The sequence below is a fragment of the Oncorhynchus gorbuscha genome, linkage group LG02, assembly GCF_021184085.1.
Source record: "Oncorhynchus gorbuscha isolate QuinsamMale2020 ecotype Even-year linkage group LG02, OgorEven_v1.0, whole genome shotgun sequence".
Taxonomy (NCBI): Eukaryota; Metazoa; Chordata; class Actinopteri; order Salmoniformes; family Salmonidae; genus Oncorhynchus; species Oncorhynchus gorbuscha.
The window spans coordinates 73,252,162-73,313,109 of NC_060174.1; the positions used below are offsets into that span (position 1 = coordinate 73,252,162).

Below are 60,948 nucleotides of genomic sequence, written 5' to 3' on the forward strand. Positions count from 1 at the left end.
TAAGGTCTGGAGACTGGCTAGGCCACTCCAGGACCTTAATGTGCTTCTTCTTGAGCCACTTCTTTGTTGCCTTGGCCATGTGTTTTGGGTTATTGTCATGCTGGAATACCCATCCATGACCCATTTTCAATGCCCTGGCTGAGGGAAGGAGGTTCTCAACCAAGATTTGACGGTACATGGCCCGTCCATCATCCCTTTGATACGGTGAAGTTGTCCTGTCCCCTTAGCAGAAAAACACCCCCAAAGCATAATGTTTCTGTTAACCCACTGTTCCTAGGCTGTCATTGAAAATAAGAATTTGTTCTTAACTGACTTGCCTGGTTAAATAAAAGGTTAAAAAAAATAATGTTTGAATATGAAATGATTTGTGATGGGATGAAATGGGATTTTAGCTTCTAAAATGTGAAATGTGGGTTTTCATAAAATAGGGCTGCTCAATCAGTGGCCCGCCCTGTGAAGGGACATGGGCTATAAAACTTTTCAAACACGCCCTCCTCTCCCTTCCTATATAAGCCCTTGACGACAATAGAACTTCCTGTTCCGGGGATGTAGGACGACGGTCCAATGTCAGAATGCTTCAGATAATAACTACAGAACGAAGCCAACATCAGCGTGAGCTTTGGTTGCGAATGGTATGAACATTGAACTCTTATTCACTACAGAAGTGATACCTCCTAGCCGTTGAGTTAGCGACCACAGCTGCAAACGCAGGTTAGTAAGGAACAGACAGAGTATCCCGTCTCCCATACAACGACGTTACTACAACGTATCCAATTGACCACCAGAGACATTCTTCAAAGGACTCGGTTGGGCAACACGGCCTTCCATCTACCACCAACCTACCGAAGCGCAGCTCAGAGTAAATATTTATTACATTTTCCTTTTCCAAATGGGCGGTAATTTAGAATGCATAAGATACTGTATTTAAAATAGCACAGCTTCGCCTTTGTTCCTCAGTCTTCCCGCTCCTTCACTCAACTCAGCCCCTTTTCTTTTGTGTAACAAGCTGTCATATCTGTTCTGCCCGCCAGGGACGTTTTCTTTTATGATGTAATTTGTAATCAAGTTATGATTAATTGTGTGTATGTATAATTCTGTGTGATTAGTTAGGTATTTAGTAAATAAATAATTAAACCCAATTTTGTATTGCTGATTCAACTTGTTGGGTTCGTGCAGATAAAATAATTTACAGCTTTCAGATGAGACTGAATTAATATGACGATTGATATTGACTGCTATTGATGTAAAATATTACTAGATCTTTAAGAGTTTATTTGGAAGATAACAGCTCTATAAATATTATTTCGTGGTGCCCGACTCTCTAGTCAATTACATTTACATGATTAGCTCAATCAGGTGATATTAATTACGGAGAAATTATTTTATAGAATAGCATGTCATATCACTTAATCCGGCATAGCCAAAGACACAACACTGTATTTTTTTATTTTACCTTTATTTAACCAGGCAAGTCAGTTAAGAACAAATTCTTATTTTCAATGACGGCCTGGGAACAGTGGGTTAACTGCCTATTCAGGGGCAGCTCAGGGGTATGAACTCGCAACCTTCCGGTTACTAGTCCAACGCTCTAACCACTATGCTACCCTGCCGTATGAAAGACAGTGGGAGCCAGAAATCTCTCTGATTGAGAGGGGGTCAAATACTTATTTTCCTCATTAAAATGCAAATACATTTATAACATTTTTGATGTGTTTTTCTGAATTCTTTTGTTGTTATTCTGTCTCTCGCTGTTCAAATAAAAAAAATGTTTTTAAATCACCTTTATTTAACCAGGTAGGCTAGTTGAGAACAAGTTCTCATTTGCAACTGCGACCTGGCCAAGATAAAGCATAGCAGTGTGAACAGACAACACAGAGTTACACATGGAGTAAACAATTAACAAGTCAATAACACAGTAGAAAAAAAGAGAGTCTATATACTTTGTGTGCAAAAGGCATGAGGAGGTAGGCGAATAATTACAATTTTGCAGATTAACACTGGAGTGATACATGATCAGATGGTCATGTACAGGTAGAGATATTGGTGTGCAAAAGAGCGGAAAAGTAAATAAATATAAACAGTATGGGGATGAGGTAGGTAAAATTGGGTGGGCTATTTACCGATAGAATATGTACAGCTGCAGCGATCGGTTAGCTGCTCAGATAGCAGATGTCTGAAGTTGGTGAGGGAGATAAAAGTCTCCAACTTCAGCGATTTTTGCAATTCGTTCCAGTCACAGGCAGCAGAGAACTGGAACGAAAGGCGGCCAAATGAGGTGTTGGCTTTAGGGATGATCAGTGAGATACAACTACTGTTGCCATCGTGACCAGTGAACTGAGATAAGGCGGAGCTTTACCTAGCATGGACTTGTAGATGACCTGGAGCCAGTGGGTCTGGCGACGAATATGTAGCGAGGGCCAGCCGACTAGAGCATTCAGGTCACAGTGGTGGGTGGTATAAGGTGCTTTAGTAACAAAACGGATGGCACTGTGATAAACTGCATCCAGTTTGCTGAGTAGAGTGTTGGAAGCTATTTTATAGATGACATCGCCGAAGTCGAGGATCGGTAGGATAGTCAGTTTTACTAGGGTAAGTTTGGTGGCGTGAGTGAGTGAAGGAGGCTTTGTTGCGGAATAGAAAGCCGACTCTAGATCTGATTTCAGATTGGAGATGTTTGATATGAGTCTGGAAGGAGAGTTTACAGTCTAGCCAGACACCTAGGTACTTATAGATGTCCACATATTCAAGGTCGGAACCATCCAGGGTGGTGATGCTAGTCGGGCGTGCGGGTGCTGGCAGCAAACAGTTGAAAAGTATGCATTTGGTTTTACTAGCGTTTAAGAGCAGTTGGAGTCCACGGAAGGAGTGTTGTATGGCATTGAAGCTTGTTTGGAGGTTAGATAGCACAGTGTCCAAGGACGGGCCGGAAGTATACAGAATGGTGTCGTCTGCGTAGAGGTGGATCAGGGAATTGCCCGCAGCAAGAGCAACATCATTGCTATATACAGAGAAAAGAGTCGGCCTGAGAATTGAACCCTGTGGCACCCCCATAGAGACTGCCAGAGGACCGGACAGCATGCCCTCCGATTTGACACACTGAACTCTGTCTGCAAAGTAGTTGGTGAACCAGGCAAGGCAGTCATCAGAAAAACCGAGGCTACTGAGTCTGCCGATAAGAATAGTGTGATTGACAGAGTCGAAAGCCTTGGCAAGGTCGATGGAGACGGCTGCACAGTACTGTCTTTTATCGATAGCGGTTATTATATCGTTTAGTACCTTGAGCGTGGCTGAGGTGCACCCGTGACCGGCTCGGAAACCAGATTGCACAGCGGAGAAGGTACGGTGGGATTCGAGATGGTCAGTGACCTGTTTGTTGACTTGGCTTTCGAAAACCTTAGATAGGCAGGGCAGGATAGATATAGGTCTGTAACAGTTTGGGTCCAGGGTGTCTCCCCCTTTGAGGAGGGGGATGACTGCGGCAGCTTTCCAATCCTTGGGGATCTCAGACGATATGAAAGAGAGATTGAACAGGTTGGTAATAGGGGTTGCGACAATGGCGGCGGATAGTTTCAGAAATAGAGGGTCCAGATTGTCAAGCCCAGCTGATTTGTACGGGTCCAGGTTTTGCAGCTCTTTCAGAACATCTGCTATATGTATTTGGGTAGAGGAGAACCTGGAGAGGCTTGGGCGAGTAGCTGTGGGGGGTGGGGGGAGCTGTTGGCCGAGGTTGGAGTAGCCAGGAGGAAGGCATGGACAGCCGTTGAGAAATGCTTGTTGAAGTTTTCGATAATCATGGATTTATCGGTGGTGACCGTGTTACCTAGCCTCAGTGCAGTGGGCAGCTGGGAGGAGGTGTTCTTGTTCTCCATGGACTTCACAGTGTCCCATAACTTTTTGGAGTTAGAGCTACAGGATGCAAATTTCTGCCTGAAGAAGCTGGCCTTTGCTTTCCTGACTGACTGCGTGTATTGGTTCCTGACTTCCCTGAACAGTTGCATATCGCGGGGACTATTCGATGCTATTGCAGTCCGCCACAGGATATTTTTGTGCTGGTCGAGGGCAGTCAGGTCTGGAGTGAACCAAGGGCTATATCTGTTCTTAGTTCTGCATTTTTTGAACGGAGCATGCTTATCTAAAATGGTGAGGAAGTTACTTTTAAAGAATGACCAGGCATCCTCAACTGACAGGATGAGGTCAATGTCCTTCCAGGATACCCGGCCCAAGTCGATTAGAAAGGCCTGCTCACAGAAGTGTTTTAGGGAGCGTTTGACAGTGATGAGGGGTGGTCGTTTGACTGCGGATCCGTAGCGGATACAGGCAATGGGGCAGTGATCGCTGATGATCCTGGTTGAAGACAGCGGAGGTGTATTTGGAGGCTCAGTTGGTCAGGATGACGTCTATGAGGGTGCCCTTGCTTACAGAGTTAGGGTTGTACCTGGTGGGTTCCTTGATGATTTGTGTGAGATTGAGGGCATCTATCTTAGATTGTAGGACTGCCGGGGTGTTAAGCATATCCCAGTTTAGGTCACCTAACAGAACAAACTCTGAAGCTAGATGGGGGACAATCAATTCACAAATGCTGACCTTTTTTAGCGGATGTACAATCATCGCAAAATGAATTATGGGTAGTTTTAGGCCCCGAAGTGAACATAATTGCAAACTGGACTAAAAACGAGGGTTGAGGGGCTCACGTTGCAAACTTCCCTTGCTTAGCTAATCATTTGGACCGCCCTCCAAGATGGTGTGGGGATTCCCCCAAGGACATAAGGCGAGGGTAAGGGGACGTGGATGTGTCTTTTATCAGACCCAAACCATTCACATGCTTGTCAACCAGATGTAATGACGAGTCAATGTACAATGTCCTAAGCGCAATCAAGCAAACACCATCTCTTCCTTCCTAATCTGACTTTTGAATCTTGGTCCACCGACCTTTCTTTGGAGGGCATATAAATGCCGGCCCTTGGGCTCAGAGTCCTATCTTTTCTGACACACATCTATCAAAATGGCTCTGATCTTACGTCTGGCCTTACTCCTACATAGTGGAAGATTAATATAAATTGTATCTAGTTTTAAAGCTCTTTTGGCTATCTGGTCTACAATTTCATTCCCTTCCACACCTGAATGGGCTGGACATGGCTCACATCAACACCATTATCCCAGAAACCCTAGACCCAGAAACCCTCGACCCACTCAATTTGCATACTGCCCCAACAGATCCACAGATGCAATCTCTATTGCACTCCACACTGCCCTGTCACACCTGGACAAAAGGAACACCTATGTGTGAATGCTATTCATTGACTACAGCTCAGTGTTCAACACCATAGTGCCCTTTAAGCACATCACTAAGCTAAGGACCCTGGGACTTAACACCTCCCTCTGCAACTGGATTCTGGACTTCCTAACTGACCACCCCCCAGGTGATAAGATTAGGTAACAACACATCCGCCATGTTGATCCTCAACACGGGGGCCCCACAGGGGTGCGTGCTCAGTCCCATCCTGTACTCCCTGTTCAATCATGACTGCATGGCCAAGCAATACTCCAACACCATCCTTATTTTTGCTGACGACACAGCAGTGGGTCAACAAAACTAAGGAGATGATTGCAGAGGGAACACTCCCCTATCCACATCGATGGAACAGTAGTGGAGAGGGTAGCAAGTATTAAGTTCCTCGGCATACACATCACAGACAAACTGAATTGGTCCACCCACACAGACAGCATCGTGAAGAAGGCGCAGCAGCGCCTCTTCAACCTCAGGAGGCTGAAGAAATTCGGCTTGTCACCAAAAGCACTCACAAACTTCTACAGATGCACAATCGAGAGCATCCTGGCAGGCTGTATCACTGCCTGGTATGGCAACTGCTCTGCACAACGCATCACCGGGGGCAAACTACCTGCCCTCCAGGACACCTACACCACCCGATGTTACAGGAAGGCCATAAAGATCATCAAGGACAACAATCACCCGAGCCACTGCCTGTTCACCCCACTATCATCCAGAAGGCGAGGTCAGTACAGGTGCATCAAAGCTGGGACCGAGAGACTGAAAAACAGCTTCTATCTCAAGGCCATCATACTGTTAAACAGCCACCACTAACATTGAGCGGCTGCTGCCAACACACTGACTCAACTCCAGCCACTTTAATAATGGGAATTGATGGGAAATGATGTAAAATATATCACTAGCCACTTTAAACAATGCTACCTAATATGTTTACATACCCTACATTATTCATCTCATATGTATACGTATATACTGTACTATATATCATCTACTGCATCTTTATGTAATGCATGTATCACTAGCCACTTTAACTATGCCACTTTGTTTACATACTCTTCTCATATGTATATACTGTACTCGATACCATCTACTGTATCTTGCCTATGCCGCTCTGTACCATCACTCATTCATATATCTTTATGTACATATTCTTTATCCCCTACACTTGTGTGTATAAGACAGTAGTTTTGGAATTGTTAGTTAGATTACTTGTTGGTTATTACTGCATTGTCGGAACTAGAAACACAAGCATTTCGCTACACTCGCATTAACATCTGCTAACCATGTGTATGTGACAAATAAAATTTGATTTGATTTGGTAGGGCTGATCACAGATAACGACGAGACAGCCTATAGGGAGATGGTCAGAGACCTGACCGTGTGGTGCAAGGACAACAAACTCTCCCTCAACGTGATCAAGACAAAGGAGATAATTGTGGACTACAGGAAAAGGAGGACCGAGCACGCCCCCATTCTCAACGACAGGGTTTTAGTGGAACATGTTGAGAGCTTCAAGTTGGCGTTCACTTCACCAACAAACTAACATGGTCCAAGCACACCAGGATAGTCGTGAAGGGGGCACAACAAAATATTATCGGAATGGGTCCTCAGATCCTCAAAAGGTTCTACAGCTGCACCATCGAGAGCATCCTGACAGGTTGCATAACTGCCTGGTTTGGCAACTGCTCAGCCTCCGACCGCAAGGCACTACAGAGGGTAGTGCGTACTGTCCAGTACATCACGGGGGCCAAGCTTCCTGCCATCCAGGACCTCTATACCAGGCGGTGTCAGAGGAAGGACCTAGAAAGTGTCAAAGACTTCAGCCACCCTAGTCATAGACTGTTTTCTCTGCTACCGCACGGCAAGCGGTACCGGAGCGCCAAGTCTAGGTTCAAAACGCTTCTAAACAGCTTCTACCCCAATCCATAAGACTCCTGAATATCTAATCAAATGTCTACCCAGACTATTTGCATTCTCCCCTATTTGCATACTCTTTTACGCTGCTGCTACTCTCTTTTATTATCCAAGCATAGTCACTTTAATAACTCTACCTACATGTACATACATGTACATATTACCTCAATTATCTCAACTAACCGGTGACCCTGCACATTGACTCTGTACCAGTACCCCCTGTATATAGTCATGCTATTGTTATTTTACTGGTGCTCTTTATTTACCTGTTGTATTCAGCACATGTGATTTTGATCCAGCAGAATCTCACTACTACACCCAGTCTATCAATTCTCCATAATAACATTAATACCTCCAATAGTAGGGGACTCCTATTATATTTACCAGATGATACACTATTTAATACAGACAGAGAATCTGAGCCTACTATAATTCTAACAGGTTGTACGTCCCCGAGTCACTGGAGGGCAACTATTATCGCCAACAGTTCAACTGAGTATACTGACAGTTAATTTGTTAGTCTTCTGCACATCAAATTCAGGAATGTAAATGACCGCTCCTGTGTGCCCACTCTGGGTCCTTCGATCCATCTGTGAAAAGAGGTTAAAAAAAGCATAAAAACTTCTACCAATGTAATTGTCAACCAGTTTCCCTATCTCACTGACTTCAGACCAATACTCACTCTCACTGTATTACATTACCCCTCATACACCAGTAGGAGTCACTGTTTAGGCAGGAATTGTTGGACCGCGGCTTCAGATGTTATTTAAATATAGGTATCTCTTTATTTAGGTTGATGGCATGACATTGAAACAATGACATTGAATCAACATACCATTTTATTGTCAACTTTGAAACAAGGTTAAAAAAAATATTTTTAATTAAATATGAAATTCAACATAATTTCAACCACCCAATTGAATATAGGATGAAAAACAGACATTGACTAAATAGTAAGAATATGCAAAGATGTCAACATCTAAAATATGATGAAAATGTGACCTGGATTTGGTGTTGCATGTTCAAATGTATTTACAACACCACATTAAATTAATTTAGTTGCAATTTCCATGTCGATTTTATGTGAGATTTTTAACCATTCTGAGAGGAATATTCAACACAATTTCAACGTATAGATAGTTTTGATGAGTATGTTGAAATTAGATTGATGTAACAACCTGTTAGTCAGGTTAAGTCAATGTATTTAAGTTTTACCATCATTTCGATGTTTGCACTGCAGGTTGAATTGATAAGAAAACAGTACTGGTTGATGACTTTTTGCAAATCCAGATGTTTCAAACATAGATTCAACGGCACAATACGTTGGCAAATGATGTTGAAACAACGTTGATTCAACCAGATTGTGTCCAGTGGGTTATGAGTATCCTTAGAGTAAGACCTGTTGGGCTGCAAACATTTAAATTCACATTAGAACACATATGCCATGAATGAGTTAAATGTGTTCAAAGACTTGGTAGGTCATACAACTATTAGCTGTAAAGATAATATCTCATGATTACTAAACACATTACAGGCCACAGTATGGTAATCAAATTGTGTCAAAATACCAAATGTTTTCAGGGTATACAACAAATCTCCAAGACCTTGAAATACACCAGAGACTGTTCTAGGAACTGCTGATTGCTCTGTTGTTGGCCCACTTCATCATTAGGTAAGAGTTATATGAGGTTGGTTGAGGGCACTCTCCAGGATCTGTCTTACCCTCTGTGCTGCTTACCTGTTCTCATGTAACCTACCTTCGGGGTTAAGAATGTGGAAAATGACTGCATGTGACTTGTGCGTATACGCCTGCAACTCATTGCTCTACCCTATATTCTTATTCTTCTTATTCTGCTTAAAGAACTCTGCATCTTATCTTGGCATTGAACTAAAAGAAAACACTTGATTTTCACAGTTATGTTTGTTACATACTGTCACGACTTCAGGCTCCTCTCCTTGTTCATTCGTGTCACCGGCTTTCTAGCCATCGCCGCTCCATTTTTCATATATCCATTTGTCTTGTCTTGCTTTCATACACACCTGGTTTTCATTTCCCCAATCAATCTAATTGTATTTAACCCTCTGTTTCCCATCATGTTTTGTGTGTAATTGTTTTCATGTCAAGCAAAGTTCTTTAGCGCTTTACTTTATTGTTCCGTTTTTTTGAGCGTGTTTGTTTTGTTGTGCTCCCGGTTTAGAACTATAGTAAAGTGCACTTAATTTATCATACTCTGCTCTCCTGCACCTGACTTCGCCTTTATACACACCTTGACCGAATTACACACAGAGAATATGGAGTCAGCAGGAACAGGTACCCCGATTAGAGGAGTCCAGGAACGAGTCCAGGAACATTCGGCCATGCTACATCCTCTTGGTGCCATGATGGATCGCGTTGTCCAGACCATGGACCACTGGGAGAGACAGGAGGTCTTTCCAGTGCCTCGACCAGCACAACCGGGGTTATCTCCACCCGTTCCATCCGGAGGGAATTCTGGGGGGATGCGTTTCTCCCTTCCCAGGGAGTATGATGGAATGGCAGCACAGTGCCAGGGATTCTTGCTACAACTGGACCTCTACCTGGCCACTGTGCACCCAGATCCCTCGGGAGGGGAGAGAGTGGATGCTCTCGTCTCCTGCCTCACAGGAAGAGCGCTGGGGTGGGCAAACGGCGTTTGGAGAGAAGGCTCCAGACCACTTTCACCCGTCGCTTCAGGGCCGTCTTCGACCATCCACCTGAGGGCAGAGCGGCGGGGGAGAGGCTCTTTCATTTGAGGCAGGGGACGAGGAGCGCCCAGGACTTCGCCCTTGAATTCCGAATCTTGGCCGCCGGAGTGGGCTGGAACGAGAGAGCCCTCATTGACCACTATAGATGTAACCTACAAGAGGACGTCTGACGTGAGCTGGCCTGCAGGGATGCCACCATTACCTTTGACCAACTGGTGGATTTGTCCATCCGGTTGCATAACCTTCTGGTCACCCGAGGACGTCCAGAGGAGGCTCTGTTGCTTCCATCATCCAGTAACCCCGTTCTGGTGCCCATGGAGTTAGGAGGTGCGGCGCATAGGGAGACAGGAGGAGCCATCATGTGCGCCATCTGTGGCTGCAGAGGAAACACTGCCGGTCGGTGCCGTGTTGGTTCCTCTGGAAGTCGAGGCAACAGGCAGGGCACTCTGGCATCACCCCAGGTGAGTTTGCACCACACTCATCCAGAGTCCTCTGTTGATCAACTGTTTGTGCCTGTTTGTTTTCCCTACATTCCCAGCATGAGGCGCTCGTCAATTCAGTCACAGCTGGGAATTTTATCGACAGAGCATTAGCCATTCGGTTAGGGATCCCCATTTTTCCTATAGTTAGACCTTTCCCGGTACACGCTCTAGATAGTCGACCATTAGGGTCCGGGCTAATCGGCCATGGTTATGCAGGGGAATCATGAGGAGAGAATCAGTCTCTTTCTCATTGATCGATCAGCCTTATCTCAGGTTTTCACCCCAAAAGTAATGGGCAGGTAGAGAGAGTCAACCAGGATGTGGGGTTTGTGGGGCCATTTAAAGTTCTGAGGAGGGTGAACGAAGTATGTTACAGATTACAACTACTCTCTTATTATCGTATTAACCTCTCGTTCCATGTGTCTCTCCTCAGGCCGGTGGTGGCTGGTCCACTCCAGGAATCTGAGGTGCGGGAGGTCCCTCCGTCCTCCAGGAGGTCCCTCAGCCCCAGCATACATCGTTCGTTCCATCCTGGATTTGAGGCGTCGGGTGGGGGGCCTTCAGTACCTCGTGGAGTGGGAGGGGTACGGACCGAAAGAGAGGTGCTGGGTTCCGGTTGCAGATATTTTGGATCCCGAATTACTGCGGGAGTTTCACCGTCGCCGGTCAGATCGCCCTGCACCTCGTCCTCCGGGTCGTCCTCGAGGCCGGTGTAGGAGCCGCGCGTCAAGGGGGGGTACTTCCACCGAAGTCGTCTCCTCTCCTTGTTCATTCGGCGATCGACGTCACCGGCTTTCTAGCCATCGCCGCTCCATTTTTCATATATCCATTTGTCTTGTCTTGTTCCATACACACCTGGTTTTCATTTCCCCAATCAATCTAATTGTATTTAACCCTCTGTTTCCCATCATGTTTTGTGTGTAATTGTTTTGTGTGTAACACCTCCTGTCTCAGCCTCCAGTATTTATGCTGCAGTAGTTTATGTGGCGGGGGGCTAGGGTCAGTTTGTTATATCTGGAGGACTTCTCCTGTCCTATTCGGTGTCCTGTGTGAATTTAAGTGTGCTCTCTCTAATTCTCTCTTTCTCTCTTTCTTTCTCTCTCTCGGAGGACTTGAGCCCTTGGACCATGCCTCAGGACTACCTGACATGATGACTCCTTGCTGTCCCCAGTCCACCTGGCTGTGCTGCTGCTCCAGTTTCAACTGTTCTGCCTTATTATTATTGGGCCATGCTGGTCATTTATGAACATTTGAACATCTTGGCCATGTTCTGTTATAATCTCCACCCGGCACAGCCAGAAGAGGACTGGCCACCCCACATAGCCTGGTTCCTCTCTAGGTTTCTTCCTAGGTTTTGGCCATTCTAGGGAGTTTTTCCTAGCCACCGTGCTTCTACACCTGCATTGCTTGCTGTTTGGGGTTTTAGGCTGGGTTTCTGTACATCACTTTGAGATATCAGCTGATGTACGAAGGGCTATATAAATAAATTTGATTCGATTTAATTGTGCTTTACTTTATTGTTCTGTTTTTTGAGCATTTGTTTTGTTGTGCTCCCGGTTTGGAACTATAGTAAAGTGAGCTTAATTTATCATACTCTGCTCTCCTGCACCTGACTTCGCCTTTATACACACCTTGACACATACAGAGCCTTCAGAAAGTGTTCATATCCATTGACTTATTCCACATTTTGTTGTGTTACAGCCTGGATTCAAAATAGATTAAATAGTTTCTCTCAATGATCTCCACACAATACCACATAATGACAAAGTGAAAACATGTTTTTAGAATATTTTGCTAATTTATTGAAAATGAAATGCATAAATTAGATATTTATGTAAGTATTCACACCTTTGGCTGCAATTACAGCTGTGAGTCTTTCTGGGTAAGTCTCTAAGAGGTTTCAACACCTGAATTGTACAATATTTACACGTTATTCTTTAAGAATTCTTCAAGCTCTGTGAAGTTTGTTATTGCAAGACATCCGTCTTGCCATAGATTTTCAAGCCAATTTATATCAGAACTATAACTAGACGACTCAGGAACATTCAATTTTGTCTTGGTAAGCAACTCCAGTGTATATTTGGCCTTGTGTTTTAGTCCTGCTGAAATGTGAATTTGTCTCAGTGCCTGTTGAAAAGCAGACTGAACCACGGTTTCCTCTAGGATTTTGCTTGGGCTTAGCTCCATTCTGTTTCTTTTTATCCTAAAAAAAACTCCCTAGTCCTTGCTGATGACAGACATTACCCATAACATGATGCAGCCACCACCATGATTGAAAATATGAAGAGTGGTACTCAGTGATGTGTTGGATTTGCCCCAAATATAACGCTTTGTATTCAGGACTTAAAGTTAATTTGTTTGCCAGGTCTTTTGCAGTTTTACATTGGTTTCTTATTGCAAACAGGATGCATGTTTTGGAATTGTTTTATTCTGTACAGGTTTCCTCTTCACTTTGTCATTTAGGTTCATATTGTGACGTAACTGTAAGTCGCTCTGGATAAGAGCGTCTGCTAAATGACTTAAATGTAAATGTAACTACATTGTTGTTGATCCATCCTCAGTTTTCTCCTATCACAGCCATTAAACTCTGTAACTGTTTTAAAGTCACCATTGTCCTCATGGTGAAATCCCTGAGTGGCTTCCTTCCTCTACGTCAAATGAGTTAGGAAGGACGCCTGTATCTTTGTAGTGACTGGGTGTATTGATACACCATCCAAAGCGTAATTAATAACTTCACCATACTCAAAGCAATATGCAATGTCTGTGTTTGAAAAATCACTGCTTGACTGACAGACTTTACAGATTGTATGTGTGGGGTACAGAGATGAGGTAGTCATTAAAAAATCATGTTAATCACTATTATTACACACATAGTGAGTCCATGCACATGTTTACTCCTGAACCTTTTTAGGCTTGCCATAACAAAGGGGTTGAATACTTACTGACTCAAGACATTTCAGCTTTTCATTTTTAATTGATTTGCAAAATTGCAAAAATAACTATTCCAGTTTGTCATTATGGGGTATTGTGTGTAGGCCAGTGACACGAAATCTAAATGTAATATTCAGGCTGTAACAAAACAAAATATGGAACAGGTCAAGGGGTGTGAATAGATTCTGAAGGCACTGTACTCTTAATGCAACCGTCATAAAGTTCATATGAAAATTATTTTCTTATTAGGAAGGAAATGTATTGTACATTTGTGCATACCCTTGTGAATTTGAAAGTGCTTAAAAAGTGCTAGGCCTAGATCCATGGTCTCAGGCAGCTTTCAAGTTTGAACAGTGGATTCAGTCGGCTCATCATTTCCATGGTCACCCTGCTCAACGGTATTGGCAACGGCCAGAGTGTCTGCCTCAGCCTCAGAAGCTGAGTTTTCGTCAGAGAGGTCTGCGTCTGAGAGGATTCCACAGCCCGTGTGGCACAGCTGGCGCTCCAGGTTGGTGATGCGCCGCTTCAGCCGCTGCTGTGTGGCCGTGTACTCGCTGAGCAGGCGGGCGAAGCGCGTCTGCAGGGTGTCCAGAGAGGACTCCAGCCTCTCCACCTTCTCCTCAGTGTCCTCTCCACCCAGTCTGCCAGCCTCTGCATTCTCATCCAGGAGGCCCTCCTTCATAAGGATCTCCTTCCCCCTCTCCTCCAGCACCTTCTTAGCATCAGGGTACTCGGTCACTGCTTCCATCAGGTCATCCTTAGAGAGGCAGAAGAGGTCAGAATAGCCGATGCTGCGGATATTGGCCGTCCTGCGGTTTCCCATTTTGCTGCCCTGGATGTTGAGGATACTTATCTCCCCAAAGCAGCTGCCGGCGGTGAGGAGGGCGTACTGTGTGACCCCGTCATTTGCCACCACTGCCAGCTTCCCCTCTTTGATGATGTACATCTCCTTCCCTATGTCTCCTTTGCGGCAGATGTAGTCCCCTGGGCTATAGACCTGTGGCCGGAGTTTCAGGACCAGCTCCACCAACAGTCCAGCCTCACAGTCCTGAAAGATACGCACTTTCTTCAGGGTCTCCAGGTGCACATTGATGGCGATCTCAGCCCGCAATTTGTTAGGCAAGTTCTTCAATACCTCCTGCTCATCCACTGCTTTCTTATTAGTCCAGAGGTAGTCAAACCACTTAATGACGCGTGCTTCCAGCTCCTTGCTGACCCGGCGGAAGTGCATGTAGTGTTTGATGGCATCAATACGGGCCTGAAACTCTGCACGTGTGGCATTCATGTTGGAAATCATGGAGCCAACATTACCCACAATCGTGGCAAAGATCAGCACCCCAACGAGGAAGTCAAAGACCACAAAAAGATACTCCTCATCCCGTACAGGTGCAGGCATCTCTCCAATAGTGGTGAGGGTGAGGGTGGACCAGTACAGGCAGTAGACATAGCCCCGGGTTAGGGAGCCATACTCGGGGTTGGAGATGTTGGGGTACACCCAGGTATCAGAGCCAAACCCTAGAGATTTGGAAATAGCAAAGTAGATGCAGGCGTTCCAGTGGATGATGACCAGGATGTAGAGCACCAAGTTGCAGATGCGGAAGATGTTGGGGTAGTTCGTGCGTGTCTCAGTGCGGTCAAAGAACTCAAACATGCGTGGGAAGCGCAGCAGGCGATTGAATCTGAGCTCTGGGGTGTGGATTCCTGTGGATATGTAGGCCAGATCAGTGGGTAGGATGGACACGACATCCAGCTTGAACTGAAATGTGCGGACATAGCTGTCTCTCAGCTTGGAGAGGTCCTTCACCAGCAGACCCTGCTCCAGAAACCCTGTGGTATAAAGAAGGTGTTGCCATTAGCACAAAAATATCTACCCAGGTTATCAATTATCTCTCAACATCTCTTTGTTTGGATCAGTAAGTAATAAATATAACTATACATAATATAACAAAAGTGTGTTTAGCCTCAAGCTAGGACCTGGTTTAAGGGTGTATATGATGGTGATGTACCTGTGCGGAGTCGGACACATGTGTCCAGGATGTACAAAGCGTCTGAAAGGTAGTCCAGCACCAACCAGCAGATGTAATTGCTTGTCTGCAGTTTGTCAAAGCATGCCCTACACATAGAAGAGAAAAAGAGAATACTTAACTCCAGCATCAAACTTCCATCTATCAGTCCAACATTTATATGGTTTCATTTTACTGATGAATAAACATCCCCTCTGGTGTTGTGCTATGTGTGGACTGTGGACCAAACAGAAAATGCCTGTGTTCTCAACTACCTAGCCACAATGAGGATCCAGTTGTAGAGCACAGCTATAGCAATAACAAACAGCCAACGGTAGTACATGTCGTCTGATGGGGACACAACGAACACACCCCATTTTTTCCTGGGAAATAAAAGAGAATGGTTCATGTCAAATAAGGTTACACAGCCTTTTTTGTTTCTGCAGGTAGACATGGGTGGGTCTGATCTTCAAGGGCCATGTGTCTGAAAGACTAACCACTGAACATATATCAGCTTTAATAATGATTACATTATTATGATGAAGCTGTAGACTGTATCAAATGGGGTCCATTTAAGGTAGTAAAGCAGACAATGGATTTTTATTAAACTGAGGTAGATACATGTTGCATTGTAATTCAGAACAGTTTATAGCGTATTTAGAGAATCATCACAGAGACAGACATACCTAAATATCCCTTTGGTATTGTTGCCATTGGCATCAGGCTGCGTATTGCTGATGCGACTAGGGGCAGTCCTTAGCTCAGGGCCACGGAAGCGTTCCAAGAAAGAGTCTGGCCGCTCCTCCTCCTCTACAAGGCTCCTGTGTGCCCACTCCCTCAGAATCACTACCAAATTCACTAATCTGAGAGAGAGATAGAGAGAGAGAAAGAGAGAGAGGAAGAGAGCGAGAGAGAGGGAAAGGAGAGAGACAGAGCTATTCAGAGATACATGTAAAGAGTAGCAGAGTTTGTATAAAATAACTGTATTAAGCAGAGTAAATTGGGACAGATTAGCACATGGGTGAGGCAATTTCATCATCACACTATCTATCAGTTGTGAGCTTTGGAAACTACCATTGCTGAGGTACCAGAATTTACCTAGACAGAGCTCCCCGTCCTTGAAAAGAGTTCCTTGAGTTGTGTCCACCATCGAGAGCGGCCACCCGTGCCAGCTCTGAGGATGTGTCATCATTATCATGATCACATTCTGATGGCACTCTAGGAGAAGAGCAGACAGAGGCAGACACAGAGAAGATGCACTCTTGAGCAGGGGTAGGTATACATTTGGATGCACAAACAATGACCATTTCAGACTCTGATTAGCAGTTGAAAAAGGGAGGCAGGGTCAAATACTGTACATGGTGGTACATTGTGTAAAACAGGAAGAGTTGTATATAAGCATAAAGGATGCATGCAGCAAAGAAATATAATTCTAGAACTAGAACCCTATGCAGGCCTCTCTGTGTAACCCACCTGCTGAGAGTACTCTCAGCTCTCTCCCTCTCTGGCTCCTCCTCCACAGTGGTCTTCACTGAGAGACGATGGGGGGACAGGTCCCTGTCGGCCACCTGGCCTGTCATCTTCAGCTGAAATGAGCTTTCAATTCATACAGAGAAACATTAAGAGTCTTTCCATTCCATCTGATTTGATACGCCCAAAAACTGACCACTACTTGACCATAATTATGAGCTTTTCATACAGTATGTAACTAACATCTGCATGGCACCATGGTATTTAGTCATATAATCATGAAATGTGGCTGGTGTTTTGCCATGGTCAGGGCCAGATTAATGCAGGGGCTTAAAGGGGCTGAAGCCCTTGGGCCCAGCCCCTTGGGGGGCCCTAGAGGAAGCAAAGTGTTTTTAATAAAATCATTCACTGAGTACAGTCGTGGCCAAAAGTTGAGAATGACACAAATATTAATTTTCACAAAGTCTGCTGCCTCAGTGTCTTTAGATATTTTTGTCAGATGTTACTATAGAATAATTACAAGCATTTCACAACGGCTTTTATTGATAATTACATGAAGTTGATGCAAAGAGTCAATACTTGCAGTGTCGACCCTTCTTTTTCAAGACCTCTGCAATCCGTCCCTGGCATGCTGCCAATTAACTTCTGGGCCACATCCTGACTGATGGCAGCCCATTCTTGCATAATCAATGCTTGGACTGTGTCAGAATTTGTGCGTTTTTGTTTGTCCACGCAACTCTTGAGGATTGACCACAAGGTCTCAATGGGATTAAGGTCTGGGGAGTTTCCTGGCCATGGACCCAAAATATCAATGTTTTGTTCCCTGAGCCACTTAGTTATCACGTTTTCCTTATGGCAAGGTGCTCCATCATGCTGGAAAAGGCATTGTTCATCACCAAGCTGTTCATGGATGGTTGGGAGAAGTTGCTCTCGGAGGATGTGTTGGTAGCATTCTTTATTCATGGCTGTGTTCTTAGGAAAGATTGTGAGTGAGCCCACTCCTTGGCTGAGAAGCAACCCTACACATGAATGGTCTCAGGATGCTTTACTGTTGGCATGACACAGGACTGATGGTAGCACTCACCTTGTCTTCTCCGGACAAGCTTTTTTCCGGATGCCCCAAACAACCGAAAAGGGGATTCATCAGAGAAAATGACTTTATCCCAGTCCTCAGCAGTCCAATCCCTGTACCTTTTGCAAAATATCAGTCTGTCCCTGATGTTTTTCCTGGAGAGAAGTGGCTTCTTTGCTGCCCTTCTTGACACCAGGCCATCCTCCAAAAGTCTTCGTCTCACTGTTTGTACAGATGCACTCACACCTGCCTGCTGCCATTCCTGAGCAAGCTCTGTACTGGTGGTGCCCCGATCCCGCAGCTAAATCAACTTTAGGAGACGGTACTGGTGCTTGCTGGACTTTCTTGGGTGCCCTGAAGCCTTCTTCGCAACAATTGAACCCCTCTCCTTGAAGTTTTTGATGAACTGATAAATGTTTGATTTAGGTGCAATCTTACTGGCAGCAATATCCTTGCATGTGAAGCCCTTTTTGTGCAAAGCAATGATGACGACACGTGTTTCCTTGCAGGTAACCATGGATGACAGAGGAAGAACAATGATTCCAAGCACCACCCTCCTTTTGAAGCTTCCAGTCTGTTATTCAAACTCAATCAGCATGACAGAGTGCTCTCCAGCCTTGTCCTCGTCAACACTCACACCTGTGTTAACGAGAGAATCACTGAGATGATGTCAACTGGTCCTTTTGTGGCAGAACTGAAATGCAGTGGAAATGTTTTTTGGGGATTCAGTTCATTTGCATAGCAAGAGGGACTTTGCAATTAATTGCAATTCATCTGATCACTCTACATAACATTCTGGAGTATATGCAAAATAAATCATAAATTCTTAAAATGGTTGGGAATTACGTATACTAAGGCATTTGTGAAAATTATATAGCAATATACAGTGGGAAAGTGGCAGTACGTTTAGACAATTGATAGACACTGCAGTAAATAAAATCTAACAAAAAAAACATGTCTCATCCAGGACCAGAGTCTATGCAGACCGTAGCCAATCAGAGTTACAGTAGGCCTTTATGCAAACAAGCCATTTGCCACAGGAGCCTGCCATCATTCATTTGAATTGGACTGTGCAGTAGCACCAGTGCGTCTTTAGATCATTAGAATGCATTTGGCAAAAGCCAAAAAATACACCTGAATGGATTTCTGTAAATATGTAAATACCTTGGGAGTCTTCTTACATTTGGAAACTTTACAGTCCTATTGATCACACAACCATGAATAGGTAGGCTGTATTTCCCTATACATCAACAATATCACCATCTAAAGCTAGCCAGAGTAAGCTGAGTTCAAATCTAACAAAGGAACATTAGATAAACCCTCTCAAACTTTTTCAGCTAGTTGGCCGTAAGTAGCCTGCTCGTCCTTCTGCAGCTTGCCTGCCAATGCCTGCTTGTCCCAACCAAGCACCCAAGCTAACTGGCTAAAGTTGACTAGCTTGCTACCTCCAAACGCAGATAAGAACACACCTCACTTTGACCATTTTACTCACCATAGCAGAGCTGGTTAGGCTGTTTACATGCTATCTAGCGCGTTCGTGACTAACATACTTCTTTGCTGACTGATACCTGTCGTATTCAGCAGGTGTTGCGTGTTCGTAATTTCATCAGTCATTCTGCACTCTGCCACACTCAGATGAGAGTGCTCTGAAATCATAGTAGATAGCCAGAGTGAATTTGCGAACGCAAGAGATATGCTAACTGTATAACAGTCGTTCAAGTTCAGCAAAGCTAGCAAAGCGATTCACATTTCTTGCTAGCTAACCAAATGACACCTAATATGAGGGAAAAGTCAGTCACTCACTAACTCCTCCAATGACATGACATCCTCCTACCAACTCACTATCTAGCTAATATTAGGCTCTGTGATTTTAGCTATCTACATAAATAGATGCGCTAGCCTATTAGCCACGTTATAACTGACTTGTGATAATTTCCCTTGCTAGGTTGATTGTATTGACATTCCTAGCCTCAGTTGCAGTCGGCCGTTTTTGTCAGAAATAGTTAGTAATTTAAACTGAAATAGTGCATCCCGAATGGAGACAGCAAACAATGTACCAGGCCAGCTGTGATTTACGTGATAGCAATATCTTTTGGACAACCAACAAATGTATTGGTGAATTATATTAATCATGCATTGAACAGTATCCATCTATTCTGCCCACAATGCCTGGAATGTTAAGTCAAATATAACCTATTTTTAAAACCTTTAAAGTTAGTTTTGTAGCATAAACTGGGAATTTGATATTTTGACTGATATTATGATTGTCTGTTTGATTCATATCTGCAAAGTAGTTAAAACGCTATCAGTTCGACTTTAATGTTTTGTACACTCAATGTACACAACATTAAAGCAGTATAAACAGTATACACTCAATGTACAAAACATTTAAACAGTATAAACAGTATACACTGAGCATGGACTCTACAAGGTTTTGAAAGCGTTCCAGAGGGATGCTGGGCCATGTTGACTCTAATGCTTCCTACAGTTGTCAAGTAGCCTGGATGTCCTTTGGGTGGTGTACCATTCTTGATACACACGGGAAACTGTTGAGTTGAAAAACAAAGCAGCGTTGCCGTTCTCGACACACTCAAACCAGTGCGCCTGGCATCGACTACCATACTCTCTCAAAGGCACTTAAATATTTTGTCTTGCCCATTCACCCTATGAATGACACACATACACAAATCAATGTCTCAATTTTCTCAAGGCTTAAAAATCCTTATTTAACCAGTCTCCTCCTCTTCATCTACACTGATTGAAGTGGATTTAACAAGTTACATATATAAGGTATCATAGCTTTCACCTGGATTCATCTGGTAAGTCTACGTCATGGAAAGAGTTCGTAATGCTTTGTATATATATATTTACTGCAACCGCCAACCACAGGCGGATTCAGGAGCCCGCTCTCAGTGAGTGTACAGTAGACAGCCTGCTGCGGTCTGCTGCTGCTCTGCTAATCCTCAGATCGGGAGGAGAGGAGGGTCAGTTTGTTATACCTGGAGTACTTCTCCTGTACCATTCGGTGTCCTGTGTGATTCTAAGTGTGCATTCTCTAATTCTCTCCTTCTCTCTTTCTTTCTCTCTCTCGGAGGACCTGAGCCCTAGGACCATGCCCCAGGACTACCTGACATGATGACTCCTTGCTGTCCCCAGTCCACCTGGCCGTGCTGCTGCTCCAGTTTCAACTGTTCTGCCTTATTATTACTCGACCATGCTGGTCATTTATGAACATTTGAACATCTTGGCCATGTTCTGTTATAATCTCCACCCGGCACAGCCAGAAGAGGACTAGCCACCCCACATATGCTCTCTCTAATTCTCTCTTTCTTTCTCTCTCTCAGAGGACCTGAGCCCTAGGACCATGCCCCAGGACTACCTGACATGATGACTCCTTGCTGTCCCCAGTCCACCTGGCCGTGCTGCTGCTCCAGTTTCAACTGTTCTGCCTTATTATTATTCGACCATGCTGGTCATTTATGGACATTTTAACATCTTGGCCATGTTCTGTTATTATCTCCACCCGGCACAGCCAGAAGAGGACTGGCCACCCCACATAGCCTGGTTCCTTTCTAGCTTTCTTCCTAGGTTTTGGCCTTTCTAGGGAGTTTTTCCTAGCCACCGTGCTTCTACACCTGCATTGCTTGCTGTTTGGGGTTTTAGGCTGGGTTTCTGTACAGCACTTTGAGATATCAGCTGATGTACAAAGGGCTATATAAATACATTTGATTTGATTTTGATTTGATTAATTTGATTTGAGGGAGGGGGCCCACCTGGGTAACTGGGGGGCCCTGTCTTGGTTAATAAAAATACAAAAAATGAACTACATAATAAATAAATGTGACTGGTCAATTGTGTGAGTCAGGGGCTGGCCCAAGCCCATAGTGGGTGCAAGAGGCAAAAAAAAAAACATCAACAAAAAACTATTCTGTTATTGTTTTTATTATTTTATTGTTTTTTATCCAACCACAGGCACCCGCTCTCAATGTTCAAAATACACCAGCGAGCATAATTTAGACACAGAGGACCAATAGTAATAACATTTAAAAAACCTGTGGATTACATTTTATCACAAGCACATACAGGTAATAACCAAAATAAAGGAAACACCAACATAAAGTGTCTTAAAATGGTGTTGGGCCACCACGAGCTGCCAGAACAGCTTCAATGCGCCTTGGAATAGATTCTACAAGTGGACCTAAATCATGCCAGGAAAATATACCCCACACCATAACATAAACGATGTATCCCTCATTTACTAAAGTGTTTCCTTTATTTTGTCTATTGTTGGGAAGGCTGCAATTTGGGCAGTTTGGACACCAAATATACAGCTTGTTGTGTTGTCACCGTAGATACACTACCGGTCAAAAGTTTTAGAACACCTACTCATTCAAGGGTTTTCCTTTATTTTTACTATTTTCTACATTGTCGAATAATAGTGAAGAAATCAAAACTATGGAATCATGTAGTAACCAAAAAAGTGTTAAACAAATCAAAATATATTTTATATTTGAGATTCTTCAAGTAGCCACCCTTTGCCTTGATGACAGCTTTGCACACACTTGGCATTCTCTCAACCAGCTTCATGAGGTAGTCACCTGGAACGCATTTAAATTAACAGGTGTGCCTTCTTAAAAGTAAATTTGTGGAATTTCTTTCCTTCTTAAAGTGTTTGAGCCAATCAGTTATCCCGTGACAAGGTAGGGGGGTATACAGAAGATCCATATAAATCCATATTATGTCAGGAACAGCTCAAATAAGCAAAGAGAAATGACAGTGCCAAAATAGTCATCATAAAATATATTTGTTTAACACCTTTGTGGTTACTACATGCTTCCATATGTGTTATTTCATAGTTCTACAATGTAGAAAATAGAAAAAAGAAAGAAAAACCCTTGAATGAGTAGGTGTTCTAAAACTTTTGACCGGTAGTGTATAATCCATAGAAGGGCTTCAGAACCTTTCACCCTGGAAATTATAGTGTTAAACTCATGGATACCCTAGCAATGGCTGCCAGTCCTGACTTGAATGGGAATTATATTTCTATGGTTGGTTGCGGCTGTCTGTTTGCCTTTTGCCATTAAAAAATAGAATCGCAGGAAAAACTTTGTTTGGAAAGCAAATGCCTACCGCTGAAAAGAGAAGACGAATCTGTCTGTAAAACCAATATAAAAAAGTTTTCTTATAAAAAAAAACAACGCCACGGGGCCTAGGATTTCTTAATCTGGCCCTGGCCATGTTTCAGGGGTGTACTGTATGTGGAAGATAAGGGCTATAGTCATGGTTTGGTACAGATGTAGGATCTTCATTTGAGCCAGTCTGCTACAGCAGGAAAATTATCCTTCAGCAACAGGAAATGTTAATTATTAGTCTATGCGGATTATACTTAATGGACATTTTTGTAGGGGTTGATACATTTTTCATAAGGGAAAATAAAGTCTGAAATGGAAATTACAAACTTAAGAAGCCTTTTAAAACCTCAAATACACTACAAGTTTTACGTTTCCTGCATTGTCCTGCAAAAGGTCGATCAAATTAAGATCCTACATCTGTAACTCTCTCTTCAGTGTTTAGGGAGTGTGTGACAGATAGAGCAGAGGGACAGAAGACGACTGGGACTGCCAGCCACATTCCCTCATCTGGGGCCTCCGAAACAGGCTGTTGTCACCGTGGTGACTATTTTGGCATCCACAGCAACCAGGGTTGTCAGCCAATACTACCTCCTGCTCCTCTCACCCGTCAGGGGTTGGGAAAATATGTATAGTCTATTATAAAGGGTGTATGTTGACGGCATATGAGGATAAACATTGTTTGAGAGCAATGATACGGTATGGTGACACTGTATGATCCTTCTAACCCCACTATACTGTGTGAAATATGGTCTCTAAGTTGTAGGCTTCTGAGTAAACATCCTAGCCACAACCTTCTGTTCTGAGAAAGATACTTTTTTTCTGAGAAAGAGAAATGTGGTAGCCTAAACCATATTGAGCATAATCCTTTAATGTTTCACTAACTATAGATTGCAGTGACATAACTATCTGTCTGATCTGGTACAGGTTCACGAAACAAAGATTTACAAACCTACCACACTTGCGTAGCACACCTCCCCACAGCCCCCACAAGCTTTGGGGTCCCCCCGCGACCTCCAGATAGCATATGTACACGTCATAAACCACTATTTTGGGGGGGGGGGGGGTACAGGAAATTAGCTTTAAAACTGCAAAAATTGTAATAAATCAGCATCATAGGAAAATGTGTAGAATAGCAGGACATTTGTTCAGGCAAACTTTACTTTTATAGTTGAAAATAATTGTTTTGTTGCATTATTTTAGCTTAAAATGTACATTTAGGGGAATTTTACAAGGGAAAATATTTGTTTATAACATTTTCTAAATACTTTCAATATTATTAATTTCCAAGTTGGCTCTATGGCCTTGTCCGGCGCAAAGGATCCCCTTTTCAAACTATCCAAAAAAGGGTTTAAAATTTTATAAACTGTCAAAAAATTATATTAATTTAAAAATGATTGTATGTCGTTTCTTGAAATAGCCATCCGTGACTGTAAATAATATTTCTTTCAAAACTTTGATTCCTAAAAGATGTGTCTGACGATTTGGTTACCATAAGGTCTTCGAAAGCCAAGTCAACAAACAGGTCACTGACCATCTCGAATCCCACCGTACCTTCTCCGCTGTGCAATCTGGTTTCCGAGCCGGTCACGGGTGCACCTCAGCCACACTCAAGGTACTAAACGACATCATAACCGCCATCGATAAAAGACAGTACTGTGCAGACCTTGCCAAGGCTTTCGACTCTGTCAATCACCATATTCTTATCGGCAGACTCAGTAGCCTCGGTTTTTTGATTGACTACCTTGCCTGGTTCACCAATTACTTTGCAGAGAGAGTTCAGTGTGTCAAATCGGAGGGCATGCTGTCCGGTCCTCTGGCAGTCTCTATGGGGGTGCCACAGGGTTCAATTCTCGGGCCGACTCTTTTCTCTGTATATATCAATGATGTTGCTCTTGCTGCGGGCGATTCCCTGATCCACCTCTACGCAGACGACACCATTCTGTATACTTCTGGCCCTTCCTTGGACACTGTGCTATCTAACCTCCAAACGAGCTTCAATGCCATACAACACTCTTTCCGTGGCCTCCAACTGCTCTTAAACGCTAGTAAAACCAAATGCATGCTTTTCAACCGATCGCTGCCTGCACCCGCATGCCCGACTAGCATCACCACCCTGGATGGTTCCGACCTTGAATATGTGGACATCTATAAGTACCTAGGTGTCTGGCTAGATTGCAAACTCTCCTTCCAGACTCATATCAAACATCTCCAATCGAAAATCAAATCAAGAGTCGGCTTTCTATTCCGCAACGAAGCCTCCTTCACTCACGCCGCCAAGCTTACCCTAGTAAAACTGACTATCCTACCGATCCTCGACTTCAGCGATGTCATCTACAAAATGGCTTCCAACACTCGAGGGCCATCCGTTTTGTCACTAAAGCACCTTATACCACCCACCACTGTTACTTGTATGCTCTAGTCGGCTGGCCCTCGCTACATATTAGTCGCCAGACCCACTGGCTCCAGGTCATCTACAAGTCCATGCTAGTTAAAGCTCCGCCTTATCTCAGTTCACTGGTCACGATGGCAACACCCATCTGTAGCACGCGCTCCAGCAGGTGTATCTCACTGATCATCCCTAAAGCCAACACCTCATTTGGCCGCCTTTCGTTCCAGTACTCTGCTGCCTGTGACTGGAACGAATTGCAAAAATCGCTGAAGTTGGAGAGTTTTATCTCCCTCACCAACTTCAAACATCAGCTATCTGAGCAGCTAACCGATCGCTGCAGCTGTACATAATCTATTGGTAAATAGCCCACCCATTTTCACCTACCTCATCCCCATACTGTTTTTATTTATTTACTTTTCTGCTCTTTTGCACACCAATATCTCTACCTGTACATGACCATCTGATCATTTATCACTCCAGTGTTAATCTGCAAAATTGTAATTATTCGCCTACCTCCTCATGCCTTTTGCACACATTGTATATAGACTCCCCTTTTTTTCTACTTTGTTATTGACTTGTTAATTGTTTACTCCATGTGTAACTCTGTGTTGTCTGTTCACACTGCTATGCTTTATCTTGGCCAGGTCGCAGTTGCAAATGAGAACTTGTTCTCAACTAGCCTACCTGGTTAAATAAAGGTGAAAAAAATAAATAATAATAAATAAGGACCCCTTGAATGTAGGTCCTACGTGAATGTAATGTGGTGCAGCAAAAGAACTAATGGTCTATAAAGTTCTCTACTAGATCTCTATTTGTTCTCTGATATAATTAAACAAACAATATTCGATCTCTCTGTACTTTGCTCTGTTCATCTTTCCCTCAATCCTGACTAGTCTCCTAGTCCCTGCCACTGAAAAACATCCCCACAGCATGATGCTGCCACCACCATGCTTCACCGTACGGATGGTGCCAGGTTTCCTCCAGATGTGACGCTTGGCATTCAGGCAAAAGAGTTCAGTTGTGGTTTCATCAGACCAGAGAATCCTGTTTGTCATGGTCTGAGCATCCTTTAGGTGCCTTTTGGCAAACTCCAAGCTGGCAGTCATGAGCCTTTTACTGAGGAGTGACTTGCATCTGGCCACTCTACCATAAAGGCCTGATAAGTGGAGTGCTGCAGAGATGGTTGTCCTTCTGGAAGGTTCTCCCATCTCCACAGAGGAACTCTGCAGCTATGTCAGAGTGACCATTGGTCACCTCCCTAACCAAGGCCCTTCTCCCTCGATTGCTCAGTTTGGCCGGGCGGCCAGCTCTCGGAAGAGCCTTGGTGGTTCCAAACATCTTCCATTTAAGAATGATGGAGGCCACTGTGTTCTTGGGGACCTTCAATGCTGCAGAAATTCTACGGACAATCCTTTTGACCTCAATGCTTAGTTTTCCTCACATGCACTGTCAACTGTGGGACCTTATATAGATGTGTGTGTCTTTCCAAGTCATGTCCAATTAATTGAATTTACCACAGGTGGACTCCAAGTTGTAGAAACATCTCAAGGATGATCAATGGAAACAGGATGCACCTAAGCTCAATTTTGAGTCTCATAGCAAAGGATCTGAATACTTATGTAAATAAGGTATTTCTGTTTTGAATTAATACATTTGCCCGGACTTTAACCCGATCGAACATCTCTTTTAGAGACTTGAAAATAGCTGCACACCAACGCTCCCCTTCCAACCTGACAGAGCTTGAGAGTATCTGCAGAGAACAATGGGAGAAACTCCCCAAATACAGGTGTGCCAAGCTTGTAGCGTCATACCCAAGAAGACTCATGGCTGTAATTGCTGCCAAAGGTGCTTCAACAAAGTACTGAGTAAAGGGTCTGAATAGTGATGTAAATGTGATATTTTAATAATTTTGGGGGGTAGAAATTAGCAAAAATTTCAGAAAACCTACTTTTGCTTTGTCATAATGGGGTATTGTGTGTAGATTGATGAGCAAAAAAAAGCAATTGAATCAACTTTAGAATAAAGCTGTAACCTAACAAAATGTGGAAAACGTCAAGGGGTCTGAACACTTTCCGAAGGCACTGTATATATAAGTTTGGAGATTTGTATGACATATTTGAATAATATAGTGTTAGAATTAAACAATCAAGGACTTCAAACACCTATTGGACAATAATTCTAAAACATGTAATGTATTTTTATAGTGTCTGACGGAGTTGACAAAAATCCAGTTAGTGAGCATTTTATGAATAAAAATGTGAAAATGTCCTTTACATGCTGTGATAGCTGATACTTAGTCTATCAAAATATATATTTCACTTTTTTGTTAATATATATATTTTTTAAGTGAGATGGCCCCATCTTTCAAGAATACTGAGCTCGAAAATAGCAACATTTTCTCTCAGCATGGCAAAATTTGTAAATTAGAACAAGATTAGCTATACACATGCACATATTTCTCTCTGGCCTTTGCTCGGAACTTACGGGGGCTCCGCAAAACTGTGCTATGCCACTGACCTACCTCTAAATTGCCATTACATTCTGACACGTGGAAGCACTGAAAGTATTGAGAAGGGTGGTGTTAGGGCCATGACTGGCTCATGGAAGTTGAAGCAGACAAATTATGATGGTGTTTAGACAACTGTTTCCAATATTTTACTAATTGGTGGATCATTAGGGGAAACAGTCAGCCTGAGTCACAGTACTGTGCTCAGTGAGCCAATCTAACTGCTCCCACAAGACCAAGCTCTCCACATCATAGCTGACAACAGGTGCGTTTCATCACTTGAGGCAGCGAAGGTAGTGACTGTCTGTATGCCCAGTATATCATGTGTCTCATGACCGTGACTAAGTTGCTACAATAACATAGTGATAAATGCAGGCAACAAGTGTCTGTTGACCATATGTCATTTCCAATGGCAATGGGAAAGTGCCTCATGCTACATACGAACACAGACCAAAATAACAAAAATAACAATGAATGCAATAAAACATAGTACAGTGCCGTTTCGCTAAAAGATAAATGTTTTTAGGAAGGTGATCACTCACCAGCTTGTTTCTATACCCTACTTGCCTCCAATCACTCCAGTAAAATCCTTATGGCCATTTCAAAGACAACCAGAGTTCCTTTCCAGCTATTGTTTCCATTGCGGAGAAGATGGAACTGCAGGAGCATGCATTACTGAAGGAGCACCAAGCCAACACATTTCATACCTCTTCCTTGCTTCGTCAACATGTCACGTCCTCTAATTGTGTCAGGTTTTTGAAGTGGTTCCTCTTTCTTCCTCTGGGGTCTCCTCCTTTCTTCACTTGTGGAAAGCATAGGCACTTCTTGTCAACATGTCTAAGTCAACAGGACTTCCAATAGACTGACTGTAGGCAGAGCAGGATGGGTGGAGGGGAAGAGGAGGGCCGAGAGAAAAAGAGGGCGGGGACATGGAGAGCTTTCAGGGGTTAAAATGAGTGCTTAGACTCTCTGTCATAATGAGAAGAACAAGCACCAAGAGAGTAAAGTCCGATCAGCAAGTCACATCAAGTGGGTGACAGACACTTCATCCCCCGTGTAGAGAATTGACTCTGGTTAGCTTCTGTCCTGTTAATTCAGTCACTAATGAACACTAACAGAGAAAAAAAGTAGACACTCCCCAATGCAGCATTCAGTGCCTGTAAATCCAGATAATGAAGCCCATGAGAGCCAATGCAGTCTGTCATCTCATCTCGTCTTTCACCCTCATAGAGCTCTCTGACAGACTGTGGCAGACAGTCTCCACTTAGTAAACAGTATGTGACAGAGAGGACTTAGAAAGCCTGAGGGGGCTTGTGGTTTAGAGCAGTCTCAGCATCTGTTCAGGATTCAGACCAGTGAACAACGTCCAACGATCTGCTATCTGAGTTCCCCACGGTTTAATCACTACTCCACCAAAACTAAAGAACCTCTATATGGACAAGAGAACACATCCATCCAACAAACACTGAAGTTAGTGCCATTGTGTACCTGAATTTACAGAGTTGCACTTAAGTACAGCAGCCTACTGTTACTTTATGGATTGAAACTGTTGTGAATGTAAACAAGTAAAGCACGCAGGTTTCTGGAGAAAATAAACAATGCATTTGGGTAAATAGGTAAAATGCACTGTAGTGTAAAGTCTAGGGCAGAGCAACCACATCACCTGTTCCCTCCACAGACTGTAGAGATTAACGTGCAGGCAGACAGTCCACAGAGCATCCGTCCCTTCAGACCTCCCACAGCACACAATGAATACAGGGAAACACCAATCACTATGCATACCTTTTGTTGTCTGCTTGCCAAAGGGCAGAAAATACTATATGACCAGGGCTGAGATAAAGTTCCACAATGTATTGTATATGTCGGCCTACGTATAAATAACAAGCAGATTCTTACGCATTGTTCATTTTCTTATTTATTATTTGTATAAAGCACTTCAGAGTAAACATATACACATGAGACCAAAATGCAATGGTATGGTAACTATGGAATATAATGAAGCTATCTGCAAGGCAGAAATAGTTTAGGCTATTTTTTTGGTAATGTTGAATACAAAAGAAAAGAGGAAACAAATGTGCATCAGAAGTTGGCATTAAAAGATACTGCACAACCAGGGAAACCGAACTGTCAAGTGAGCTCCCTTGGTTTCTTTCCAGAGTAATAAGACATACAAATAGCACAATAGGAAAAAGCCAGACAGACACCCAGCTGCTCTGTTTACTAGCTATCTACCATAATCCCCCAAAAATAAAGTAAATACAGGAATACAGAGAATACCCTTCAGGTTTGGTCATTACTAAGGTTTGACCTTATGGCTTCCATAGATATGCAGCTGTTGAGAAGACTAGCTATTAAGATATGCATGCATTTCAATAAGGGAGAAGAGAAAGTTCAGGTGCAACACCTAAACCACCACCATTTCAGTTTGTCCAAGTTAAATATTGTTATCCACTGTGTAAGGGATGATATGATTATGTATTATATAGTGTACACATCAAGGATATAATTGTAACATAATCAACCGGAGTAGAACTACTCAGAAACACAACCTGTTAACTGGAAAAATACATACATACTTATACCATACAGCATTCTGAAACATGAATTGAGATAGTGTTGCATATCGAAAAGTAACATAGGAAGTTGTCCTCTGTAACATGAGGCATAGTGTTCTTCAGTAACTTTATGTTATGGGCTTACCGCAAATAAGACTGCACAATATTTTGTAGTATACATACCTCCGTTCAAAACAAGGTTGAAATTTTAGGTTTTTGATTGCAGTGTTACAGTTTTTTTTCAATCACTTTGGTGCAATTTTCACAAATATGTGATAAATTTTCACAACGCTTAGTACAAAACAGATTATCAAAAAGAAAGTTTCTAAACTATGCACAAATTCAACTGATTAAGTACAACACACATTCACCTTTTCATAAAACTTAAATCAGTGTTTCATCTAGAAATAAATAAGTCTTACATTGCAATACGTTCAAATAAAGTACATTCTTTTCACAATACAATGCTCACGTTACTTTTGATATGATTGTATTTTTTACTCTTACCTAATCCGAATGGTCTCAATTAATTATCACTTAACCATTTGGTAAACCTGTAGAGTTTAAACTGGTTTGTCTACTACAGATTGAGAACTACACCATGAAAATGTTTGTAAAGTATGAACATAAAGTATGATATATAATGTATTATAAACTGGGTGGTTCGAGCCCTGAATGTTGATTGGCTGACAGCCGTGGCATCAGACCGCATACCACAAGTATGAAAAAACATTTGTTACTGCTCTAAAATACATTGGTAACCAGTTTATAATAGCAACAAGGCACCTCGGGGATTTGTGGTATTTGGCCAATATACCACGGCTACGGGCTGTGTCCAGGCACTCGGCAATGAGTTGTGCACAAGAACAGCCCTTAGCTGTGGTATACTGGACATATACCACACCTGTTCATGCCTTATTGCTTAAATATATTATGATGGTGACCCTTTATTTTACTTCAAAGTAAAAATAAAAAAAACACAATATACAAGACCAGATATGTACTGTTTGTAACAATTGAATCCCCTAAATAGTCTCGAGGGCCATATTGAGATTTTATTTTAATTCAGCGGAATGCCGCAGATTTCCCCTCCAGGACCTATTTTTTTGTCGAAAGCTATTTGCCGGCCAGAAAAGGGTCCATTATTTCCCACAGGCTGTATGTTGCTCACCACTGCCCTGAACATGTACCCAAAATTACAGGGGTCTTTTTGATTGGGGGGTGGGGTTACACCACTTTACTATAATTGCATTGGTCAATACAATACTAATTCATAATATGCCATTTATGTAGAGCAGGCACTTTTATTCAAAGTGGCAACAGTGAGTCAACACATTCTCCTGTGACCCCAGTAGGAATTGAACCAAAATCTCTGCGGTGTTGCTAGTGCCATGCTCTTACTGAGCCACATAGGGCCAATAGAACACATAAGTACAATACAATATTACAATACAGGTGGAAGGTGTATGATTGCCATCCCCATGAGTGTGCCACCCTCCTTCAGGCCATGAATGAGGCATGCAATGACATCAATCCAGATCAATATCAGGCTTGGATTCACCATGTCAACAGGTTTTTCCCCCAGGTGCATGAACAATGAGGACATTTACTGTGTTGATGAGAACCTATGGTCAACTGTTTCAAACTGGATTGATGCAAACTCGTGCCTGCAAAACATTGTATCTTTCATTAATTTAATTTGTTTCATTTGATTACAGTAGACCTAGTGTAATTATATCTGAACAATACATTTATATTTTGCATCAATGACTGAAAGAATGAACACACATTAAATAGAAATTTGATTTTCAGTAAATGTTGATGGGTAGTGTAAGTGTATTCCCTAATGTGAAAACAGTGTAATGTGCTGTAGCATACTACATTTAAAGGGCAATTTTGAAACATGTATCTTGTATGTTTGCTAATGGATTAACTGGTTGTTAAAATAACTAAGTTGAGAAGATATCATGATGCTGTGTTTAGAGTTTTGTACAAAAAGTTGTGAAAATGTACCACACACACGTGAAAAAAGCACAAAACCGATTGAAAAAAAACTAAATGTCTATTGGTAACAATTTTCTTCCACATATCTTTCTTCATTCCCGGGCGGCCCTTAATGATGCAAAAGGCTTGTGGGTAGTTGTGTGGGAATGCCAAAGTGGCACAACCAGTCCGTTAAGCCCTCTTCATCCCCCGGCCCATCAAGCAGGCGAACACGGTCATCACCATCTTGGGCTTGACCTCCACCAGGTCGTCTGGGAGAGCGTAGACACGCGCGCCGATCTTCCTCGCCATGGAGACGGCATATCTAAGAAGGGAAATGGGTGGTTTAATTTAATATTGATCAGCACTTTCTTCTATGACTCGACATCTCGGACACATTCCTATTTGTTTAATATTCATTCTTATGACTTCTGAATATATACTTCACAACCCCTCCATATTTCAAATTTTTAACAGATAGTATAGCAAAAAACAGGAAGTAATTGAAGCTTGAGTTCTTCTTACAGGCCAATATCAATGATCATCAGGACAGGTAGATCAGTGGAAGACTTACTTGGCGTTCTCCAGCTTGTCCTCGGCTGAGAGGCTACCAGTCTTGACCAGGTCGTAGCTGATGCTTCCAGGTTGGATGGCATCAATCAGGTCCACCACTGGTAAACTGGTGCTGATCTCCTTGTCCTGACAATCAAGGGCAGAGGACACAGTGTCAAATACCTGCTTCACAAATCAGCTCAAGTACAGTGTCAGAATTTGTGGCATGCCAGATTAGGTCTGCTGATTGGAGGATTCAATGTAGTGACTGCATTATCACTACAGAACATAGTTGTATGGCAAATGTTGTATGCATCTAACAAAGATATAAACAAATGTATTAAAAACAAACAACCTAAATATATTAATAAAGCTTTACAAACCTTGAAGCTTGAGATCTTGGTTGTCTTCCCCGCCTCTGACAAGGTTGTATTGACCCATTTAACAATGATGTCATCATTAGCTTTTTGTCCATCTCCTAAGTCCTCCAGTACATTCAGCGTATATCTAGCAGATGTCAAGAGTTAGCTCACATATTGGTCAGTTTCTTGGGCACTCGGCAGTGTGCAATGGTCAGCATGTAATCATTGAAGGCCAGTCAAAAGTAAACCAAAAACAATCCACTTATTCATCAAGTTCTGCTTAAGAATTAACAATCCACTGTTTAAATATTCCAGTGCAGGTTTACAAAACATTTGCCCCTATGCTGCCTTACCTCTTCTTTACGACCTTGATTTACAGAGAAATAATCGTGAGAGCATGTCATAAATATTGCTGACAGTGACGCCACAGATACTAGCACTGCACCAGGACTAACTGGCAATTCTAGTTAGTCTACACGCACCACCCACTTCAACACCTGGCCCCGCCTAGCAGAAGCATTGAGACAACAACTGGTTGGTATTTTTAAGTAACAATGCAAAGCTACATTGGAGCTGCATATTTTGAGTTTCAGGAAACAACAAATAAGATAAGATTGACAAAATATATTTTGTCAGAATATGAAAACAAGACAATTGCCCCTTTGCGAAGTCCTGCCCCCAGATCGCGCCAAAGGATAGAAACTGTCGTTGAGTCTGAACACCTCGGACAAGCTCATGATTCAAACGCATGAAAGCCAATGAGAGCTATGGAAAAACAGAGTTTATCAAAAAGTAGCTAAATAACAGTGCACGAGGGAAACTTGCTACTCTGATTTCTGAAATGCCGAGCCTGTTGAAGTATTTTTAGAATCTGAAATTAGACTTTTGTTACTTTGTTTGCTAGCTCAGCTGGTTAGCTAGTGCTTTCTCAATGACCACCAAACCTTGCTAAAGCTAGCTAGCCAGTTAACAAAACATTTTCTAAAAATGTATGTAAGCTAGCTAAGTTAGCTATATTATGAATACAACCAATCATCGTCTGTCGATATCAGGATACCACTTGAGTACTAATTAGCTCCACAGGATACCACTTGAGTACTAAGTGGTACTAAGTGGTTAGTAGTAACGTTGACTGTGTGCATTCAGAGCCATCCAGTGGCTAGCCACACTACAAACTTCATCGTGACAGGTTCCCCTGAAGCAATTGTAATGACAATCCACCACAACATATCCAATAGTATCCTAATTATCAATGGATAGTCTGAGTTTAATTTTATTGTGTAGTAAAAACACAGTTTGGCCTCCCGAGTGGCGCAGTGATCAAGGCGCTGCATCGCAGTGCCACTAGAGATTCTGGGTTCGAGTCCAGGCTCTGTCACAGCCGGCCACAACCTGGCCGGCGCACAATTGGCCCAGCGTCGTCCGGGTTAGGGGAGGGTTTGGCCGGCAGGGATGTCCTTGTCCCATCGCACACTAGCGACTCCTGTGGCAGGCCCGGGCGCAGTGCACGCTGACACTGGCGCCAGGTGCAGTGTTTCCTGCAACACATTGGAGCGGCTGACTTCCAGGTTAAGTGGGCATTGTGTCAAGAAGCAGTGCGGCTTGGTTGGGTTGTGTTTTCAGAGGACGCTCGGCTCTCGACCTACACCTCTTCCGAGTCCGCACCGGAGTTGTAGCGACGAGACTAACTACCAATTGTGTACCACACAATTGGGGAGAAAACAGGGCAACATTATTTTTTAGATTGTTGTGAAGGGTTTTCTCCAGAAGTTTGAATGGGGAATGGAGCTTCCTGGGAAAATGTTGTCTGAGTGGGGCGGTGGTCAGCGAAGAGTAAATTGGAATCAAATTTCCTTTCAGAGCTTATCCCCTCTTTATTTACCTGTGCGCGCATATGTTTTTCCATAAACATCAAAGTAACAGCAACATATTTTGCAGTGGTGAAAACAGAAAATGTCTCCCTCGTTATGAAAGGTATGTTACATATTGAACTAAGCATGTGCCAGGACTCACCTCCTCATCAGCTGCCACACCAGGGCTAGCGTCAGGGTGGCATTGCCATCGTTCAGGTCCTGCCCACCGATGCCAACGAGAGAGAACTTCGCCGCCGTCTTCCCCAGCTCCACCGCATAATTGCAGTTCTCCAACTGAGCAGAGAAAGCATAGCAGTTGTCAAGAGAAAAACACCTTTAGTCTCTCTCCAGAACTGGAGCTGTGTTCTTTTGATCTATGAGCTTCTGAATAGTTGAAGACAGAAACAGTAAATTCTGCCATTTGATCATTATTTAGCATTTTTTCAAAGTAAAAATTATAGGAGGAACATACATTTTATTTGAGAATATAGTTTACCTTTTTCATGTTGGTACCAATCTTGGGATATGGTGGTTTGTTGACTTTGTTGGTCCAGTCGACGGGCACTTTGATCTTTTCATAAAGTTGGAGGATGACCAAGGCGTCCGCTAGGTCTCTATAGAGGAAAGATAATCGTTATATAGGTTACCTGACCCTGTGTATGAATACCACTGGTAGGGAGAAGTAAGGTATTGGCATGTTAATTTTCAATGTAAATAATTACTTGCATTTGGTACATACCCATACAGATGATTGACATGTGGGTTTACACCCAGGGAATTCATCCAGTTCCGGAATGTTCTTTCTTCTCGTGTCTCACCTAACCAGAAAAGATGTTCGGGTGATTTTATGGTTTTAGGGAGTACAATGTACACTGGACAAAATCCACCCAGCAATCATAACCAACAGATGTCTAGCTCGGCACCCACCTTCCAGCAGCCCCCAGTCGATGTCCTCTCCCTCAGGCTTGGTGAGAGATGGGTACTTGTTGAAGAGATTGGCCACAAAGGCCAGGTTGAGTTTGGGGTTGCCGGCGACGACGTCAGCTGGGGTGACAAACTGTCGACAGCCCAGCCTGTCAGCCTGCTGAAGCATGTTCTCTGCCCTTTTCAGGTCATCCTTCTCCTGCAGGTCAGACACACCACAGGTTCATACCAGGGATGTATTTTATTTATCCCTTCTGAATGTATGTATATTAACTGAAAACAATTGATTCTCTGTATACGAAATGTGTATATTCTCCGTTAAGGTGCTTACACTGAAGCCTGCCATGCTGATGTCTATGCGTGGTTGATCTTCCTCTGTGCCTTTGGGGGAGATTTGGTTGAGAAGGTGGAAATAGGCTCTGGAGTCCTGAAACAGAGACCGACATCTCGTTTGAACCTCAGCATTGGAAAGATATACAAGTACACTGGGATACAAGGTTGTGCAGTCCACATGGGAACAAGACGACACAGGACACAATGGATAGGTATGCAATGACCATGACGAACAATGGAAATATTAATACTGTACAATGATCTTGATGACACATGTATGAAGCTATTGTCAATTCTTATACATTATGGAAGTTGATCTATGAAGTACCTTTACAGGTTGAAAGGTCTGTCAGCTGAAGAAAAGATACAGTCAGTCAGAAATATCATAAAGCACAGGCATAAAAACCAAAGATATCATCAGAGCAAAGAATTGTTTGCTTTGAAAGAATAGAATTAAGAGTCCAGATTTGGTTGAAGCCTTGATTGTCTAATCAATTATATTAAGCCATAGTTCCACTTCTTTCTGAGGAAAACATAAAACTATTTCACCTTCATTAAACATACAGATACAGTGAATACGAACCAAACATACATGGACCGTACATCCCTACCTTAATGTCGGAGCTGAAGTTATTGATCTTCTGCCAGCCAGCGTTCTCCAGGTGAAAGTTAGCCCAGCGCAACAGCAGCTCCTCTGGAGACAGCTTCATCAGGTCCTCCAGGGTCTCTCCATCTCTCAGCAGAGCAGCCAGGGCTGGGGGGGGGTTCACAGGACATTCGCTCAGCTACAGCACCTCAACACTCACCGACCAAAGAGTTCTTTAACCAGGAAAAGCCACTCCAACACTGAGGACAAACTGGCTGGACGTCATAATGTTGTGATACTAAAGGAAAGAGACCTTTGCTCCTTGTAATGGGTAAATGTACCATGATGAGCAATAACACGACGGTTAGATACAGGTTCATGAGTCGCCAAGACAGTGATTGTGCTGTGAAAGTTCCTCACCTTCATTTCGGCTGAGCTCAATGTCAGCAAAAAGGCCGATCTTGATGATCTGCCACAGCAGGCCCAGTACCAGGTGGGGCTTCCCCTCCCTTAGGTCCAGAGCCCCGATGTTCACCACGTGGCAGCCAATAGCAGAGGCCGAGTTCAGAGCCAGGTTCAGATTCTCCTGCAGGATGAAGAAACAAAACACTTTGAAGTCCCTTGCAGGAAAAATAAAAAACAAACAGGTCCTCCCACATTCATACATGAAACATAAATAGAGATGACAAACTTTATCTATTGGCTAAATCGCTAACAAATCACTATTTCTTTCCCACAAATTAGTCTTTTGACCAATGACATGATATTTTTCAGCGCTGATCTGATTGGTCAAAAGACCAATTAGTGATAGAAATATCAGAATTGGGCTGTGTTTCTAGGCAGCCTAAGAATATATATGTAACCAGTCTGGTTGAGTTTGTACAGACCTGTATTGTGAACGGTGTCAACTTCTTCTTGTTTATGGTCCTCTCGTCAATTGTGTCTGGCACCGACAGGTTGATCATTTTACTACAGGAACACATACACAGCTGGTTTATGAGGGGTCCTAATGTTGGGAGACGCAGATATGCCCAATTTCAACCAACCAGGTGTAAGGAAAATTAGCTGTGTTAAGGGATGTAAGGGCAGAATTACACAGAACATAGCGATTTAAATAATTATGTCTCACCAGAGAACAATGCCGTCGCCCATGGCCTTGAAGAGGGAATCTGAGTTGGGGTCCATGGGCAGGGCGTGCTTGCAGTCAGGGTCATTCTCCAGCGCTGTGTTGAGCCAGTTAACAAACGCGTACCGCTCCTCCTCTGCACAGGGCAGCACAGGGAAACTCTCAGCCAACACAACCAGCACCACTTTATACACCTTCTCTCACTACATGGGAATAATGTTATGTTTCACATCCAAGGAAACCCAGTTATTGGATTCAATTGACTAGGGCCCCTAGTGTAGAGTAGGTAATCAATCCACTATGAAATGAGTGACAGAGAGCATCTACCAAAACTCATGAGAAAGGTTCCCTTAAATTAGATCAAAAGGCCTATACACGGAGTAAACAAAACATTAGGAACACGTTCCTAATATTGAGTTGCACCCCCTCAGAACAGCCTCAATTGGTCAGGGCATGGACTCTACAAGGTGTTGAAAGCATTCCACAGGGAGGCTGACCCATGTTGACTCCAATGCTTCCCACAGTTGTGTCAAGTCAGCTGGATGTCCTTTGGGTGGTGGACCATTGTTGATATATACAGAAAACTATTGAGCACAAAAAACCCAGCACTGTTGCAGTTCTTAAATATTTAGTCTTGGCCATTCACTCTATGAATGGCACACATACACACTGATTGAAGTGGATTTAACAAGTGACATCAATAGGGGATCATACCTTTAACCTGTATTCACCTGGTCAGTCTCATGAAGAGCACGTGTTCTTAATATTTTGTACACACTGTGTATATACACAGTACAGCATACTGTAATGCAATCCCCTCAACATTAGTAGAAGGAGACTGAGCAGCTCACCAGAGAAGGAGTGTTGCGTGCCCTCACTGGACTGCGTAGATGTACCCCCAATGGCCAGGATCCCCTCCTTCCTGTTAATGGCCTTGCGGAAGCTTTTGGCAATGTCACTGCTCTTCAACTCCTGGAATATCTGCAGTAGAAGGGGCAAAGTGCATTTTAGCTTCAACGGCCAACCTCTTCAAGATCCTAATACATTTTTGCTTAAATTATGCTCAGTTATTATCATAAGCATTATCACAAGATAAATCAGTGTAAGCCTGCAATGGTGTTGCAGGCTTAGCAACAAAAACACAGGTGTTTAGCAGGAAGCCAAGCGCCTCTGTGAACCAAACCTTTTTATCCTCCTTTCTAATTCAACATGTTACAGGATACTGTACGAAGTCTACTCCAGACCACAAACATAGGATCAAGTGGTGTTAGCCTACACTGCCCATGCACTGTAGATAGAGGTCCATGGAAAACACAATAGCCATTTTTTATTATTTAACTACGCAAGTATGTAAATAACAATTTGTTCTTAACTATGACAGCCTACACCGGCCAAACCCGGACGACGCTGGGCCAACTGTGCGCCGTCCTATGGGACTCCCAATCACGGCTGGTTGTGATACAGCCTGGATTCGGACCAGGGTGTCTGTAGTGACGCCTCTTGCACTGAGATGCAGTGCCTTAGACCGCTGCGCCACTTGGGAGCCCAAAATGTACCTTCATAAGTAATGACTGTCTGTTATTTAATTTACAAATTTATTTTATTTATATGGTTTACAATTATCTTAATCTCATACTGTACCCACCATATTTTAAAATGAAACCACCCCCCCACCCACAAAAAAGTTCCTCTCGTCAGTGAGCTATGAGAAATGGCCTAAAATAGAGAGATTTGTAATATTTATTTTTGGATCCCATTGGTTAAATTATTACTCTAAATAGAGACTGGCACAGGCCAATAAATTACTGTTCTCTCATCATGGGTGAAACGAAATACAGGAACTCTCACCATCTGACCTCATTTCCTCATTCCTGTGTGTGCTTTAGTGGACACTCAATTGACACGTTAAAGAGATAGTTCACAAGAATTTCAAGAATTTCAAAGGGGAACTTGATTTCACAAAGGAGCAAAAGATAGTCCCCTTAGTCAGACAGGGATAGGCAGAACTCCAAACAACAAATCCCTCATTAACTGGAACAAACTCGCCAAACCTGACTCGCTGACACCAACTCCCTGAGGATGACTGGCCAAACCTGACTAGCTGAAACCCGACTCCCTTAGGATGACTAACACACAACTGTCAAACATGACTCACCGACAGAAACTCATCAAAGCTGATCTTGTTGTCCTTGTTGCGATCCAGCTTCTGAATGATCTCCCTGACTTTGTAGCCAGGCAGTGGAAGGTTGGCCTCCTTGAACAGTTCATGAAGCTCATAGTCACAGATGGATCCATTGCCATCGAGGTCTACAAAAGCACAGACAGACCGCAGTTTGAGCATATTTTCTAAATACGTTTCAGCTAACACACAATACTTTTTTGCTTGAATCCTTGGGCTGGTTCACAAACAATAGAAAAAAAAGCAGGCAAGGGACGTGTAAGTGAAAGTCAATAACTAAAAAGTCAGGGACAGTACAATGAAGCAGTTGTAGACTTGTAGCCTGTTTAATGTAACAAACATTTATTATGAAACAAGCCATACTGGTCGTACTAATGTAGCAAATCAAATCAATCAACTGTAAAATCACAGATGTAGCCGACTCACCAATTTTGCCAAACGCCTCTCGCAGCTCCTCCAGCTCGTCTTTGGAGATCTTTCCTGCCATGTTGATGGAAATGACTGAAGGTGGTCAGTCAAGAGAGGTGGGTCCTGTGCAGACAAACAGGTCGGTAAAGCAGAGAGAGACAGGGAACAGAAGTCCTGAACCGGTCAGATCATGAGCGGCAGAAGGGGAAATTACAGTAAGGGGATACCATTACATTACTTCCCTTACGAGCAACCCTCTCTGTAACAATATGACCCTCCATGACCTCTTAGCGGGTCTGGAGGAGAAGAGGACACCAGTATTAGTCCTGTCTACTGAGCATTTGAATCCTCATTGCAGTGGGAGAGAACGGAAGATAGTGTCACTTTAGCATGACAGATTACTTATTCTGTGGCTCACTTGGCTGGAACCTGAGCTCACACAGAGACAGAGACACTAGAGTACTGCTGCCTCAACGACCACTCCACATCAGCACAGCACATGTCTAATTGGATATTAGGTTACTACAGTATGTTCATATAAATGATAGATAACCCCACTGGAAGGATGTCACTATTGGTAGGCCTATATAGAGTCAGATTAAGTGCAGTTAGTAGGGGGGGGGGGGTGAAAGGAATAGCGGTGAGAGGTCACAACTCAGGAATGAGCCAGCCGTAAGTATTTTGGCGATAGTCACCCTTCACATTGAAATATTTGTCTCACTATTCAAGGGCACCAACAAATACCAGAGATAACAGAATACAATCCATTCCACGCGCTTTCATGTTTCCTTCACCAACGTTTGCTGATTTGTAGGCCCTGGTGATCTCCATTCTTCTCATGGATAAGTACTTCGTTGAGGCACCGCCACCCCTCCCATGTTGAAGGGGTATAGAAATGCAGTAAACAGGTCTGTCTATAAAAATAGGCTACATCAGCTGCATACATGTACATTTTTGTCATTTAGCAGACACTCCTATCCAGAGTGACTTACAGCATCAATTAGGTTTAAGTGCCTTGCTCAAGGGCACAGACAGGATTTCCACCTTGTAGGCTTGGGGATTTGACCCAGCGATCTTTCAGTTACTGGCCTAACTCTCTTAACCGCTAGGCTACCTGCCGCCCTGTACTGTTCCCACTCTGCACCATCCAAAGCTAAACCGGAATAAGCACATTCTCCTTCCATAAAGAGTTCACCCATGAAGGCTTGCACTGACAAAATACTCACAAGTATGAATGCAATTACAATGTTCTTTTTTTAACAAATTGCTCCTCCTTGAAGACATAGGCTTGGGAATCTGGATTCCTCACAATCATGCTTTCAGAACATAATTAATAGGCTTGGGTAGTATACCGTTTATACTTTGGGAAAAGCCACAGGATGGCTCTTCAATACCCCAGAGTGCTGAAGCGTGTAAAAATCATATGTCCTCGGTTGCAACACTCACTACCTAGTTCCAAACTGCCTGAAGCACCGTCAGCACAATAACTGTTCGATGGGAGCTTCATGAAATGGGTTTCCGTGGCCGAGCAGCCGCACACAAGGCTAAGATCACCATGTGCAATGCCAAGCATTGGCTGAAGTGGTGTAAAGCTTATCGCCATTGGACTCTGGAGCAGTGGAAAGAGTTCTCTGGAGTGATGAATCATTCTTCCCCATCAGGCAGTCCAATGGACAAATCTGGGTTTGGCGGATGCCAAGAGAACGCTACCTGCCCCATGCATAGTGCCAAATGTAAAGTTTTGTGGAGGAGGAATAAATGGTATGGGGCTTCAAAAACAAATCCTCTTCATGGTTTGGCCTAGGCCCCTTAGTTCCAGTGAAGGGAAACACTACAGCATACAATGATATTCTAAACAATTCTGTGCTTCCAACTTAGGGGCAAAAGTTTGGGAAGACCCTTTCCTGTTTCAGCATGACCTATTTATAGTGCAGTGAAGTGCACAGAGCAAGGTCCATAGAGAAATGGTTTGTCGAGGTCGTGTGAAAGAACATGACTGGCCAACACAGAGCCCTGACCTCAACCCCATTGTGATGAATTGGAACGCCGACTAAATCGTCCAACATCAGTGCCAGACCACATTAATGCTTGTGGCTGAATGGAAGCAAGTCCCTGCAGCAATGTTCCAACATCTAGAGGAAAGCCATCCCAGAAGAGTGGAGGCTGTCGTAGCAGTAAAGGGGGACCAACGCCATTAATGCCCATGAGTTTTGAATGAGATGTTCGACAAGCAGGTGTCCACATACACTACATGACCAAAAGTATCAAGATCAAGCAGCAGAGACAATCCCCTCCTGGATTAAGATCCCTGCTGCCGAATATGTGTTTTGTCTGTGCTGCAAGCTGTGTTTTGAGATACTTTCATAACTTCATAGGCTGGGCTGTCTGTCCTAGAGGTAAATGTTTGCATGTACTCGTTAGTATTTACCTAACATGCAATATGAGAAGTCGTTAGTACTTGTTAGCATTCTGGTAAGTGTTGGTTTTTGGCCTTTTATTATAAAAAAAGAATAATAAATTACGCCCCTTGTGTGTACTACTGATAAAACTGTATATCCCGGGATGGCACAGGCACGGTATGGAGATCTGGATACAGCACAACCAACATGTCAAATGGGCTATACAATACAGTGAGTCAGTGCATAACAAAATGTACTTGCTAAATATAAGTCCTGGGTATGAAGAAATTATCTATGATAATAGATCAATTGATTAGAGAGGCCTAAATCATGAGTCATGACCATAAATAAGATGGCAATATCAGTCAGTTCAGTTCCTCCAATGGGACCAATTTCTCCTAATCTGCATCTGGCATCACAGGCACACATTCAACAGGACGAACAAAGGACAAAAGACAAGACAGAATGTGTAATCACTGCCATGAATGAAGATCATTGATTGCCTTGACACTCACATAAACTAAGGGGGCAAAGAGGTGCTTTGGTTTCTGCTTATGACACTCACACTCCTTATCAAGCAGCTGGAAATGAAATTCAGTCAAAACCATACAAGGCAATCGTTTTCCCCCCAGAGAGTAGCAATTTCCTATGTGAGTCATGTAGGGGCATTTCCCCAATAATCAAACCATCTCATTCTGCAAGTTGAAATTCAAAATTACAGGGCGCAATACTGCTAGAATAGGACTACAACATGAGGGGTAAATTTAGCCTAGCCTGATCAAAATTCACACATCCTCACACCCATACCTCTTGTTTATTTTGTATTGTTTAGCCATTGTAAGACTATACAACGAGAGAAAACATACAACCCTAAGTAAACCTTTGTATTATCATTAGGAAAATTACCAACCATGTGAATGACTATTACTGTGTAACTGTATTTGAGCCTCGCCTGGATGTGAAATGAGGCCACTGGAGTCAGACCAGCCATAATAAGGGACTCCAAACATTACCTCATATGCCAACCCCTGTCACACCCCAGACAGAAAGAGAGAGGGAGAGAAAGCGAACAAATGAGAGGGGGGGGTGGGGGTTACATACACAGAGCAAAAATGGAGGCGGTAGAGAAGTAGTGTGCACACAGTAGAGTATAATCATTACTGGTATAGAAGAATAAGGACATTGTAATGTGAACCATCATGTCTAGACATGGGGATAAACGTTAAGAATAACATCTCTGTCAACACCTAAAAATAGCAGGCCTCAATGGCAGTTGACAGAACAAGCTGTTTTTGGATGGGTGACAAAGTTAAATACATTGGACGGATACAGGTAACAATGTTCTCTGAATAGAAGTACATTTGCATAATAGCATGATCACAAAATGTGATATGATTCAAATGCATTATTCAAATTGACAATGCTTTGCTTAGCAGCAAGTCAACGCAACAATTTACACATAATTATAACATCTTGACATATGGCTAGGCACTCAAGACTAGTACAAGACCAGAGGATTTAAAGAAAAGTTATTCTGCGACTAATACTAGCCCCACCTCCACGGCAATTAGATACTTTGCAGCAGCCGGCGACAGCTGTTAATTGCCACAACATAAAAAAACACTTACAAGTTTGAACTGATCTTTCTGACAGTTGAGTCAGATCAGGGGAGGGTTCCCAGATGGTAGAGACAACAGGGTAGAGCCAAGACCACACCTTGCCAGTGCTTCACCCGCCCCGTCCGTGACATGGGAAATGTAAGGCACATAAATAGAATGGGCACCCCTCCCAAGTGTGGTCAAGTTCATGTGCACACACCCAGCGAGCTCCTACAGGAACATGAGGATTTTCTGCACTGTCAACTTTCCACTTACATGTGATATCTTGAGCCTATTCTAAACTACATGTTCTTTATGACATTACAGCTCAACTTCCTGTCAGCTTGTGTGGGTACAAGATAAGCATAATTATGTTTACTGACAGGTGACTCACTGACAGGTGACTCACTGACAGATCCTAAAGATCAAAACCACAGTGTGACCTATTCCAACATGGTTAGAAAGAACAGCTTTCTGCCTGTAAAAAACAGCTGACACATTGCTGATGTGCCAATGCTAAAACCAAACTTTGGGCTTAAAGCTGCACTATACAGAAATTGCTCCGCCATTTCCTTGTTGCAAAAATACATTTCAGTTTATGTGACAAAACAAGCACGTATAGTGTAGATAATCATTGTACCATCTAAACCATTGTGAAATATATGTTTCATAACCAAACATATTGTATTTTCAGCAGTTTAAAGCTGGTAAACATGTTTTTTTAAACTTAACAGGAAGCAGACATAGCCCACACAGAACAGATATACCGCTTCTTAGACTTGCTGTCAATGTGAATAACCGATCTATAACTAACATTTCTATGTGAATTTGGAAGAGTAGCCCAAAGAGTTACTTATTGCAGCTTTAACCGGCCATGGCAAAGCTATGTGATTACTCATTTTATGAATAAGGACAACAAAAATCAGACCATACTAAGACAGAAGAATGAGCCAGCTATAATGCATTCACTCACAGAGAAAGGAACTAGACTAGCCAGGAAAAGATCTTAACCAAAGATTATTTATATACACTACTATACTTCACCTCTTCCTCTCGGTCTTCACTGCACTATAAATAGGTCTAAACATGTCATGCCTTTACTCCACCACAAAATGCACACATTTGTACAACTGTATGCACAAAGTATTGTCTATAGGGGTTGTTACTGGCAAATGGATATAAAATATGCACGTTGGAATGACTGTCCTTGCATCCTTAGCTATGTCTAGGAATGTGAGTGACGAGCCTACATTTATTTCCCTGACTCCATCCCTCTGCTTCATACTAAAAGCGCTGAGGATGACTTGAGCTTAAACACAATCTCAAGATTGTGGCTTTAACACACACACATGCATTGGGTGAAAAAAATTGTATGAACAGTGTGGCATTATCTCCCACAAAAAAAAAAAAAGTAGGCAACAGGTATCCTGCATGCATGGAAAGAATGTCATCAGACTGGTGACTGAATTCTTGAAGCAGCCAGTTATTTGGTCTAGGCATAGCAAGCAGCAAGACATCACCATGGTTGAGAATGCTGCCTACATGGGAGAGAGGATATGTATGATTGCATTAAAGTCAGTAATGTAACAATGATGTCCTCGTTCTTTTACATTCCTAACCAGCATCAGTCAGCACTAATATTTAGGACATTTTTCAAATCCCCTATAATATTGAAACATTGCTTCAAAATAAATAGTATAGGTCATTGTGTAATATTTCTGAGGATAATGTTATTTCGAATGTAATTCAAAACATTGCCAATAGAGTCTGGCTGGTATGTACTTATTTGGGTAGGCTACGAACAAAAAAAGTAAGTTTTTGAGGGCGCAGTAGACTATGTGGCACGAGTCTACTCCCCGTTTGACTTTACGGCAGGCTACTAGGTTAGGTCGTACAAACATATCGGCACTTTAATAGGCGCGGGATAGAAGAATACTCATCAAATATCCTATCATATTGGCAGAAAACAACCAACTGCAGCTGCCACTTTTCATGGCAGACGCAATTAACGTTAGCTAGCTAACGCTACTGATTGTTCTTCCAGGTGCAATGAGTGGGTGGTAAAATGGATGCACAATGGTATTCCCCGTCGTCCTTTCCTTACATATATATTTTTTAATATATTGCAATTTTAAAGATCTTAACGTAACCAATCACGTATTCACCCTAAATAAAAGCAATTTCCTCAAGTAAAGTTGGGACGATGAACGAATAATGTAGCTGGCTAGCTTGGGTTACTAGCTAAATGGCTAACAGATGCGAACGTACTGCAAGCTAAAAATAAAAAGCAAACAGGCAAACTAATACTGTAATGGATGAACAATTCGAAGTTTTTAACAAGTTTCAACAAACCATGATGTACTTTTTTGAATCTTAAGAATAACTTACTTTAGCTAACTAGATGCCCCCCAAATTCCACAAAACGTCCAGTTCGAGCCCAGAGACTTCCTCCCTCATCCAGCAAGGCACGGAAAAGTGAGCGGGTGGAATGTTATCCCCGCCCGCTGACGACCCATTAGGTGTTCAGAGTAGCCAGAACATTCCAACCCTACCGTTACACTTGTTTCACTGGGCTGCACTGGGGTCGGAACGCCATCATGGTTAACTAAGATTAAGAGAGCTGAGCCAGCATGAGATATTGTTCGGAAAACGTTCTTCAGTGCAGGGATGTGATATGCTACTGTACTCCAAATATTTACCTTTATCCGAACTGATACATTGAGAAGATTGAAATATTGCTTATTTTTCAAGAAAATTGTTGTTTTTGTCTTCATGCTAGCGAATAGCAGCCACCGCAGCCATTTTGGAATTGCAAATTAGCAATTTTGTTGTTCAACACAACATGCTATTTGATAATAGGGTCCCACATTGAAGGTGTCATAATACCCATCAAACATAGAGGTCAAACAGGGAAATGAGTCCAGTCATTTTTACACACCATTCATTTTTTCCATAGTGTCACGAACCGGCTCAAAGCCCGTAACAAAGGGAGACAACGTGGAGATAAGGAGTAGCAAAATATGTATTTATTAACTAAAGCAACTAAGTATAATATACAATGGTGTGTGTAATCAGTAATCAGTAGTGTAAGTGAGTGTTTCGCATGAATGAATGTGATAATGCAGGGTGATGAAAGGTGCGAAAGCAAACAAACAATAGGCCACCAAGAAACACAACACAATCTACAAAAGGTGTCTGCATGGAGAGAGTCTCCATGAATGTGGAAGAGGTCTATTTATCCTGGGAGACACCTGGCCCAGGTGTTTCCCATGTAGCTGACGACCCTCTCAACTCCGCCCACCGGCATCCTAATAAGGAAACAAGAACAAAGACAGAATACGGCAGACAGAGTGGGAGGGTCGTCACAATAGGAAAAATGAAAATGTGTTTCATATAGGCTTACCCTGTCATGATGTTTTGATAATCATGTAAATCTCTCTCAATGACAATCTGTTATCAATATATTCAGCTCTATTTATTCTCATATTCCGAAATGCTAATTAGCATCAAAGAAGACATTCTGCGAGACTAAAAATCCATGCAAGCTCCTGCACATAATCTCTAACTGAAACCTTTGTTTAACAGGCCTTGTGTCAATTTAAAACTTGCACAAGATAGTTCACAGAATTGTCCATTTAAAGACATTTAACCAATTTATTCATTACAACATTTAGTTAATCAAGTTAATCCAGAGATTTTTTTTAACCTTTGCCTCGATTCAGCAGTCTCGTCCAGATCACCATGGTATTTGTAGTTCTTTACGATAGCCACATTAGCAGCTAATTAGAATTTCATTTTTTCAGGATAAATACAGCCGAATATATTGATAAATCACCTTGTCCTAGAGCAGTTATCAAAACTTCACACCAGGGTAAGCCTTTAAGCAGAAAACGTGTCAGACAAAGCAAGAGCTGATGCTGGAGCATTTTGTGGGGCTTTCAAGGCAACTGGGAACTCTGAAAAATACGAAGTCAAATCATGACGACAGTGATCTTTAGGTCGAAAAGTTGGTGCTCTAGAAAGAGTCAGAGATTTCCGAGTTCCCAGTTCTCAGCATCAAACGGCAACGGAAGGAAGACTTCATCAGCGTGTCACACATCACTTTGCAATGAGCTGGAGGCAGTACTCAAAACTCATATAATTAATTGTTTGAAACCTGAACGTTTGAATACATATTATGAGGCATGTCTTACCTTGCTTCAAAGTAGCCTATTAGAACTCCTCTCTTTCTAAATTTCAAACAGTTATTTTAATCTCTGTAACATGAAACTGCTCTCATGTGCAGTGTCCTTTTGACAATGCTGTTTTCCTGCTAATTAAATTATGGAACGAATATTCGGGCATAGCCTACTGCCTTATGTGCATTGCTGTGCTTATGTGAAAAAATTATAGTTTATCAACATTTAAAGCTAAACGTTCTGATCTGTTGCATCAGACTCATTGCTTTAAAAAAAAAAATTATGTAGCATAGGTTGTACGAATTTGGGATCTATCGCCCGACAACTGTCCCAGTGTCATGTTTTGTCTTATATTGTCTTGTCATTTTGCTTTCCCTTCTGTTCGTTTTCCCCCTGCTGGTCTTTTTAGGTTCGTTCCCTTTTTTCGCTCTCCCTCCCTCTCTCTCTTCTCTCTATCGTTCCGTTCCTGCTCCCAGCTGTTCCTATTCCCCTAATCAATCATTTAGTCTTTCCACACCTGTTCCCTATCTTTTCCCCTGATTAGAGTCCCTATTTCTCCCCTTGTCTTCCGTTTCTGTCCTGTCGGATCCTTGTATATTGTTCACCGTGCTGTGTCTTTGTCTCGCCCTGTCGTGTCGTGTTTCCCTCAGATGCTGCGTGGTGAGCAGGTGTCTGAGTCTGCTATGGTCAGTGCCTTCCCGAGGCAACCTACAGTTTATGGTCGAGTCTCCAGTCTGTCCTCGTCATTACGAGTGGAATTGTTTTTTATGCTTTGTTTACCGCTCCGATTTGTCTAGGAGTATTGCATATTTCCTTTACTGGAATAAAGACTCTGTTTTCGCCAAGTCGCTTTTGGGTCCTCATTCACCTGCATAACAGAAGGATCCGACCTAAGAATGGACCCAGCGACTACAGACGCTCGTAACACTGCCGTCGAGATCCAAGGAGCCATGCTCGGCAGACACGAGCAGGAATTGTCTGCTGCTCGTCATGCCGTGGAGAACCTGGCCGCTCAGGTTTCCGACCTCTCTGGACAGTTCCAGAGTCTTCGTCTCGTGCCACCTGTTACTTCCTGGTCTGCCGAGCCTCCGGAACCTAGGGTTAATAACCCACCTTGTTACTCCGGGCAGCCCACGGAGTGCCGCTCCTTTCTCACCCAGTGTGATATTGTGTTCTCTCTCCAACCCAACCCATACTCTAGAGAGAGAGCTCGGGTTGCTTACGTCATATCACTCCTTACTGGCCGGGCTCGAGAGTGGGGCACAGCTATCTGGGAGGCAAGGGCTGATTGTTCTAACAATTACCAGAACTTTAAAGAGGAGATGATTCGGGTTTTTGACCGTTCAGTTTTTGGTAGGGAGGCTTCTAGGGCCCTGGCTTCCCTATGCCAAGGTGATCGATCCATAACGGATTACTCTATAGAGTTTCGCACTCTTGCTGCCTCTAGTGACTGGAACGAGCCGGCGCTGCTCGCTCGTTTTCTGGAGGGACTCCACACAGTGGTTAAAGATGAGATTCTCTCCCGGGAGGTTCCTTCCAGTGTGGACTCTTTGATTGCTCTCGCCATCCGCATAGAACGACGGGTAGATCTTCGTCACCAAGCTCGTGGAAGAGAGCTCGCGTTAACGGTGTTTCCCTGCTCCGCATCGCAACCATCTTCCTCCTCTGGCTCAGAGACTGAGCCCATGCAGCTGGGAGGTATTCGCATCTCGACTAAGGAGAGGGAACGGAGGATCACCAACCGCCTGTGCCTCTATTGCGGACTTGCTGGACATTTTGTCAATTCATGTCCAGTAAAAGCCAGAGCTCATCAGTAAGCGGAGGGCTACTGGTGAGCGCTACTACTCAGGTCTCTCCATCTAGATCCTGTACTACTATGTCGGTCCATCTACACTGGACCGGTTCGGGTGCTACATGCAGTGCCTTGATAGACTCTGGGGCTGAGGGTTGTTTTATGGACGAAGCATGGGCTCGGAAACATGACATTCCTTTCAGACAGTTAGACAAGCCTACGCCCATGTTCGCCTTAGATGGTAGTCATCTTCCCAGTATCAGATATGAGACACTACCTTTAACCCTCACAGTATCTGGTAACCACAGTGAGACTATTTCTTTTTTGATTTTTCGTTCACCTTTTACACCTGTTGTTTTGGGTCATCCCTGGCTAGTATGTCATAATCCTTCTATTAATTGGTCTAGTAATTCTATCCTATCCTGGAACGTTTCTTGTCATGTGAAGTGTTTAATGTCTGCCATCCCTCCCGTTTCTTCTGTCCTCACTTCTCAGGAGGAACCTGGCGATTTGACAGGAGTGCCGGAGGAATATCATGATCTGCGCACGGTCTTCAGTCGGTCCCGAGCCAACTCCCTTCCTCCTCACCGGTCGTATGATTGTAGTATTGATCTCCTTCCGGGGACCACTCCTCCTCGGGGTAGACTATACTCTCTGTCGGCTCCCGAACGTAAGGCTCTCGAGGATTATTTGTCTGTGTCTCTTGACGCCGGTACCGTAGTGCCTTCTTCCTCTCCGGCCGGGGCGGGGTTTTTTTGTTAAGAAGAAGGACGGTACTCTGCGCCCCTGCGTGGATTATCGAGGGCTGAATGACATAACGGTTAAGAATCGTTATCCGCTTCCCCTTATGTCATCAGCCTTCGAGATTCTGCAGGGAGCCAGGTGCTTTACTAAGTTGGACCTTCGTAACGCTTACCATCTCGTGCGCATCAGAGAGGGGGACGAGTGGAAAACGGCGTTTAACACTCCGTTAGGGCATTTTGAGTACCGGGTTCTGCCGTTTGGTCTCGCCAATGCGCCAGCTGTTTTTCAGGCATTAGTTAATGATGTTCTGAGAGACATGCTGAACATCTTTGTTTTTGTCTACCTTGACGATATCCTGCTTTTTTCACCGTCACTCGAGATTCATGTTCAGCACGTTCGACGTGTTCTCCAGCGCCTTTTAGAGAATTGTCTCTACGTGAAGGCTGAGAAGTGCTCTTTTCATGTCTCCTCCGTTACTTTTCTCGGTTCTGTTATTTCCGCTGAAGGCATTCAGATGGATTCCGCTAAGGTCCAAGCTGTCAGTGAGTGGCCCGTTCCAAGGTCACGTGTCGAGTTGCAGCGCTTTCTAGGTTTCGCTAATTTCTATCGGCGTTTCATTTGTACTTTCGGTCAAGTTGCTGCCCCTCTCACAGCTCTTACTTCTGTCAAGACGTGTTTTAAGTGGTCCGGTTCCGCCCAGGGAGCTTTTGATCTTCTAAAAGAACGTTTTACGTCCGCTCCTATCCTCGTTACTCCTGACGTCACTAGACAATTCATTGTCGAGGTTGACGCTTCAGAGGTAGGCGTGGGAGCCATTCTATCCCAGCGCTTCCAGTCTGACGATAAGGTTCATCCTTGCGCTTATTTTTCTCATCGCCTGTCGCCATCGGAACGCAACTATGATGTGGGTAACCGCGAACTGCTCGCCATCCGCTTAGCCCTAGGCGAATGGCGACAGTGGTTGGAGGGGGCGACCGTTCCTTTGTCGTTTGGACAGACCATAAGAACCTTGAGTACATCCGTTCTGCCAAACGACTTAATGCTCGTCAAGCTCGTTGGGCGTTGTTTTTCGCTCGTTTCGAGTTTGTGATTTCTTACCGTCCGGGTAGTAAGAACACCAAGCCTGATGCCTTATCCCGTCTTTTTAGTTCTTCTGTGGCTTCTACTGATCCCGAGGGGATTCTTCCTTATGGGCGTGTTGTCGGGTTGACAGTCTGGGGAATTGAAAGACAGGTTAAGCAAGCACTCACGCACACTGCGTCGCCGCGCGCTTGTCCTAGTAACCTTCTTTTCGTTCCTGTTTCTACTCGTCTGGCTGTTTTTCAGTGGGCTCACTCTGCCAAGTTAGCTGGTCATCCCGGCGTTCGAGGCACTCTTGCTTCTATTCGCCAGCGCTTTTGGTGGCCTACTCAGGAGCGTGACACGCGCCGTTTCGTGGCTGCTTGTTCGGACTGCGCGCAGACTAAGTCAGGTAACTCTCCTCCTGCCGGTCGTCTCAGACCGCTTCCCATTCCTTCTCGACCATGGTCTCACATCACCCTAGACTTCATTACCGGTCTGCCTTTGTCTGCGGGGAAGACTGTGATTCTTACGGTTGTCGATAGGTTCTCTAAGGCGGCACATTTCATTCCCCTCGCTAAACTTCCTTCCGCTAAGGAGACGGCACAAATCATTATCGAGAATGTATTCAGAATTCATGGCCTCCCGTTAGACGCCGTTTCAGACAGAGGCCCGCAATTCACGTCACAGTTTTGGAGGGAGTTCTGTCGTTTGATTGGTGCGTCCGTCAGTCTCTCTTCCGGGTTTCATCCCCAGTCTAACGGTCAAGCAGAGAGGGCCAATCAGACGATTGGTCGCATACTACGCAGCCTTTCTTTCAGAAACCCTGCGTCTTGGGCAGAACAGCTCCCTGGGCAGAATACGCTCACAACTCGCTTCCTTCGTCTGCTACCGGGTTATCTCCGTTTCAGAGTAGTCTGGGTTACCAGCCTCCTCTGTTCTCATCCCAGCTTGCCGAGTCCAGCGTTCCCTCCGCTCAAGCGTTTGTCCAACGTTGTGAGCGCACCTGGAGGAGGGTGAGGTCTGCACTTTGCCGTTACAGGGCACAGACTGTGAGAGCCGCCAATAAACGTAGGATTAAGAGTCCTAGGTATTGTTGCGGCCAGAGAGTGTGGCTTTCCACTCGCAACCTTCCTCTTACGACAGCTTCTCGTAAGTTGACTCCGCGGTTCATTGGTCCGTTCCGTGTCTCCCAGGTCGTCAATCCTGTCGCTGTGCGACTGCTTCTTCCGCGACATCTTCGTCGCGTCCATCCTGTCTTCCATGTCTCCTGTGTCAAGCCCTTTCTTCGCACCCCCGTTCGTCTTCCCTCCCCCCGTCCTTGTCGAGAGCGCACCTATTTACAAGGTACGTAGGATCATGGACATGCGTTCTCGGGGAAGGGGTCACCAATACTTAGTGGATTGGGAGGGTTACGGTCCTGAGGAGAGGAGTTGGGTTCCGTCTCGGGACGTGCTGGACCGTTCGCTGATTGATGATTTCCTCCGTTGCCGCCAGGATTCCTCCTCGAGTGCGCCAGGAGGCGCTCGGTGAGTGGGGGGGTACTGTCATGTTTTGTCTTATATTGTCTTGTCATTTTGCTTTCCCTTCTGTTCGTTTTCCCCCTGCTGGTCTTTTTAGGTTCGTTCCCTTTTTTCTCTCTCCCTCCCTCTCTCTCTTCTCTCTATCGTTCCTGCTCCCAGCTGTTCCTATTCCCCTAATCAATCATTTAGTCTTTCCACACCTGTTCCCTATCTTTTCCCCTGATTAGAGTCCCTATTTCTCCCCTTGTCTTCCGTTTCTGTCCTGTCGGATCCTTGTATATTGTTCACCGTGCTGTGTCTTTGTCTCGCCCTGTCGTGTCGTGTTTCCCTCAGATGCTGCGTGGTGAGCAGGTGTCTGAGTCTGCTACGGTCAGTGCCTTCCCGAGGCAACCTACAGTTTATGGTCGAGTCTCCAGTCTGTCCTCGTCATTACGAGTGGAATTGTTTTTTATGCTTTGTTTACCGCTCCGATTTGTCTAGGAGTATTGCATATTTCCTTTACTGGAATAAAGACTCTGTTTTCGCCAAGTCGCTTTTGGGTCCTCATTCACCTGCATAACACCCAGAGTCGGTTTGGAATAGGCTAGTTCTTTCTCGACAAGCTGACCAATAAAATAGGTAGGTTTCTTCTATAATAGATTGATATAGGCTAATGATTTTGCTGTTTGCTACTCATCTTATTTGCTGATGAAAATGAAGTGTGGGCAGTTATTCTAACATGTTTAAAGTACACATCAGAATTCAGTAAGCAGATAATTGCATCCTCGACGTGTATGTTCTGTTAATATGAATTACCATATTCTAAATGTGATTTTTGTCATTCTTAGCACCGTGGATGGATGCACTAATCAGGTTACGCACCCAATGCATATGGGTCCGGTAAATTTCTCAAATGTCTGATAAATTAAAATTTTGCTGCTTAAATGTCCGGCGCCACATTTTCCTAATTCCTAAATCCTAAACCCTGCTACCAAGTGGAAACTAAGGATCCAACTTCCGCCTAAGTTAGCAGGTCTGAAATGTTTTCAGTTTCCGACATGAAGTGGACTCGGCATCAATCTAACCATCATGGCGTTCCGACCCCAGAGCAGCTCAGTGTAAACAAGCGTAATGGTGGGGTCCAAATTTTCTGGCAAGTGAGAGCAAATGAATGGCCATCACATAGAAGTCATGTTCCCCTGCTCAGGCCAGGCAAGGCCCCAGGCAAAGATGGTGGATAAATTAAGATAGTTCACATAGTTTCATGTACCGAATAAAAATCTAAAGTTGAATGTGTTTCCATCGCATGTCTATCTACCGATAGTTTTGTCTCAAAAACTGTTTCATTAAATAGCAAATGTGCCTACCCTGGTCTTGACATGTGCGCTTTAGCCAACAGCTCGCAGATACAGTGTGGGTAGGCTAGTCTACAAGATGAGATTATTATGGGTATTTGTAAAACGGCAGTCAAGCATCAATCCTCATGCCACTGTGGCCTATGTGAAATGGCTAGCTAGTTAGCTGGGTGCGCGCTAATAACGTTTTGATCGGTGACTTCACACGCTCTTAGACCTTGAAGTAGTGGTTCCCCTTGCTCTGCAAGGGCCCCCGCTTTTGTGGAGCAATGGGTAACGATGCTTCGTGGGTGTCAGTTGTTTATATGTGCAGAGGGTCCCTAGTTCGCGCCCGGGTTGGGGCGAGGAGAGGGTCGGAGGCTATACTGTCACACCGCCAGAAACAGACGCTCGATATTTATTGGAAAGGAGCATCAAGATCACTGTGCACGTTCATCACCCTGTGAAATTCCTCATAAATTATTTAGTCTGTAGCATGGTTTCTCGAGTGTTAGTGGGAGGACCACACTCGCGTGACTCGATATGATGGTTGCGCATAAAGGCGTTTCCACCAACATTTCTGTCATTGTTAATTTCACCGACACAAAAAGATCCCGCCATGTCGAACGAACAAATTATCTTTAGTTATTTAGACAATTGTACCGAAACAGTTTCCATAACTGCTGTCGTGATTTTTCTTTCATACGGTATGACTTTACTCGCATAAAAACTGGATGGAAACGTGGTTAGAGTTGCTAGCTATCTGGCCATCCTGAATCCCAACAACACACGGATTTATGCCCTATTGCGCCTCGTTTTCGTGACATTGTCAACTAACCCGGCTATATTGCAGCTGGGTCTGGGCTACTACCTCACTGACTTGAATTGAACCAGAAAAAAAAGTGGGATGTCTCGCTTCCTCTTCCGTCTGGCCCAAGGTGTAACATTAGCCATACAAATATATATATATTGTGTATTTGGAAGAGATGCCTGCCCTTAGTGACTCAATTCCACTGCTCCTGCCACCGCTGCACCACCACTGTCCATATCAGGCAAGCCTCTGCCTTGCTCATGGAAACCTCAACATCGTACTCCCCATCGCTAACCGCCCGCTTCGATAGGACATCAGATCTGCCTCATTTCACTCCGCCCCACATGAGCTGGGATCAAAGTAAATCTATTAGTCGACCATGGATTAGGATAATCTCATATTCTGTCTGCTACGTCATCTAAATGATAACTACTCTGTTTGGCTTGATTTCCTCCACCCATTGTCAAAACCAACCGTATGGCCACCAACTCAGTTGTGTATACAGCGAGGAGTTATGTCATACCCCAGTCAATACGGTGGGTTCGGAACTTAATTCCGTTTGAGACCCTGGGGACTCGGGGATGTGGCTTCATACGGGCGGAGCTCTTCCCGAGTCCGGGAGGTTCATATTACCCTGGGTTCCGGCTAATGGTACTTGGGCCGAGTCCATTTCAGCATATCTGTCTGTCCCGTCTAATTTTTTCAGAAGTAGGCAATATGAGGTGGCTGTTCCACTGGATGTCATAAGGTGAATGCACCAATTTGTAAGTCGCTCTGGATAAGAGCGTCTGCTAAATGACTCAAATGTAAATGTAAATGTTTTTATTTGGCAGGTGACTGAAGAATAAAAAAACTAATTAATGTAATAATGTCACCTTTCACCTTCGTCTATGCTATAAATTAATTCGATTTTACTACATATTTTTTGGGGAACCCCACTCACACTCATTCTATTCATTTCAGTGCTTTGGCCATTCTTGGCTTAATATAATATTATTAGCGATATTTAGGCATATGCTGGTGGCTATGTTAATTAAAATACGATTTGGGATATATGATCCACGATAAACAGCACATCTCAGTGTTATAGGCCTATTTTTCTAAGGTAGACCTATCTATAAATTACGATACATCATAACAAAATACACCATATGAGTGGCCTAATGTAATTTGGACCTTCTAAACTGATACAAATGGTTGTATTATCGGGGCTTTATTTCGGCGTGAAACACATAAGGCCGTTTTAGTGGTTATTAAAATGAGCCTAAATCGCTGCATTTTACAGCCTAGACATTAATTGTGCACTAAACGCTCAAAACGTCATGATTGGGTTTGATTCCCGGGCCGTGAACGGAAAATGAATGCATGCATACTGTCGCTTTGGATAAAAGCGTCTGTTGATGTCACATTTATTATTTTGCACACCTCATATTTGTGATGCATCGAACATTTACCTGCATGGAACTTTTGACATTCTGCGCATTCTGAAATGAGAAATTCTCATGTATTGTTTATGTCTATGTTGTTCATAGTTCGGTTGATAGCTGCAATATTACTACCTACGTTTAATATAATATTACTACTATTACTATGCTATCCCAGTCCGACCTGTCCTTGGGTCTTTTGATCCATCTGTGTATATGGGCATACAATCCTGATATACAGTATCCAGTCATCTTTTAAATAACTTGGATGGATCAAACCCCTCCCTGTCTGTCAGTAATCTCTCCAACACTTGTAAATCAACTACTGGAGGTGGGAGTAGCCATGGTGGTGGACTCACAGGGATAGGTACCATGGGGGTGAACTCCCTGCCAAACAGTCCCATCTGCCTTGCCTGGGTATCAGCCACCCATCCAAAGCTTGTATTCTGTCCATAACCCATTTCTCTGTAAGTTAACCCAATAGTTAATTGCCAGCTGTTGTTTTCTAATATGTAATGGTGTCTTCCCCATCCCCACCTGTAGAGCTGACTCTGGAGAGGTCTGAAAGGCCTCACTACATATTCTGAATCCTTGCTTCTGTATGACATCAAGCCTTTTCAGTGATGGCCAGGCTGCCGAATCATACACTATACTTCGTTAGTCTATTACAGATTGAATCAAAGCAACATACATGGTCCTCAGTGAGAAATGCCCAGCCACTAACTCCACCCCTCCACAATTTTAGCTAATAAGCAACTTTTCAACTACTTACTAGCTACATTTTTTTCAGCTGGATCTTCACAACTAGCTATCGAGCTAAACCGCAACCCTGGTTGATTACTCCTGGCTAGCGTTTCCACCCACGTAGCTTGAAGCTAGCCCGGCCAGAGCTCCTGTGTTCCTAGCATACTCCTGGGCTTCTATACCCGGATCCACGACTGGTCTATCGATGTCACTGCATGAAGAGGAATAAACAGACTCACCCCATCGCAACGTCCTCCAAAGGCTAACTCTCTAGCCCTTGCTATCTCCTTGCTTGCTAATTCGGCATGCTAACTGCAAGCTTGTTTAGCCCAGGTCCGCTAACTACTACCTTGTTTACCCCGGCCTGCTAATCTGTTAGCTTGTTAGCACAGGCCTGCTAACCGTCTGCATCGCAGTGGCCCATATGTACTTTCTATCTCTTCCCGATTTTTAAAATTAGTTTATACCTTCCGGAAACCTGCCTCACCCAATGTGATACGGAATCGCTATTATTTTTTATTTTTAGAACACACTCAAGAACCTCCAGAAGCGAACCAGCTAACTAGCTACAAGCTACTTAGTCATTGTTAGTTTTTTTTAACCTGGATAACACTCGCCAGTCCAGCCCCCCTGCCCCATCCACCGCTGCCCCTGGACTCTGATCACTTGGCTACATAGCTGATGCACGCTGGACTGTCCATTAATCACGGTACTCCATTCTGCTTGTTTGATTTATCTGTCGGCCCCGTTGCCTAGTCAATGCCATTTTACCTGCTGTTGTTATGCTAGCTGATTAGCTGTTGTCTCACCCACTGTTTTAGCTAGCTTTCCCAATTCAACACCTGTGATTACTGTATGCCTCGCTGTATGTCTCTCTCAAATGTCAATATGCCTTGTATACTGTTGCTCAGGTTAGTTATCATTGTTTTAGTTCACAATGGAGCCCCTAGTCCCACTCCTCATACCACCTTTGTCCCACCTCCCACATATGCGGTGACCTCACCCATTACAACCAGCATGTCCAGAGATAAAACCTCTCTCATCATCACCCAGTGCCTGGGCTTACCTCCGCCGTACCCGCACCCCACCATACCCCTGTCTGCGCATTATGCCCTGCATATATTCTACCATGCCCAGAAACCTGCTCCTCTTATTCTCTGTCCCCAACGCTCTAGGCGACCAGTTTTGATAGCCTTTAGCCGCACCCTCATACTACTCCTTCTCTGTTCCGCGGGTGATGTGGAGGTAAACCCAGGCCCTGCATGTCCCCAGGCACCCTCATTTGTTGACTTCTGTGATCGAAAAAGCCTTGTTTTCATGCATGTCAACATCAGAAGCCTCCTCCCTAAGTTTGTTTTACTCACTGCTTTAGCACACTCTGCTAACCCTGATGTCCTTGCCGTGTCTGAATCCTGGCTCAGGAAGGCCACCAAAAATTCAGAGATTTCCATACCCAACTATAACATCTTCCGTTAAGATAGAACTGCCAAAGGGGGAGGAGTTGCAGTCTACTGCAGAGATAGCCTGCAAAGTAATGTCATACTTTTCAGGTCCATACCCAAACAGTTCGAACTACTAATTCTGAAAATTACTCTCTCCAGAAATAAGTCTCTCACTGTTGCCGCCTGCTACCGACCCCCTCAGCTCCCAGCTATGCCCTGGACACCATTTGTGAATTGATTGCCCCCCATCTAGCTTCAGAGTTTGTTCTGTTAGGTGACCTAAACTGGGATATGCTTAACACCCCGGCAGTCCTACAATCTAAGCTAGATGCCCTCAATCTCACACAAATCATCAAGGAACCCACCAGGTACAACCCTAACTCTGTAAGCAAGGGCACCCTCATAGACGTCATCCTGAACAACTGGCCCTCCAAATACACCTCTGCTGTCTTCAACCAGGATCATCAGCGACCACTGCCTCATTGCCTGTATCCGCTACGGTGCCGCAGTCAAACGACCACCCCTCATCACTGTCAAACGCTCCCTAAAACACTTCTATGAGCAGGCCTTTCTAATCGACCTGGCCCGGGTATCTTGGAAGGACAATGACCTCATCCCGTCAGTTGAGGATGCCTGGTCATTCTTTAGGAGTAACTTCCTCACCATTTTAGATAAGCATGCAGAACTAAGAACAGATACAGCCCTTGGTTCACTCCAGACCTGACTGCCCTCGACCAGCACAAAAACATCCTGTGGCGGACTGCAATAGCATCGAACAGTCCCCGGGATATGCAACTGTTCAGGGAAGTCAGGAACCAATACACGCAGTCAGTCAGGAAAGCTAAGGCCAGCTTCTTCAGGCAGAAGTTTGCATCCTTTAGCTTCAACTCCAAAAAGTTCTTGGACACTGTGAAGTCCATGGAGAACATGAGCACCTCCTCCCAGCTGCCCACTGCACTGAGGCTAGGGAACACGGTCACCACCGACAAATCCATGATTATCGAAAACTTCAACAAGCATTTCTCAACGGCTGGCCATGCCTTCCGCCTGGCCACTCCTACCTCGGCCAACAGCTCCGGCCCCCCCGCAGCTCCTCGCCCAAGCCTCTCCAGGTTCTCCTTTACCCAAATCCAGATAACAGATGTTC

The 60,948-nt window shown here is 43.8% G+C and overlaps 2 protein-coding genes across 4 annotated transcripts; both read right to left on the bottom strand.

The window, feature by feature from the left end:
• Positions 1 to 7,539: 7,539 nt before the first annotated feature.
• cnga2b (cyclic nucleotide gated channel subunit alpha 2b) lies at positions 7,540 to 28,770 on the bottom strand. 3 transcript variants are annotated; one of them, XR_006834219.1, is made up of 8 exons: positions 28,456 to 28,770; positions 16,818 to 16,940; positions 16,443 to 16,562; positions 16,031 to 16,207; positions 15,620 to 15,727; positions 15,348 to 15,454; positions 13,621 to 15,168; positions 7,540 to 7,794 (listed from the first exon to the last, which is right to left on the bottom strand). XR_006834219.1 is itself a non-coding variant. In XM_046320585.1 (7 exons), the coding sequence occupies exons 2-7, from the start codon at positions 16,922 to 16,924 to the stop codon at positions 13,682 to 13,684; spliced, it is 2,106 nt and encodes a 701-aa protein (XP_046176541.1). In that variant the 5' UTR covers positions 16,925 to 16,940; positions 28,456 to 28,769; the 3' UTR covers positions 13,045 to 13,681. The 3 variants fall into 3 exon arrangements, 2 of the variants coding, with proteins under 2 accessions (XP_046176541.1, XP_046176543.1); XM_046320585.1 differs by lacking the exon at positions 7,540 to 7,794 and having other exon boundaries at positions 13,045 to 15,168; positions 28,456 to 28,769; XM_046320587.1 differs by lacking the exon at positions 7,540 to 7,794 and having other exon boundaries at positions 13,045 to 15,168; positions 28,621 to 28,767.
• Positions 28,771 to 29,810: 1,040 nt separating this feature from the next.
• On the bottom strand, positions 29,811 to 47,309 carry LOC124009099 (plastin-3). The gene is made up of 16 exons (XM_046320595.1): positions 47,160 to 47,309; positions 40,793 to 40,897; positions 40,343 to 40,494; positions 39,039 to 39,168; positions 38,191 to 38,323; positions 37,949 to 38,030; positions 37,482 to 37,647; positions 37,087 to 37,229; positions 36,474 to 36,569; positions 36,146 to 36,341; positions 35,958 to 36,036; positions 35,715 to 35,832; positions 35,379 to 35,512; positions 33,387 to 33,510; positions 33,026 to 33,150; positions 29,811 to 32,776 (listed from the first exon to the last, which is right to left on the bottom strand). Exons 2-16 carry the CDS (start codon positions 40,851 to 40,853, stop codon positions 32,644 to 32,646), a joined length of 1,872 nt encoding a protein of 623 aa, XP_046176551.1. The 5' UTR covers positions 40,854 to 40,897; positions 47,160 to 47,309; the 3' UTR covers positions 29,811 to 32,643.
• Between the last annotated feature and the right edge of the window lie 13,639 nt (positions 47,310 to 60,948).

Coding starts and splice junctions, on each gene's coding strand:
- LOC124009099 (XM_046320595.1), bottom strand. CDS start 40,853: ATGGCAGGAAAGATCTCCAAAGACGAGCTGGAGGAGCTGCGAGAGGCG. Junction 38,324..39,038: donor CACGCAACACTCCTTCTCTG/GTGAGCTGCTCA, acceptor TGCCCTGTGCAG/AGGAGGAGCGGTACGCGTTT. Junction 35,833..35,957: donor CATGTCAATCATCTGTATGG/GTATGTACCAAA, acceptor TTTCCTCTATAG/AGACCTAGCGGACGCCTTGG.
- cnga2b (XM_046320585.1), bottom strand. CDS start 16,924: ATGACAGGCCAGGTGGCCGACAGGGACCTGTCCCCCCATCGTCTCTCA. Junction 16,563..16,817: donor GCTGAGAGTACTCTCAGCAG/GTGGGTTACACA, acceptor CTCTTCTCCTAG/AGTGCCATCAGAATGTGATC. Junction 15,455..15,619: donor TGGATCCTCATTGTGGCTAG/GTAGTTGAGAAC, acceptor TTCTATGTGTAG/GGCATGCTTTGACAAACTGC.